The 72,089-nt window shown below is 43.3% G+C and overlaps 1 protein-coding gene and 1 pseudogene across 2 annotated transcripts; both read left to right on the forward strand.

The window, feature by feature from the left end:
- Positions 1 to 7,486: 7,486 nt before the first annotated feature.
- LOC147435857 (LRR receptor-like serine/threonine-protein kinase FEI 1) lies at positions 7,487 to 50,388 on the forward strand. Of its 2 annotated transcripts, XM_086488768.1 has the most exons (15): positions 7,487 to 8,965; positions 9,212 to 9,325; positions 9,438 to 9,573; positions 9,659 to 9,730; positions 9,804 to 9,875; positions 11,598 to 11,705; positions 46,120 to 46,191; positions 46,269 to 46,340; positions 46,503 to 46,574; positions 46,667 to 46,794; positions 47,233 to 47,394; positions 48,528 to 48,860; positions 49,181 to 49,429; positions 49,693 to 49,826; positions 49,922 to 50,388. In XM_086488768.1, the coding sequence occupies exons 2-15, from the start codon at positions 9,244 to 9,246 to the stop codon at positions 50,138 to 50,140; spliced, it is 1,911 nt and encodes a 636-aa protein (XP_086344894.1). In that variant the 5' UTR covers positions 7,487 to 8,965; positions 9,212 to 9,243; the 3' UTR covers positions 50,141 to 50,388. The 2 variants fall into 2 exon arrangements, with proteins under 2 accessions (XP_086344894.1, XP_086344895.1); XM_086488769.1 differs by lacking the exon at positions 11,598 to 11,705 and having other exon boundaries at positions 7,502 to 8,965.
- Positions 36,581 to 37,246, forward strand: LOC147435858 (uncharacterized; annotated as a pseudogene).
- Positions 50,389 to 72,089: the final 21,701 nt, after the last annotated feature.

Here is a 72,089-nt window from a genome sequence, read left to right on the forward strand (position 1 = left end):
CTTTTGGCATACTACACATTTTGATACATACTCTTGTATGTCCACTTTCATGGTGGGCCAATAGAAGTACGTCTCTACTCCTCGAAGAGTAGGTTGAATACCTCTATGCCCTGCATATGGAGGAGCATGGGATTCATACATAACTTTCTCACGAAGGGAATGGGTAACACATAGCCTATTGCCGTGGAGAAGATAACCATCCTGCAAGGTGAATGGTTCCTCTTTCTTCCCCAAAGCAAGGGCTGACATTATGTCTCTAAAGTCAGGGTCAGTAGCATACTCATCTATCATAGAGGATAGATCATTGTGAGTAGCTATAGACACCGCATTAACTTTTGCTCGTCGTGAAAGTGCATCGGCAACTTGATTGTGCTTACCAGCTATGTGAGCAATATGGAAATTAAATTGCGAAAGAAAATTTGCCCACCTCATTTGTTTGTCGGAAAGCTTGGTTTGCGTCATGAAATACTTGAGACTTTGGTGGTCGGTTCGTAGGATAAATGGAGTCCCCAATAGGTAGTGCTTCCATGTGTCTAGGGCATGTAGAACAGCTAAAAGATCTTTCTCATAAATGCCCAGGACTCGTTCATCAATATTGAGCCTTCGGCTCTCATATGCTATGGCATGCCCTTCTTGAAGCAAAACTGCTCCAAGGCAATCACCACAAGCATCACATTGGACCTCAAATGGCTTTGAGAGATCCGGAAGCACGAGGACTGGTTGGGATTCTCTTTGAGATTTTCAAAAGCATTTTGCTCCTTAGCAGTCCATACAAACTTAACATTCTTCTTAGTTAAGTCGTGTAGTGGTCCTGATACTTGAGAGAATTTTGCTATGAAGCGTCTATAGTATGCGCACATACCAACAAAGCTTCTTAGCTCATGTAGATTTCTTGGGTTAGGCCATGCTTTTATTACCTCTAACTTTGATGGATCCATTTGGATACCATCTTTAGAGATAATATGACCTAGGTATTGAATCTCTTGAAGGAAGAATTCACTTTTCTTTTGGTTGAGATAAAGCTTGTTCTCCCTCAATGCTTGAAAAATCACTTGGAGATGTTGCTTATGTTCCTCCAAAGACTTGGAGTAGATGATGATATCATCAAAGAACACTCCAGTGAATTTACGATATGGTCTAAAAATTTTCTCCATCAAACGATTGAATGTAGCTGGTGCATTAGTCAAGCCAAAAGGCATGACTAGATATTCATAGAGACCAAACGTTGTGCGAAACGCGGTCTTTAAGATATCTTCATCCACTATCCTTATTTGATGATAGCCACTCTTAAGGTCAATCCTACTGAAGTAGGTAGAGCCTTATAGCTTATCAAACAGATCTTCTACCCGAGGTACGAGAAATATGTTTTTGATAGTGATATGGTTTAGTGCTCGATAGTCCACACACATACGGTATGTACCATCTTTCTTTTGCACTAAAAGGACTGGAGAACAAAAGGGAGAGGAACTAGGCCTCACCATCCCTTTGTCTACCAGTTCTTGTACTTGCCTCATGATCTCCTCTTGTTGAGCTTGTGAGACTCGATAAGGAGGCTTGTTAGGTGGTGAGCTTCCAGGAAGGAGCTCAATGCGATGGTCATCATCCCCTCGTTTTGGAGGTAAGTCCATAGGGATATCATCGATGAACACATCTTGGAATCCTTTTATAAAATTAGACAAGTCTAACTCTTCTTGATTCCCATTATTTACATTTGATGAAACATTAGTATCTTTTAGAGACTCTTTGACAAAAATCATGTACGCAGAAACTGAGCTCTTCATTGACTTATCAAAAGCAAGAGGATTTACAAGTGGAATAGTGTGACCACGCTCACTAGCATCTATATACATGTGCTTTCCCCTGTAGGTGAAGTAGATTTTCCTTTCAGGGAACTTCATGTTGGCAGCCATGCGCAAACCATGGTGCCCCTAGGATAACATCCTCATGTTGGAGAGGAGAGATGAAGAAGTCTTCTTTGTCGACATAGCTTTGGACATGAAGCCTCAACTTCCCAATCAAGGGAGTAACGGAGGCTTGTTGTCCCTTGAAAGCTGCATCAATCACTACTATATCTCCCATCTCAAAAGCTTGAATGCCCAACTTGGTGGCCAACTCTATTGATATGAAGTTGAGAGTAGAGCCAGGGTCAAACAAGATAAAGGCATCATGCTCTCTTACCTTTTCCCAAGCATAGGAAAGTGATGATCCTTTGCAATGAGCATCCTTTTTTGGAGCTTCGATGGTAGAAGCCCTAGGAGTCTCTTTGCGATCATTCTTCTTGGGGCAAGAACGATAGCCATGTCCTTGCTCCCCACACTTGAAACACTTATGGTCCTTGCGAAAAGCTTCAAGCTCTTCAAGAGAGAGTTTGTTTTTACCTTTGTAAACTCCCTTCTCCTTGGACCGATTGTTGTTGTTGTTGGAATTGGCTTGGGAAGTATTTTGAACATTGGTTTTTCCCTTTGCATCATTTTTATCTTTGTTTTCCATGGGCTTGACATTACGTCTAGCCCCTTGATGGAAATTGATGCGTGAAGCAACCATGGTGTGATGGATTACTTCGCTAATAGTACCAGGCCGTTGAGAGTTGATGTATTCGGCCATCTCTTCAGGTAATCCCGCACAGAATTGCTGCCTTTGCTCGGCAAAGTCTATCTTTTGAAAGACAGAAGCCTTGAGATGTAAATCCCAAAACTTGTCTACATATTTGTGGATAGACTCATGGGAGAGGAGCTTCAAGTTGCTCCATTCGGTAAGCACTTTGTCCTTTGCATCGCTTGCAAGGAATTGCTTCATGATGGAAACTCGTAGAGTTTTCCATGTCTTTGGGGCTTCACCATTTCCACGAAGGCTAGCCCACCATTGACGAGCTGATTTTTGGAAGTGCATAGCTACATGGCGTAGCTTGGAGGACTCTGTGAAGCCCTCATCTCCAAAGGCCGCATCAAATTGATGGATGAAGGCCAACACTTTGTCGGTAGCACCGAAGGTGAAATCATAGGTGAGAAAAGAGATACTCTTTCCTCCCTCCTTGAACTTCTTTAGCTTTTGTGACCTTCGCCATGCAGGAAATGATTTGGGATGTCCTCCCCTCTTGTATTCTCTAGGAGAATAGCCGTAACTTTCATCGGAAGAGAAGGAAGGTGAAGAAGAAGGAGAAGAGGGTGACCTCTTCCTAGCCCTTTTCTTCCTTTGTTTCCTCTCTTGCCTTTCAGAGTGATGAGGAGAAGGACTATGTGTTGATCTTTTCCTCTTGGGAGGAGTAGGCGATCGTCTAGACCGCCGTCTTCGTGGAGCCACATCTTCAGAGGAACTTAAACTTTCCTTGCTTTCTTGCTCTTTGGATTCCTCCTCTCGAATGGGAGAGAGTCTTCTTTTGGGGGTCTCTTCAAGAGGCCTCCTAAGCTCTCTCTCCTCTTGGAGAGGAAGGGAAATTCCATAAGCACGAAGTTGTTGAGTAACTTCGGCTTGCAAAGCAGGGTTGCCCATAGCTTGCTACAACCTAGTGACGAGATAATTCACAAACATGGGAGCATCATCATTAGCACCTTCATGTGCAAAATCAAAGCTATCAATGTTCATTCTACTCTCTTGATTATTGTCAGCCATATTAACAAAATTTATGTATGTACTTAGTATATGCTTTGGCAATTCAAAACCTTAGTTGCCACTCCTCTTAGCCTTTGAAAATCGACTCTTAAGTATCTACACCCTTTCGGACAAGGGCTAGAGTAGGTCTAACATAGCAGAGTTGCCAAGGGCTAGCTCCTTTCGGACTTCTTATGGCTCAATAATGGTAAAGCCGTAGACAAGTCTAAAAAGACTCCATTATTAAGTCCAAAGCTCCCGAGGTGTGCACCATCCCCCACATAGTGGGCTCAACAAAACCGATAATAGATCCCAGTTTCACTTACCCTATTATAATTAACAACATCAACCATTTATAGGCTACTTAAGGACCTCTCTTCTTAAGCAAGAAAAGAGAAACCAAATGCTCTGATACCAATGTAATGGAATTGGCCTATTTAACTTGAGAGTAGCGGAAATTAATGAGAGTACTTTTGAGAAAGAACTTTGTGAGCATAACGGGTGAACATAATTGAAAATAGCAACATAATCATAGCAATTAGTTAACTTGGCATAAACAATACTTTTGCAAGAGAGAGAATTTAGAGAACACGACAACAGTTGAGGATCCGATTTATGTGGAGCCGGTCCCCCCTCCAATAGGCATTTGTATTATGATTTCTCCCATTAAGAGAGGCTTGTTACAATACAGTCTTTGTGTTCCTTGTGACCTAGGTGATGCAATGAAGATGGAAAGCTTCATGCATCACAAACATAACATAAACTTGAAGAAAGCTTTAGCTATCCCAAGCCTCAGTCCCAAGACCTCAAACACCTTCGAAGGTGGAGAGAGCTAGCAGGGAATGAGGGTAGGGAAGAGGAAGAAGAAACATTTCGTAGGAGAAAGAATTAATTCCTCACTTATCATAACTCTTGTTGCTAGCATACATAATAGCATAGTAATGAAGAAGAAGGAGATGGAAAGCTTAAGCATTGAAGCATGGCTCTTGGTTGCATTTGCACTCCATAGCCAAGAGTGTTGGTGTAGGCTCTCAACCTCTACTTGCTTGGAGAGGGAGCTCTTGCACTTTGCATAGCACACAATGAGAGTGTTTGTGAGTGTGTGTGGGTGAGTATACCCCCTAAGCAACCCCCTAGCTTGCTTGGGTCGACCCCCCCTTGTAGCTCATGCTTGAAGCTCATTGGACCCCTCTAGCCCTAGCCAATCATAAGCAAGAGGCATTACAAACAGTAGGGGTAGCCTTGAGACAAGTGTCCCCCTTTCCCCTTTGAGAGAGAGGGTTAGATAAATGCTAAATCAATTAATTAAATCTCCTAAATTACTATTGGACCCCTTGGGTGGCCAACCAATAGGCTTCAGGCATCTCATGAAGGTAACATAGGTAGGGGCCTGACATGTGTCCCTGTTGCTTCTTCAAGCTTGGGCCTTCCTTGTGTGTGTGAGTGTGTGTTCTCTCTCTATCCCCTAGGAAAAGGGCTCGCCCCCCCTCTTGTAGGGATACTTTTGACTTTTGGTGCTCAAGCACCTTAGTCATCAAGCATGACAATGCACTTGAACTAGAGGTGTTCCCACAAGCATCTCAGGCAAGCATGTCAAAGCACCTTGAGCACCTTAATCAAGTAGCAAGTCAAGCACCTCAAGCATGTAGTAGGTCAAGCACCTCAAGCACCTTAGTCAAGCACCTCAAGCACGACAAGCACCTCGAGCTTGGGCCGGGTTCCCGCCTCAAGCTCAGCCCTAGCTTACCTAAGGTCAAAGGACTTTTACACACATTATTGGAGGTCTTCAATGAAGCTAACCCTAAGGTCTTATGCTCCATTGGTTAGCCTTGCTCTTTGATAGACCATCTCTCATTTGGGCCCCTTTACCCTTGGCCCCGTGTTGAGATAGATCTATAAGCACATATCTATATCTTAACACTTGTTCCCGTTTATTCTCCCACATTAAGTGATCAATTTAATATGAGAAAATCATTTGGGTTGGTTAGATATTAGAGTTTATGACAACAACCTCAAGACAGAAAGCATGTAGCAAAGCTTGGCTCTTGAACAGAAATCGGGCATCTCTATTAGTGACCTGTTTTCCCTCTCATCAGCACCATTTTGCTTAGAAGCATATGACATTGTACAATGGTGTTTCATCCCACAACTCGCCATAAATGCATTGAATACCTTAAACATATACTCCGCCCCTTGATAAAAATGGAGGATACCCATAATACAATCGGATAACATTTTCAGTCTTAAGTAAAAAATACTCAAAGCAGCTACACCCATGCATGCCTTGAGTAGTCATCAATAAAAATCACGAAGTGAGAATGATTTCTAGAAGATGTACTATGCATTGAATCACAAACGTCACTATGGACAGGATGCAATTTGCAAGTAGCTCGCATTTACCCATCCTTAGAAGACTTGGAAGACTATAATTTGCCCAAAGAACAACCTTCACATATATGTTACAAGAAGGGGCAACGAGCAATCATATCGCAAACTAGTAAATTCAAACGACCAAATGTGCATGCCAAAGATTTGCATACAAAACTACTTGTAGGGTGCGAATCAAAAACTACGCATGCCTTTTCCACATTTCTTGTAAGCATTGAGATTATAGCTCGCGAAGCCTCAATAGTATCACCAAAACATGCACTCTACATTTGTCCTCCACAAACTTGAATACAAGTGCAAGTTTTGGAAGTGCAAAGTTCAAACATAAAAGGTGGGTTCTAGCACACTAACCATACAAGCGCAAGTTTTGCAAGTGCAAAGTTCAAACATAAAAGGTGGGTTCTAAGAGCCTTTCTAGCACACTAACCATATAGTGCTAGACATAGAAATGATGCCTAATTTGTACCGCATAATGTACAAACCATGCAAATGCTCATGATATGTTCTACAATCTTCTCATTGATTTTACAAAGGTTTATTGTAGTGGCCAAAATTGATTAAAAACACAAAATTAATGTGACTTTACTCAACAATATCCGTCTTGCAACTTCACCTCTTTGCTAGAATCATCTATTGGACGATGAATCACTCGACCTTACATCTCTTCCACTTTCTTGCTGCTACCCAAGCTCTACTGCTCATTCCAACTCTCGTGCATGTGGTGTTGTCTATCAAGTAGGCTCGCATCAATGCCCTACACCTATCTCTTGATCGTTGACCTACCTGTGCGAGGCATGCCCACTCCTACATTGTAGTCTTTCACCATCCACCTTGCGTTCTTTGAAAGCCTGCGCACATGCATTGGAAAATCAACCACTGCGTTAATAAATGCTAATGTGGCGAAAAGATTCCTCCCGCTGCGACAAAGATGTGAAAATAGGGCTAGGGACACAGTTGGACGTAGCGACAAGAGTTCCTCTTCCCTATGTAGAAAGCTCAGTTCAAAATCAATGCGCGATGTGTTGCCTCATGTGCGCAGAATGAGGATGGCGTCTACTGCTGGCTTCTCACTTGGGGAAAGCCTCATGTGCATAGCCTTTGAGAAGTTGATTTGCCTCAAGATTTCACATTTTCATCACTTCCGTCATTATACACACACATCACACATTATAGGTTGCAAAACTCAAGTGCATCATGGCTTATGGGCTGAGCTTCCGGTGAGATCCACCTACTTGTCAAGTTGCGAATAGAACACATGACCACCAACTCTCCCATGACTAAAATCACGTGCAAGAAGAGCCTTTGGGAGAGGATGATGAAGCGTTGGAAGATGGGATTCTCGAGAGAAGAGAATCTAAAGGTTACATAGCCAAGTTCAGTGGAGAATTTAATTTAATGTTTTATGGGGGGTGAACGCTAGCGTGCGAGAGTTTGCCCAATTAGAGAACTCTAGAGAGAGAGAGAGAGAGACTTGGGCAGTTTCTCTCTCCTCTCTCTCATCAGAGTTTTATTGTCTGCCCAATTTTACTGAAGTCTGCATTTTTGGGTTTTCTCCCTCTCTCCTTCTTCACCTACCCCACCATAGCTCTTTGGCTTCAGTCTTTTCCAACCCTTCCATTAGCTGTTAGTTCCCGATTTGTTCTGCTCTTTGCTTTTGTCTTGCTCTTGTAGTTAGCCTTTAGCACTCTCTCGTTGGTGGGTGATTTTTCACAAGTATTTCGTCCTTTGTACCTGGCGTGCCACTGATTCAGTGCTGTGATTTCTTCAACTGCCAGCTAAAGGATCTTTGTAGTGTGGGATTTTTCCGCGTAGCAGCTAGGGTTTTGTCAGAGGACGGAGCTTTCCTGTCGTCTGTTCTCTGGTTTTTCCCTCAGTACATTGGGAGCTTCGGACTTCCTCTTCCCTGCAAGAGAATTTGTTGTCTGTAGAGTTTTTTGCTTTCTCTGGTTTTTCCCTCAGTACATTGCGAGCTCTCTTCCCTGCAAGAGAATTTGTTGGCTGTTGTCTATGGGAATTTTGGTTATTAGAGGCAGCAATGTATGCATATCGGTTCAGTTAGGCTATTCATTAACTCTTTACATGAGTAAAGACCCATCGCTCTTTTTATCTTACCCTACCTTACGCTTTACACCTCTTGAGATTACCCTCATCTCTTTCTCTCCCCTTGCTTTGTGTGTGTGTGTGTGTGAGCGTGGGTGGCAATTGCTTGAGGAGTATCACATTTCTCACTGCATCACGGGTGGACCGTTCGTTCTCTCTCTCTCTCTCTCTCTCTCTCTCTCTCTCTCAGGTTCCCGTGGATCAGAGAGTAAAAACCAACCCAATTCTGTAGACACTTAAGGAGCTCACTATCTACAGTTGGCTGTGCAGTTGCGAGGCCGTGACATGATACATAGTGGGACAAAGCACCCAGCACCCAGCTTCTAGTAAGGGCATTCACTAGGGGAAAATTATGGTTCGGATCGCTTGCCATGGTATAGTGCATTGCTAGGAAGTCTCAGCTTCTGTGGAAGAATACAATGCACATAAACACAATCACTGCCAGCTTAGGGTTTGGCTTCTTCCCCTTGGAGCTGCAGAAGTAGTGTGCTATGCTGGGCACATATACTTGGATGCTTATCTTTCTGTGAAATATGAAGCAGGTTCACTCGCACTGAAAGTTCTGTGAGAAAAGGGTTTCAACATTCAGCTGCAAGTGCACCGAACAGAGCCAATGCAGATCAAGCAGCTACCATTCTTGCGCTTATCTGTTAAGAGCAGATTGCGTGTGCATATAAAGTACAGATGATCACCCCTTTTGATGCTGGTTATGAGTGCGCATTGTCATTCTGATTGAGAGGTACTAAGCTGAAAATGAACAACAATATGAAGAGCTCAGTGCGCATTGATGTTCTGGGCTCCAGCGCCTTTGGCATACTGGCAAGGTAGTCGAAGATCAATCCTCCAAAAAGAGTGGCTTCAATTGCTTCAGAGCACTCCCTATGAACAAGTGAGTTATCGGTGTTGTGTCGCCATACTGGAAGGCTGATGATTTCATGTCATAGTAAAGCCTGCTTTGCAATTCTTATTGAGTAACTGCAACAGTTATGCGTTCACGATGGTGTAGCATTACATGGACGTTGTGATATGTATGGGCTTGTGGAGTAAATTAGCTTTGCAGTACGATACTCCGTTTAAAGGGAGGGGATTCGCTCTACCATACAATCTCATGTCATTCGACTGTTTGTTTCCTTAGATATCTCTGCATCAAGCTGACTCAAGGGTACAATGAGGAAAAAAAGGTTAACCTTTTTGTACCTGCTGGTGGTGGTACTGCTAATCTACAGCAGCTTTGCCATAACTCCTGATGGTATGGCTATGTTTGTGGTGTTATGGGCAGAGAGCTGCTCTATTTCTTAATCTAGGTTATAAAGCCTCATTGTCAATGTCTCAAATTCAAGTTTTTTTTTTAATGTTGATAGGTGAAGTGCTGCTGTCATTCAAACAGACATTGAGAAACTCTGATGAAGTTTTATTACATTGGAATGGAAATGATACAAGCCCATGTACTTGGCATGGAGTCCTATGTGACAGCCGAACAGGGCGGGTGGTTTCCTTGTGGGTATCTTGTTTTCCGATGTATGCACCTATTTTGAACGAAAACTGGTGGAGGGGCTTATTTCATATTTTTTGTTTGAAGCAGGAATCTTGCATCCAACAAGCTTTGGGGAAACATTGCACCTGATTTAGGAAAGCTTGATCAGCTTCAAAGACTGTAAGCTTTGTGCAGCTGGTTGTTTTTGCTAGTATCCAACACGAATTATTCTCATTGAGCTCCATGTTGCCAGGGGTTTGCACCAGAACAGCTTGTATGGCTCGATCCCTCCCACTTTGGGCAACTGTTCTCACCTGAAAGCTTTGTAAGTGTCCCATTATGTTTTTGTATCACCTGCTTTGCGTACATCTATAGTGCATGCCTTGCCATGAGAATGATTGAATTTTTCTCTTTGATATAGTTTCTCCTCTTGATTAAGCAGACTTGTTAGTGTCGCCTCTATTAGTTGCGCTATGTGCTGTTGCATCGTTCTCTCTCTCTCTCTCTCTCTCTCTCTCTCTCTCTCTCATTCTGTTGATAGCCTTTTAAGGGACTCGTGGTTCTTGTAGTGAAGGACACTACATGCTACGACTTCTCCATTTGCTTCACTGACTTTATTAAAGTTATGTAACTGCCCTCGGGTTCTTTGTCGAAATCATTTGATAGTTAGGTTCGGATTAATGTTAGTAACTAGTCTACTTCTTTGCCTGGATTAAGTTAACTTGGAGCTCAGGTTGAATTGCAAAGAGGGCCCTCCATCTTTATTAGCAATTTTTAAAGTTCTCAAGAATGATGTATCCTCTCTGAGAGAAGGGATGATATTGTCACTTAAAAGAGTTTCTTTTTACTTTCAACAGAGCCATGCCTGTTATACACGGCAGATATATCTCTTGGTTCTATCGCTGTTGGATTCAGTCTATTGACATTGTTGGCTTAGTGCTAACAGGGGAGGGTCAGTTTATCATAGGAGGCATAGAAGTGGTTGGGATTCAGTCTATTGACATTGTTGGCTTAGTGCTAACAGGGGAGGGTTAGTTTATCATAGGAGGCATAGAAGTGGTTGGCCTCACTGTTTTGGTCTTGCTTATGCACTAGAGGTGGTGGAATGGTGTCAAGCTATAAGATGACTCAGATTGGCTGGACTGGAGGTCTTTTATCACCTTTAGGTTATGGGGCTAGATGCTGGACCAGTTGGAACTCTGACAAATCTTCTGGTTAAGTGCGCCATTGTGCTGATAGTATGGGGATAATGACCTCCCAGAAGGTTTCCTTCCTCCCTAAATTGTGTCAAAGCCAAGTCATTGATGTGCCTTTCACTTTGAGGGCAGAGTGATAGGAATTATGAGTTAGAAGGCTCTTTGGCCATTGAAGTTGTTTTGTGCATTGTGTCTTTTCAGACTGTTCGGTAGCCATTGTTCATGCTGTGTGGGGCGTATTGCCATTCCTACAACCTTGAACAAGGTGGCACCAAGGAGGGCGTTTGAGTTGAGCCAATAGCCTGTCTTTGTGCGGGCATCACTGTGATGGTTTCTCCTCTATCCTCAACATCAGAGCTCACGGTGAGGCTCTTCTTGGAACTCTCAAGGAAAGGTTGTGAGGCTTACGTTGTGTTGAAGAGTGCCGTCTTGGCACATGATGGATTTTAGAAACACATGGTGGATTTCAAAGGGTAGTATCTACTAGTACGACTATGGTTGTTAAGAGTTCTCTCTCTTATAGAGTTGCATGCCGATGTTGATGCACCCAACACAAAAGAGTAGTAAATGAAATTTGCCCATAGGGCAGTAGACTTTAGCTTTCACCCGATCTTTACTTAAAACTTTACTACAGACACTTAACGGGTAAATCTGTGATTGGAACTTTAACACTTCAAACGAACACACGGCTTGGCAGCTAGAGTGCATACAATTAGACAGTGACACCCTGTAGGGCCCAAAGATTGGCTCCCCTTTCGGTATTTCTTTATTCTTATTGCAAATAAATGATCCGAACGCCTTCATCTAACTCTCACCAAGCTGTCCAAACCTGTCCATGGCTGTAATTGCAGGTTTATGACCCAATTTCGCCAGCATAACGGCGCAACAATCCCTGTAGGTCAAAAGTACACGTCAAGGACACTTCCCTTGCGGTTTGGAAGCTTTTCAATGAGCTGCAGGTAAATTTCAGCATGCTGTAATTCCCTGTTTTGTCACTGTCAAGTGCTCAAAGCCCTGTTTAAGCATCCCACGGCTTTCCTGAGGCTCCCCCGACGATGTCTTGCAGTTTAGGTGCGAAACCCTAAACCTGCAAAAAAACACAGCAGGCTGTAATTTTCTGTTTTGGACTGTTTTGGACAGAGCAAACCCGTCTACGCGTATCTCAGGCGCTCCCACACGCAATGCGACAGTTCTCCTTTGAAACGGAAGAGTTTCCATGAGAGAAAACTCTCCGTTTTCGTGATTCTTCGCGATGGAACTATGCGTACCTTTGGGGATTAGCAATTAGCTAATCCTGTACCAGTTCAGAAGGCTCTTGCCTTGGCAAACGTGCATAAAACCCTCATAACTGCACATGGTCAACTGAGAAGCCCAACTAGTGGGGCGTTATCGTATGTGTCAAAGGGAGAGAGACGCGCGGGAGCAAATCATTGCGCTGCATAGAGCAAGTGAGAAGGCAAGCTTTCCATTAAAGGTGTGATCACCCGCACCCACTACTCACACACACACACTGTAAAGCACAATGAACAAAAATCAGCCTCCATCCTCAACTTTGGGCGCCCCCTCTTGGATAAGGCTTTTGGAGACTGTGTTGGCCTGCATGCTACTCCCTGACTGCCATGTGTTCTTTGGTTTGATTTCCTAGAACCCACCAACTTATAAAGTGTAGCGAGGGGCCTAATTGACTTTGAACTAAGCCTAGCTAACCTTTTACTACTTGGACTTGAGTGCCAATTGGCTCGACCATCTTGTGGCGACCTGCCCTTCCTGATTGCGGGTGAAACTCTTGGCCGTTGGTCGTTTCACACTGACCCACAATATGTGACCATTTGTGACTACAAAAAGAGGGTCCCAAAAATCAAATAATAATCAAGGAAAAGAAACCAACAACTAAGGTTAGTTGTTGCCACAACCTCGTGACATACCCCCTCTTGAAATCGCAAACGTCCTCGATAGCATGCTAGATATACATGCCACATATGATTTAGTGTGGTTAGCACCCTTCTATCATCGCATGTATCTGCAAGAAAGGTCATGACACAGATACAAATGACTTAATGAGACCTTCATCCTTTTGTCATTTCTATGAAGTGAGCATTGTACCTTTAACACTTGTCAAGCAATGTACGCTTCTATTGCACTAAATCCGTGTGTACATTTGATGTGCTAGCTCCATCATCACCTCTCTTTCGAACACATTGAGTTGGTGCATGCGTAGGTTGTAACCCAAAGGCCTCAAGGTAAAGCTGCAATACATTTGGTGACTCTAAAAGTTCACACTTTTGCATCCACTGTCCCTTAACTTTTCTTTCCTTATGTGCCAAAATCTGCTCAGGTACCAAGATCACATCAAGTTCTTCAACTTCTGGCTGATCTTCATCTTGCATATCTTCTGGCACATCACCCGCAAAGGGTCTTAGAAGACTCACGTAAACGCATTATGAATCTTCCAAGTGTCAGGCAATTTCAACCTATACGCAACATTGCTGATCTTCTCAAGTACTTGAAAAGACCCATAGTAACGCATGCCGAGCTTCGGAAATAACCTTTCCTTGCCCTTCATCTTCTTTAACCTTGCCTTTTCAAACCGTAAAAGTATCCAATCACCAGGTGAAAACAACACTTCACGACGGTGACGATCGGCAACCCTTTTTTGCTTTGCTTGAGTCTTCTCCAAGGCAAGCTTGATCTTCTTATACATTTCATCCATATTCTCAACGTAACGATGTGCCTCAAAGATTTTGTCCTTGTGCAAAATAGGAGAAGCCTTTTTGTCACCCTCAACAATCTCAAAAGGTGCCTTGCCTGTTGATGAATGCATCGTATTGTTGTACGCATACTCAAGCATGGGTAGATATTGTTTCTTCTTGCCCTTGTTATCTGACACATAACATTTCAACAGATCTAGGACAATAGAATTAGCCTCTTCTGACTGCCCATCAATTTGTGGATGAAAGAAGGATGAAAACTTGAGCGTGGTGTCCATGTTTTCAAACAAGCCTCTTCAAATGAACTAAAGCCTCTCCAAAGCAGGCTGGTCATACGAGGATTAGGATTATTGACGATAGACTGTGACATACCATCAATAGTCTCGTCCACCATGTAAGCGCATTGCCTTTCAAGAAAGTGGAAGCTTTCCTAACCTTGGAGGCCTCTGTAAAATTCCCCCCTGCATAAGTTGTGTCAAATTGTCGGAGGAAAGTAAGAGCCTTTGCCTTATGCTCAAAGCCGTTTAAAGTATCAAACTTTACAGTTGCGCCACCTTCTTTGTAGGCTTTTGGCTTTTCCAGCACTCCCAAATTATCATAGGGGATTGTTTGCAACATGGGTACCATGGTGGGGATCATTTGTGCCCCTTGGCTGGGCATTTTGGCTCCCTGATGCCATATGTGCTTGCTGGTCGGAAAAACCAGCCATACCAAAAGCCGCCTGCGGCACCCCAAACTGGCCATGATTGCACTGAAACCCTTGCTGGATGCCAATGTTACCATACATGGGGTTTGGCATCATGGCTTGCATACCCCCAAACATTTTGCTAGTTTCCTGGCGCATAACCAACCATTTTTTGGAACAGGGATCCACCCCCGAAATACCCGGGATGTACCGTGGGTGGTGGGAAAACCTTATGCATAACCTGAAAGTTGACTCCCTGCCCATTGAATCCAACATTTGGGCTCTGAAAGGTGGCTGGCTGAATTGGTATAGCCTGGGGAATAGGCGTCCTAGCCACCTGTTCATGAACGGAAGGAATTTGTCTTGGAGCCCCAACTGACTCGGCAACATGGGAGTGCTCCTTATCCTATTGAGACGCATTAGGAGCCTGGGCTTGAGCCTCAACAGGCTGGTTAAGTTGCCTTGCCTGCTGTGACAGTGGTGGTGCTTGCAGAAACTTCATAAACCTGGGGTTCTGCACCAATCGATTGAACACATTCACAACATCAACCAGCTATGTCTTGAACGCATAATCTTCAAGTTGCCCAATCATAGTCACAAGGGACGCGTCTCGAGGAGTGGGAACGAGGGACGGGGCTCAAATAGATTTTTAGTGAGCTTTCTTATTGTTGAATGTTGGTTGTCAAGACTACCATCATACACCAACACCCAATCACCTTTCTAAATAGCTCTAGGTCTGAGCCTATGTCTTATGTCAAACCTGTCTTTATTCTTTAACCTTGCATCTTTCAATCGTGCTATTGCAATCTCAATATCTTGAGGCCTTATTACTAATTGTCGTATGGGCAAAGCAAGAAGGCCTTCCCTACTCATTCCATCCTCCCAAGGCAATACATTCTTGTGGGAATTACATCCTCAATTGGCATTACAGGTTCTGACCATGCATAAACTCACAAGGCATGTAATCAATAACTGAGCTATGAGTTGTACGATCATCCCATAAAGCATAAGGCAATAACCTAAACCGCTATGCTAGTTTACTTTTGCATGCCTTTGCCAAAGCTTTAATGATAGGAGAATCCATGCTCCGGTTTACCATTCCCTTCCGAATTGTAAGTAGGAGTGAGAGCAAGTTTAGTGCCAACCTTGAGAAAAATTCTCTGGCTTTGTCAACATCCAACTCACCGGTCTGCTGTTATTTTCCAACACAACCGTAATGGCTAATCACATCATCCAAGAGGAACCTACATATCCCTTCCGTGCGTTTTTTTCTTAGAGCACAACCTTCAACCTGGTTAATTAATCTTCTTGTGCAAGCACTGTGTATCTCATTTGCCATAAGCCCAATGGCATTGTAACCAGATCTACTACCCACTTATAGTGCGTGGCAAATGGGTAAGTAGGGTGCAATCCATCACGATGACGCTCATTTGAATACATTTAAGAGGTTTTACAAGACTCCACAAAGTGAGATACATCTTTATACATACCTTTCCATCAATACCTCTCTTTTATTTTAGTAAAGGTGGCCCATACACCTCTGTGTCGAGCATAAAGACTCTCATGAAACTTTTTGATAAGTTCATTTTGAGTTCACAACTCTCAACGGCATGCCATTTCTTTGTTTTGGATGCTTCCACAAGTACCCATCTTTCAAAAAGTATCCATAGGCTTTTTTGCTAATTCTTTTGAAATCTTGATCAGTCCACCCTTCTTGCCTTATCAAAGTGCTTAAATAGCGTCCAATGAGCAACCAATCACCTTGATATAGGTCCTCTGTAAATGACTCATGTGCATTTGATAAGCAAACATGATCACCCTTGGCGTGAGAGTTATCATAAAACCTCATGCGTACATCATCGCCCTCGACAACCATTTCTTCTTCATTTTCATACCTTACTCTAGAAAGCATATCTGCAACTTGATTATCTTTACCCACACTATGCTTGAATTCTGGATTCAAAGACTTTATGTAGGCAATCCATCTTAACATAGCATTGGCGGGAGTTGAACAACTTGTGATCATTCCAAGAAGGGGTAGACAATTAATCTCCACTATTACATTTGCTCCTATCAAATACTTTTTATCACATTTCAGGGCTGTGACTGCTCCCCATAATTCTCTTTTTACTTGTGGATAATCGCGTTGACGAGCACTTAGGACCTTTGCCCCAAATCTCACCACATATTGCTTGCCATCGTCATCACCTTGCCGAATCGCCCATCCAATTCTTGTGGGGCTAGTATCCACCCATCACAATCTCGTGTCTTTTACATTCACGGTTTACTTTTCTCAAAGTTGGAGACATAAGCAACAACTTCTTTAATTTCCTTTTGGTTCTTTCTCAAGAGTTGGTACAAAGGTTCTGTTGCATGTGTATACTGTGGAATCCAAATAACATAAAACACACATGCACCCAAGAACCTTCGAACCTCAGTTACATTAATATATGTCTCTTTTATTATTTAAGTTACATCAATCTTTACCGAACAAGGTCTTCTACCATATGGCCCGCACATATGTCCTACAATAAGAACTTCATTCACACCAAACATTGACTTTTGCCTAGACAAGGTAAGGTTCACTTCTTCCAACCTTGACAAGATCTTATCACAATCATTGATATGATTTCCGACATACTTGCGGCACCCCCTTGAGTCAAGAGCCATATCTATATCGCTTACATCACATCCTTTGATCGGCACATTATCAAGAAAGGGCATCGTATTTTGAGGTATGAAGTCACGTAAGACTTTGTTCATACCATTCATCATGTGCACAATTGAATTAGTTGCTGTTGCTAAATGGACTATTTTCTTATTTTTTGGAGTAATTTCTTTTTATTGAAATTAAGATATTCAAATGTGTGCACTTGAACTGTAAGGTTAGAAATTGTAGATCTATTGGAATTATTAAAAGCCATTAGGAACGGACAACTTTGATGTGTCATGTAATGGGTGACATTAAGCATCGTGAAGGGGTTGTACCGTTAGTTTGGTAGGAGAGACCGGGAAACGGATATTCTTGACGCACCACGTGGTGGGTGGCGAGAGCATCGGAAAAGGAATATTCCATTGGTATGGCAAGAAATCTAAACTGGAAAAAGGAATACGCGTAAAGCCGCAAGCACAAGAATAAAGATGGGTTCTTAGCAGCTTTTTCTAAAAAGCGGAATATTTTCAAGTGTTTTTGAAAAGAGCAGATACTTTCCCGCGAGGAATCAGTGTTTGCATTGCAGCTGTGCTTGAGAACTGTACCCGGGGACACCTGGAATGTAGTTGTATAGCATCAATTTTCAGCTCATTGAGTTTTATTGAGTTGTGTCCAGGTTCACATTTAAAAAAGAAAAGACCGGCCGCCCACTTAAAATAAACCAAGGCTCCATTAAAAAAAGTCAGTGCTTACTCATACGGATAAAGGCAGCGATCTCTTTCTTGCGCACAAATCCAGTGGCTAGCCCCCTCCTCCTCCTAGCGCTACTTGCCACCCCTATTTCGGGCCGGTCTGCCACCCCCTATTCATGCCTGGTGGAGGAGCCTATAAAAGCAACCTACTCCCTCTCTCAGCTTCACAGAATCACCAACGCTAGTAGCAATCTTCAAGTGACCTAGAGAAGCTGGTACATGGAGTTCGCTTTCCCGCTCTTAGAGCAACTTAAACCGATTGTGAATTTGTGATACAAGTTGTTTCATGTTTGTGGTTTTGCAGGTACTCCATCACGGAGAAGGAGCAAGGAAGCCTCGGCCTATGCTTAGAGATTCCGGAGATGGAATTAGGAACGGTTTGTAGGGCTTCACGCTCTAGGTACATATAGAATTGGAATCAAGAGCTCGTCTCTCAAGAATTCCCCGCACGGGAAGGAATTGACCATCGAGTCTAAAGATTTAGAACAGAGGGGCCACTTCGGTTCTTGTGCTTGTAAAAAGATTCTCCCTAATAAAGATTCTCTTTAAGAGGAGGACCAACCCATTTATTGGTCCTAAATATTGTGTCGATCTTCTCTTTCATCTCTTTTGAGTTGAAAGTTTATTCATTTTCAGCTTGTTGATCATTCGTGTGGCGTTTGTGACAGTGGTATCAGACCTTGGATTTCCCTCTTTCTCTGCGAAGGAGGACGATTCCGGGAAAGAACGACGAGCCACGAAAGAACAGCTGAAGACGAACTTCAGCAAGTACGAGTTCATTCGTAGAATTGCAACAACTTATCTTGCTACGGGCTGTCCAAAAGGTTTTGGACGGAATCAAGAAGCCGCAAGGAACAAATGCCGATGTGCGTCAGAAAAACGGTGGTAGCAACCCACAGGATGAAGATGCGGAAAGAGGTGCCTAAGTGCACAAGGGATCTCCTGATCAGGACAAACGGCCTTCCAAGAGCAAGGGCCAGGAAAAAGAACTTTCTTTGCTTAACGAAAGCAAGGATGTTTCTATCTCTTCTCCGTCATACTCTCGTGATTATACTACTACATCTACTTCTCATACAATAGCTACCCAAGAAGAAAACTCCTACCACTTCCCTACGTAATACGAAAGAGAAGCCCAAGTTCAAGAAGGATAACCACAAGTGTCATCGCAAGATGCGGGTTTTCAAATCCGGTGACAAGGATGTGAAGTTTGACAACTACACAGGACATAGAGACATCGCCAAGGCAGTGACTTTTTTCAGACAGTTTGAAGTCGCTTTTGCCAACAGGGTTGCGTCTTGTTGGGATGCATCTCAAGGAGACAACAAGCAATTGGTGGCTAGCCAAGATTTTGGAAGGTACACAAGCCGGAACGTGGGCTCAATTCAAAACTGATTTTTATAAACAATTTCGTCCGCCTGACTTCGAGAAGGACATTCCGAAGGAATAGGACTGGCTAGCCCAAAAGGAACATGAGAAAGTCACGGCTTATGTTGACAAGTATTGGTCGGCTCTTCTGAAAGTTACGCAAGCCAAAATGTGGGCTCAATTCAAAATTGATTTTTATGAACAATTTCTTGAGCCTGACTTTGAGGACATTCGGAAGGAATGGGATTGGCTGGCCCAGAAGGAACATGAGAAAGTCACGGCTTATGTTGACAAGTATTGGTCAATTCTTCTGAAAGTTACGCCTTCCTGACGAGGAAAAGATGCGGAAGTTTGAAACATGCCTTGTAACAAACTGCTGACGTGTCAAAGCCTAAAGAATGGAGTCAACTTACAGATGTGGCCGAGGGGCCTAAACTCTAATTTCTGCCAGAAACCCTAATTGTTGAAACCCTAATTCTAGAAACCCTAACCCTAAAACCTGCAAACCCTAATTTCTGCCAGAAACCCTAACTGCTGAAACCCTAACCCTAAAACCTGCAAACCCTAATTCTGCTGCCAGAAACCCTAAAACTGCAGAAACCCTAACCCTAACCCTAAGGACAGATTTCTGCGTTTTGCGTTGGCTGATGACGTGGCGGGCTGTACGGATTTCCGTGATTTACGCTGGCAGCTTTTGGCATTGCTTTTTGGACCAGAAGCTTTTGAGTTTGAAAGTTTTTCATGTAAACTGCTTTTTGGACCAGAAGCTTTTGAGTTTGAAAGCTTTTCATGTAAACTGCTTTTTAGGTCAAGGGCCTTTAAATATGAGGCTAGGGCTCATTCTCTGGCATGCTTCCTGGAGAAGGTGTAGAGTCTGGAGTACTGGCTTGTACTTTGATGATGCAATATAAAGAAATACCGAAAGGGGCGCCAAGGTTTGGGGCCAATACTCTCTGGGGTGGAATTCCGCCACTCCGTGTCGCGTGTCGTCTCTCTCTCTCTCTCAGTTTAGTTGTTATTGAAGTGCGAAGAGTTTGTTCAGTCTGTTCTTTTCTATTGGCACGTGGTGCGCGTCTTGTGACAGTGGTATCAGAGCATCAGTCGTGTGCTTTTCTGAAAGCATACCGATCCTACAAAAGAGCAGACAGAGCTGTTGGAATCGAGGTATCTTCACCCTCGAACCCGGACTTATTAGCCACTCCCACCCTTACTCCATCACGCATCGGGCGTGCTCCCGTCTTCACCACAGTGTCTTACAGGGCATTAGCCAATTAAGATCACTTGCAAGAGAAGGCTCCAGATTTGTTTCAAGTCACTGTTTTTTTTTTTCTCAGAAGCAGTGCCGTGCAGATGTTGATGTCTACAGCTACCAAGCAGCATACTCCAAGTACTTGGCAAGCTTTCAAGAAAATTTTTGCCCAAAGTTATATGGTTTCTGACATCTTCCTTCGGAGTGCAACTTCTGGCAGAGTCGGGTATCTTGAAATGCTTGCCATGGAAACGCTAGCAAATTATAACTTGAAATTTCTCGACATCCCTCAATAGATGTCTCTTCACGATCAGATGATCTTGGAGGTTTAGTGCAATTGCTATCTTGGGACTACCATCGCCGCCAAAGCAACACTGTTTGTCCAAGAGCTGATGGACCATGCTGTGCTCGGCTATGACCTCATGGAAGAAACCTAACCCTAATTTTTGGTGCAGGTTTCAAGATGGAAAGTCAATCGACTTTTCGAGCTCGACTGATGTCGAGATTGCTTTTTTAAGTTTGAGTTCTGTTTGATCTTGTTTGGTGATCCTGTTTGGAATTTGTTTGAAATGGATGGTATCTGTTTTGAACGTGTTTTGGTGCCGATTTGAAATGCTTGACTTTGGTTTCAATACTGGTTTCATTGATTGGTGATTTTTACTCCTGGGTGGAGAAGTGAGAAATACTGTTTTGGTATTGTTTGAACCTCGAAACGACGCAGGCCGATGCCTGGGGAGCGTTTCGTTGTATTTTTGAAAACCTCCAAACCACGCAGACCGATGCCTGGGGAACGTTTGGTTGTATGCTTGTAAAATAATTGTTGTTGTGACTCCCGGCCCGGACCTGGAAGGTTATGCGGGAGGAGTATTAAGAAGTCTGAGCAGTGGTTATTCTCAGCACCTCCAAACGACGCAGGCTGCGGTCTGGGGGGCGTTTGGTTGTATAAGGCCTCTATATTTCGCGGCCCGGACCTTTTTAGGTTATGCGGGAGGAGTGATGAGGGAGTCGTTGAATATCTCCCGGCCTGGACCTTGTTAGGTTATGCGGGAGGAGTGTTCATCGGTAGCTTTATGTTTCTATGTCTTGTAACATGCATATGTGAGCATTTGTGTTGCATTGTGATGTGCCAACCACTGAATATTCCTAATTGGATGAGATTGCCTGGGTATGTAATTTTAGTGCTTCAAGACACCTGTGGAAGATCAGTATGGTTTGGGTGTGATGGCTAATTTTACTACGCCGGAATATCAAGAGTTCCGATCTTTACGAAAGGAGAAGCTAACTCCTTGATCAAAACAGCCGAAAGGAGAAGCTAACTTCTTGATCAAAACTGCCGAAAGGAGAAGCTAACTCCTTAATAAAAAGAGCAAATTGATTGTCCCACGGAATGTCCCTTGGAATGACCCTCGGAAATTTTTGAACTAACTTGAGTTGTTTTGCAGATATGCTGTAATCGCGGACGATTACTCTCTTTCAAGAAGGGGAGATGTAACAAATTGTTGACGTGTCAAAGCCTAAAGAATGGAGTCAACTTACAGATGTGGCCGAGGGGCCTAAACCCTAATTTTTGCCAGAAACCCTAACTGTTGAAACCCTAATTCTGGAAACCCTAACCCTAAAACCTGCAAACCCTAATTCTGTTGCCAAAAACCTTAAAACTGCAAAAACCCTAACCCTAACCCTAAGGACAGATTTTTGCGTTTTGCGTTGGTTGATGACGTGGCAGGCTGTACGGATTTCCGTGATTTACGCTGGCAGCTTTTGGCATTGCTTTTTGGACCAAAAGCTTTTGAGTTTGAAAGTTTTTCATGTAAACTGCTTTTTGGACCATAAGCTTTTGAGTTTGAAAGCTTTTCATGTAAACTGCTTTTTAGGCCAAGGGCCTTTAAATATGAGGCTAGGGCTCATTCTCTGGCATGCTTCCTGGAGAAGGTGCAAAGTCTGGAGTACCGGCTTGTACTTTGATGATGCAATATAAAGAAATACCGAAAGGGGCGCCAAGGTTTGGGGCCAATACTCTCTGGGGTGGAATTCCGTCACTCCGTGTCGCGTGTCGTCTCTCTCTCTCTCTCTCTCGCTCTCAGTTCAGTTGTTATTGAAGTGTGAAGAGTTTGTTCAGTCTGCTCTTTTCTATTGGCACGTGGTGCCCATCTTGTGACATGCCTTCAACCACCACTTCGGAAGAGCATGAGGGTGTACCCCCATGATACCCTTCAGCGGATGATGGAGTCGGCAATAATTACCGAGAATCTACACTCCACTGGTACCCCTAGACGGATGGAACATAGCACGTACCGTGCAAGGCAACGAGTGGTTTATGATGACCATGGCGACCAAGGCAAAAAGCGTCCCCCCTGAGGACCCGGGTCAGCCTAAGAAGCCCGAGAGTAGTGACAAACGGCTCAAGTATCTCACGCCAAATCAAGTACACCTTCAAAGAGCAAGGAAGGTGCTTTTACAGTGGTAAGAAAGGACACATGAAGACTCATTGCCCTATTCGGCAACAACGGCAGGAACAAACATCTTCGAAGAAGGAACGCTTGAAGAAGAAACCCGCTCCACCGAGCTCGAATTCCATTGATGAATACAAAAATAGAAAAAGGGAAGCGTCGGCTCTTGAAAGACTGGGGATCCTTGAATCCCTCTATGACTTTGGATTGATGGACAATTTCATCTCACTGGAAACTGCAGAATGCTTGGGCCTCACACTGGCTTAGCTTGGAACTTTGGTCACTTCCGGATCGGCATTTGAGGGGTTGACCACCAATACAACTCCCGTGCAAGGACAACTCAATCTTCGGATTGGCGAGTACACCGACCGCGAATCATTTTTGAGGGCACCCTTCGAGGGTGCGATATCATCTTGGGTATGCCATGGCATACCATATGCAATCGGTCCCAGATTATGTAGAAAAGACCCTCGCCTTTGAGCATGAGGGCAAGAACATTAAAATTTTCGATGATGCAAGGGATTGGCTATTCCCTATTGTAAGCCATAGCTCCATTAGTAAGGAAATAAAGAAGTGCTTTTCGGCTTACTTGATTTTTGCATGAGAAAAAGATAAAATTAATGAGGGTTCACTCTCTAGTTTGGAAATGTCATGTGCACATCTAACCCTATGTGCATGTGGATAAGCATTCCTACTTCTAGGGTTTAGGTAGTCTAGGAAGTGTTCTGGCAACCTTGTGAGCTTGTACACATGCCGTGCATGTCCAGGCACTAGAGTAGCTGCATACCCTCTGATTGCACAACCCATAGCATTAGCATCATGAACCAGTACCTAGCATGAGCAGTTCCACCGCATATGAACTAGTTCGAACCGTGCGTGGGAACCACCTCTTACTTGGCACTTATTTATTAATAAGTAACCTTATCATTACCAAATTGTGAACCACCTCTTACCTGGCATCGTGGAGGCTTAATCTTGCACTGCTCGACCCAGCATTTGTCACCTATAAAGGGGGGGCAAGGGGCGCCAGTAGACAACAGAAGACACAAGGTGGGCACAACACCTAGCTGTACCCTCAAGCTCTCCAACATTTTCTCAAGAAGCAGCAAGTCCAGCGTTTTTTTGCACCAATTGCATCAGTTCTGGTAGCAAGTCCTCACCACAGTTGCCCTATCGCAGCAGATCAGCCAGCGATCAGAATTCAGCCCTAAGGACAGCCAGCGTTTTTCAGTGTCAAGCCACAGACAACACCCGCGGCGGTAGATCAGCCCAGTAGCTTCGCCATACGACCCAGACCTCAGTAGTAGACCTAGCGTTTTCAGATTCCAGCCATTAGCCTCGTAGATCTTAACCTCGACGTCGACACCATCGTCGTCATCATCGTTGTTGTCATCATGTCGACATCATCATCGTTGATGACATTGTCATTGTCAAGTATCACAACATCTATAAGCATTGTACTAGACCTTGTGTAATCTAAAGCAAATACCTCTCTAGCAATAGAGAGGGGTTCCCCTTGGAGGGGGGTTTGGGACCCCATCTAGTGTCGTCTCTCTCTCTCTCTCTCTCTCTCTCTCGCACTCTCATGCACTTTGCACTCACAATTTTCCACTCTTTGTTTTGATCATTGCACACTCTCTCTAAGTACAAAAGGCTTTCCCTTCCGTCAAGTAAAAGGAACCTTGAGCACTCATTGATCGCTCATCCCGAGCCATACACCATCATTCACTTCCGCTGCACATTACATTGGTATCAGAGCTCTTTGGCAGTGTTCGATATCATCACTCAAGGAAAGAATCACAAAGAAACACATGATTTTTTTTTTTGCTTGTTGTGATCAGGTAACCCAAGACCACTTGGGCGTGTCGATCCCTAATCTGTGTTTTTGAAGAGTGGCAGGTAACCCAAGAAAGAAGGGATTGTCCAGCCTTCCCTTGTTCCTCTCTGCCAGTCATCTTGCACCTAGGCAGGCCAATCGACGTGAGGTGGGAAAAAGCAACCTTGGTGTGAGCGCAAGGTTGCCAAGGTGTGCACACAGAGGAAGGAATTGAGCTTGGGTAAGAGAAAAGCCTTCTTAAACGTAGATTGCAAGCAAAGAATCACGAGTACTCACGAACTCTAAGAACCCCGAGTACTCAAGAATCCCAAGAACCTCGAGTACCCAAGTATTCCATAACTCAAGAACCTAAAAACTCCAAGTACCCAAGAACTCAGTGCATAGTCATCACCCGAAGCAGAATGGATACTTTGCGTGAAGGTGATGAGAGTGGAGTTGGAGAAGACGAAGTTTCTACATCAAGAGGATTGTTCCCCGATCCTTCCCCATCCCCATCTACGCCACGGATTGCACCAAACCCTATGGAGGCTTTGATCAAGTCGATGATGGAGATGATGCTACAACAAGAGGCACAACGTGTCATCATGGACCGCGATCGTGAAGAAAGAAGGGTAGCTTTGGAGCTCGAGCATGAGCAAGCACGCAAGGCTCAACGCATAGCGGCCGAAGAGAAGAGCGTGGCTATGGAGTTAGAACGAGAGGCGTAGGAGACCAACGCAGGCAAGCGTTGGTCCTACAAGCACTCTCCATGAAAGGCGAGCCACTGAAGGAGACCGACGAGTCATCATGTAGCACATTTAGAACCGTTGTACCAACATTTTTGCAACCTCTCTAGCAATAGAGAGGGGGGCCCTTGGAAGGGGGTTAGGGACCCCATCTAGTCTCTCTCTCTCTCTCTCTCTCTCTCTTTATCTCTTAGCAATTTCACTCACAGTTTCATTCTCTTTCCTGCTCTAGTCTATTGCACAAGTCTCGTGAAGTAAAAAAGAGAGCTCTCTCTCCCCTTCAATAAAAGGAACCTTGATTACGCACTCAGCACTCATCCTGAGCAATCACCATTAATCACTTCCGTGCACATAACATGTGTGGTTACTGGTGTTTAGTGTGCATGGCGTCCCTCTTGCGGCTGTCACAAAGTGATGACGTGGTTGCCAGAAACCCTAATTCGGTCAAAAGCCCTAATTGGATGGTTGCAGAAAATCAGACCTACTGACGTGGCAGTTTCCGTACATCTGCTGACGTGGCAGTTTCCGCAAAACGTGGCGGATTTTTCGGAAATAAAAGCACCTGCGGTAGTTCAGCTTTTGGATAGTTTTTGAGCATTGCTTTTTGCTACGCCTTTTTGGCAAGAGAGAGGGAGAGAAAGTCTCTTTGCTTTAATTGATTAAGCAAGAGAGAGAAAGAGAAACTGCTTTATTTGTGCAAAGCTATGAGCTTTTGATTTTCAGCTTTTGGGGCACTGCTTTTGGCATCCCTTGTACTCTTCAAATAAGTGGGTAGGCCACTCAACTTAGAGCATCTGGACGCAGAGTCGGAGTGTGAGCGCCTGTCCGCACTCTTGTACTTTGAACTCAGATTAATACAAAAAGAAATACCGAAAGGGGCGCAAGTCTTTGGGGCCATTATCTTTGGGCACGGAACTCCGCTGGGCCAGTGTCAAATAAATTGTGAACTGTTTTGAAGTGGTTATTTGGTGCTGTCGTGGTAGATTCTTGACTTGGAGGGTCCAAGTTTGTTACAGTGGCATCAGAGCACAACCGATTTCTCTCCTACGGGAAATCCGATCCCTAAATTTTTTCCCGTGGCACCTATGGCTTCACGCAAGGATCAGTCGACTCCCTCTGCATCCGGAGATGCGGGAAGGGATCACAACGAGGATTCCGGCAAGGAGTATGGCCCGCCTCGGCCTACTCAGGCGATGATGCTCAATTTTGCGAAGGACCCAAAATTTGCAAAATATACGAGCGAGACTTCTTTTCAGGAAGTGCATGTGTGGTGGCAAAACCCCCCCCCCCCCCCCCCCCAAAACCCGCTCTCAAGAAACCTTCTGCTCACAAGAAAAATTCAGAGAAGGAATTAGAATAGGTGGTTGATGTATGGATTACTCAGCTTTTTGACGCGCAAAACAAAGCTAAAAAGCACGACAAAAAGCAGAAGAAAGGCATTGACTTCCCGGGCTATTTGGGTCGTCAGTCGACATTTGAAAAGGCAAAGAAACAAGAGAAGCGTCTTCGATTTGAAGAAGTACCCAATTCTTCTTCTTCTTCTTCTTCTTCTTCTGACAGTTCTGCTAGCTCATCTGACTCGAGCGAAGAAGACCGCAAAGGCAAAAAGCGAAGCAAGGAACAACGCTTCGGAAAGGGCAAGAAAAAGGCAAAGAAGTCTAAATCACGCCCAGTAAGAGACAGTTCTACCGAGGACTCGTCTACAGACAGTTTAGACTTTGACGACATCAACTTTTATGCAAAGAAGAATTTTGATAAAGCCAACCAATATGACTTTTTGGAAGATAAAAGCAAGAAGGTCCGAGAGTTTTAAGGAAGGTGGACAGTCAATTAAATTTGACATGTTTTCGGGATATAGAGATATGCTTCGAAAGCTTTGTCTTTTGTACATCAGTTTGACATCGCTTTCACGGGAGGACGCTACTCAGAGCACTCTAAGATTCCGAGAGCTGCCTCTTACTCTAAGGGGAATGCTCGAACTTGGTGGTCCATGCTTCTTTTAAACAAGACTGCGCGAGTTAAATGGTTGAAATTTAAGAAGCTTTTTATTTCTTCTTGGCTGACTTGAGAGTATGAATGCGATATACGAGCTGCTTGGAACTATCTTCGGATGACCAAGAAAGATACAGTGGACGCTTATTGCGAGAGATTCTGGAGCTCTTTTCTACCCGCCTCTTCATTCAAGAAGATCTCGTTCAGAGGACATATTGAGCGGTTTACCTTGGGTCTACCTACAGAGATCCGAGATCACTGCTTGGAACAGAAGTCAGCTTCTATTCAAGAGTTGATGAGTCATACGAAGCGGGGCTTTGCCATTCACTTTGGCAGTCTGACCTACCCACCGATGAGGTCATGACACAACTAGCCGAACAGACTTCAGGGAATGAAAGTAGAAAGAGAAAGAGCAACCCAGAGAAGAAGGATGCACGACCCAAGCTTACTCCTTAGGAGAGAGCTCGCTTCATCAGGGAGGGGAAATGCTTTGGATGCGGGGAACATGGACATATCTCTGCGAAGTGCCCTAAAAAGGCACAAAAAGAACAGAATGATAAGGACGGTGACAGTTCTGAGAGTTCGAGAGCAGCTGAGGAACGTGGAAGAAAAGGCAAGATGAAAACAAGACTGGTTCCAGATTGTGTGGGTACCGATCTTAACACCATGGACGAGAGTACATAACTTTGCCGAGCCTGGGGCAAAGTGAAAGATCAAGAGGCCCTGATCTTCTTTGATGGAGGAGCCAAGGCCAACTTCATTTCATCGAAATTGGCGGCGCAGCTCGAGTCACTCCCGATCGGATGGGTTTACTTGCGGAGGCAGTTCTAGCAGCACCCGGCAGGGACGTAGCCATTACACCCGTCATTGGCAGACTTCGGTTGCATTGTCAGGGGTATTTGGGGCATGAGGATTGTTTCATAATGCCTTGGAGATTTGATGTTCTCTTAGAAATTCCCTGGTACCACAAGAATAACGCCGTGGTCGACTATCGGGTGAGGAAAGCGACATTGACTACAGAGAAGGGCAGAACTATAGTACTTGGCATTAAACTGAAGGGCGAGTCTGTCCCTATTGTGTCGGCTTCGGCCATTTTTAAATTAATGAAATCCAGGATTTTACTGTCTTTACAGACCATCAGAGTTTACGCTACTTCTTGTCACAGAAGCAGCTATTGGAAAAGCAGATGCGGTGGGCGAACATATTGTCACAGTTTCACTTCCAGATTGTCCATGTTTAGGGACAGAAGAATGTGGTGGCAAATGCTTTGTCTTGGAAGCCGTTGGTTCTGGCTATTTTCGTGGTACATCATAGGAGCTTCGAGGATATGGTCGACTTGTATGCCACAGATATAGATTTTGCAGACGTTTTCACACGGATACGGGATGGGGAGATAGTAGCGGGATATTCCATTCAGGATGGCTACTTGATGAGAAAAACCATGTTGTGCGTTACACAGCGGTTGAGGGAAAAGGTTATGACCGAATGCCTCTGTCCACCTTTTAGGGGTCACTGCGGCATTGCTACCACCATGAAAGGAGTAGAGAGATACTTCTTTTGGCCGAGACTCAAGAAGGATGTGGAAGAGTTTGTGCGCAGTTGCTTTGTATGCCAGAAGGTCAAGTTTGACAGGGATAAAGCACAAGGATTGTTACAGCCCTTGCCCATACCCACCCCCTCGGGAAAGTATTGCAATGGATTTCATTTTTGATCTCCCGAGAACACAAAGTGGTCACGATGGTATCTGGATTGTTATCGACAGATTTAGCAAACATGCTCATTTCATTCCAGATGAGAAAACAGTCACGTCAGATCACTTAGCGAGATTGTTTGTGGCCCAGATTTTCAGATTACATGGCATGCCTGAGACGATTGTCTCCGACAGGGACCCCAGATTTACGAGTTTGTTTTGGAAGGCAATTTGGGAGAACATTGGCACGTGGTTGCAGTTCTCGTCATTGTTCCACCCGCAGACTAACGGGAAATCCGAGATTGCTAATTCAATGGTTTTAGATTTATTGAAGTCTTATATCTTGGATCACAAGACTCAAGGAGAAAAGTATCACCTTTGGTGGAATTTGCCTACAATAACACGATGCACTCTTCGACGGAGAAGGCGCCATTTGAGATTGTTGAAGGTGCTACGAAGGTTCCACCCTTCCTAAGCACGAAAGATAAGATTTTTGAAGAGGATGAGTATATGCGCGACTTAGACACGGCTTTTGCCAAAGTCCGCGAGGCTTTGCAAAAATCTCAAGAACGACAGAAGAAGGCAGCGGATCCCCATGGTCGTGATTTGAAATTGAAGGAGGATGATTGGGTGCTCTTACGTTTTGACAAGGCACGCTTGAGAGAGAAAAAGGGAAAGGAGAGGCTTTTTTCAAAGCTTAGTATGAGATACTACTGACCTTTCCAGATCTCCGAAAAGATCAATGATGTCTCCTTCTGACTGAAATTGCCTGACACTTGGAGGATTCACAATGCATTTCATGTGAGTCTCTTAAAACCTTTTAAAGTTGATGTGCCTGATGATGGGGAGTCCGATGAGCAACCCGAAGTGGAAGAAAACGAGGAGATCCTTGTTCCTGAACAGATTTTGGCACATAAGGACACAAAGAATAAAGGTAAAGCCGGAAGGCGGTTCTTGGTTAAATTCAAGAACTATCTTGCATTCGATGCGAAGTGGATGGAGGAGGAGATACTCCTCAGATTGTGAAACTTTATCTCGAAGCTTTTGGTTTAGCATAGTCTATTCCAAATAGAACCTAGAATTCAGCTTGGCCGGAGATCTGGTGTAGTTGGATGCACAAGAGGGGAGTTACTCCACTCCTTTGTCAACAGATGCCTTGATTTTTGTATACTAGAGTCACTGATGTCTCTTTGAGCTTCGGGGATACTGAGAGCTGACAATATTCTGTTGTATGACTTTATGAAATGGAATTCCGAAATATGAAACTGATTTGTTCTTGACTTGTTTTTAAGTGCAGGAACTGATAGACGAAATGACTGCAGCATTTTGGTTTAATTGATCTCGAATAGACATGGTTGCAATAGGGATTAGTCAATCGGGCATTGATGAGGTCCCGACTGGATCTAGATGCGATTGCTAGCTACATTGCCGATAAATCATGGTCTAAGATCCGAATGAATGTTGAATGTCATGTGATGTCCTGTGATGTCGTGTGATGTGACTGTCGATTGGTACATGTGCTAGATGTGTGGTTCTAGTACGTAGGTACTAACAGTCAGTGTCTGCTAAGACAGTGTATGGCCTCTGTCTGTTTTGCAGGCGTAATCGAGGGCGATTACAATGCTTTCAAGAGGGGGGTATGTCACAAAGTGATGACGTGGCTGCCATAAACCCTAATTCTGTCAGAAACCCTAATTGGTTGGCTACTGAAAATCAGACCTGCTGACGTGGCAGTTTTCGTACATCTGCTGGTGTGGCAGCCCGCAAAACGCGGCGGATTTTCCGGAAATAAAAGCACTTGCGAGAGTTCAGCTTTTGGACAATTTTTGAGCATTGCTTGCGTTTTTGGCAAGAGAGAGGGAGAGAAAGTCTCTTTGCTTTAATTGATTAAGCAAGAGAGAGAAAGAGAAATTGCTTTATTTTTGCAAAGCTTTGAGCTTTTGATTTTCAGCTTTTGGCATTCCTTGTACTCTTTAAATAAGTGGGTAGGCCACTCACAACTTAGAGCATCTGGATGCAGAGTTTGAGTGTGAGCACATGCCCGCACTCTTGTACTTTGAACTCAGATTAATACAAAAAGAAATACCGAAAAGGGCGCCAGTCTTTGGGGCCAATATCTCTGGGCCTGGAACTCCGCCGGGCCAGTGTCGAATAAATTGTGAACTGTGAACTGTTTTGAAGTGGTTATTTGGTGTTGTCGTGGTAGATTCTTGACTTGGAGGGTCCAAGTCTGTTACAGCAGCAGCCCTCGCATGAGGAAGTGGCAGCCTATAGGGAGGGCAGCCCCTAGCGTTTTTTGGGTGCAGCCCATCCCAATGTTTCTGTGTAGCTTGGTGACCTCCCTCCCGACATTGGCTAATGAACAGAGCTCAAGATCGGCAACGTCATCCAGATGGGATTCTCACAGTTATCCTTTTCTCAGGGCAACTCGCACATTGGTGACCAGTTACAGAGGTAGAGCAGAGATCTCCATTGCCTCTAGAGGGCTCCGAGACCTAGGAGCCTTGAGTCATGTATCCCCTCTCTCCAGATCCATTTGGTTGCGAGGAGGTGCGGTTTGCCTTGTTCCCAGCTCATTTGGGGTTGTTGCCAATGGTCTCGTGTGCAGGAGCTAATGGCAGTAACAGTTGTGTGTACCAAGGGTCTATCCCTCAAGGGCATGTTACATCAATGCCGGACCACCCTTGAACACTTGTATATGTAATTTGTTATCAACATGGAGAGCCTTTCCCAGGTCTCTCTCTCTCTCTCTCTCTCTAACTCTCAGATAATGTTAGTCTCTTTCTACTTCAATGATCTATCTTCTCCACAGTTCTCTTGTTTATGTATGTGGCATTGCAGGTGTTCTCTAGTGCAAAGGATCTTTTCGGAGTCCAAACTGATGGGAGTCGAGGTGTCTCTTCGTTGCATCTTTTGTTGCCTATTCTGATGTATTTTAGACGAGGTGTCCACCAGACCAAAGGCAAGGCCGTGTCTTCATTGCGTCTTTTGTTGCCTATGAGATAGGAGGCGAGTGTGTGTCTTCATTGCATCTTTTGTTGCCTATTCTGACATATTTTAGACGAGGATCAACCTGAGATGGTTGATGAAGATGAAGGTATGGTGCCGGAGTAGATTCTGCTATATCGACAAGCTCGGAGACAAGCATGGAAGCAAGGAAGTACTGAATATTCCCTCGAGTTCAAGGATTGAGGTACTCATGAAGCTTCTTGGGTGGACGAGGACTTCTTCATCGACTACAAGGAGGCCATGCATCGCAGCTGTAAGGTGCAGGGTGCAGCGAAAGTGAATGTTGAACTTTGCTCAAGATGAGTGCTCCGAACTGTGCTCAAGGGTTCCTTTTACTTACGGAAGGGAGAGCCTTCCGTTCCTTTAGTGAGAGAGTGCAATTTGACACAAACAAAGTGAATGGACACTGTGAATGGAAGTGCATGAGACTGAGAGATAGAGAGAGACGAGAATACGACATTGCACAAATCTCTACAATGCTTGGACTTGCCGACGATGTCGACGACGAGACGAGCTGAAATCTGAAAATGCCAAGGGCTGAAATCTGCAAATCTTTATCTGCTGAATTCCGACTCTATGTCGAGGACGATGTTGATGACGACGATGCGACAACGACGTGCTGAAAACGCGGATGCTGAAATCTGCGTTTTTCGGGCTGAAACTGCAAACTTCGTGGAATCTGACAGTGCGGCGAGGATCTACTGTGGGAAGGTGAGATCTGCGAGGTTTGGGGTTTCTACTGCGGAGTCTGACTGTTGAAACTGAAAACGTTGGTGCTACTGCTGCTTCTGTCGCGAAGATCTGCAAAAATGCTAGGTTGATTTAGGATTCTGCGGTGGAAATCTGCTAACGCTAGGGGTGATTTGCTGTCTACTGTCGCTGTGAATCTGCAAGTGCAAAAACGCTGGCTGATCTGATACGAAAACGCTAATGCTGAAAACGCTATAGTTGTCGCGGAGGTCGGTCTTGTTGAGAAGTTGCCTGTTGAGTAAGGTGCTCCTGCTGCCTCTTCTACCAGAAAGTGCTAGCGTTACGTTTCTTATATACAAACTTATGAAATTTGCCCTACTTAGTTTCCAACAAAAGTCACTTAAAAATAATAAGTGAAACATGTCAAAAATAGGGAAAATAGGTCTATGCACTGTAAAAAATGCTCCTGATGGGTTCTGATGGAAGTCTGATGATCATGCTGTGTGCAACCAGAGGATATGCATCTACGCTAAGTGTCTGGACATGAATGGTCTGCGAACAGACTCTCAAAAGTGCCAGATCACTTCCTATTCTAGACTGACTTGACTGAACTGAACCCTGGTCATGCTGTAGCTTGTCCACGGACACATAGGTTGGATGTGTCACATGACATCCCCTCCTTTTCAAAGTGAGGTACTGGTACCGAATTGTATGGCGTCGAGGGAGATCGCCAACAGCGTCTGGAATCTTGGAAAGGACTCTTCGCCGGCCCACTTTGATGCGTGGGTCATGCGATACTTGAACTTCATAAAGGTCTGCAACGCTTGCTTCTTTGGGCCGCGCCGAAAGCGACACAAAATCATCTGTAGCTCTTTCAATGCTTCAACTTTGTCTATGAACGTAGGTCCACCTTCTTCAAGAATCTCCAAGGCTGAAAATTCTTGAAACCACTTCCAACACAAAAACATGAACATACCTATTATATGTAAGGTGAGTGGAAAAGATCTCGTCTTCCTCAAAGACTGTGCATGCAATGTAGATGAACAAATAGACGGAGTGCCAAACCGTTTATCAAACACATGCAAACAATGAGATCGAATCTTTTCTTTTGGATCTAAATCAATCAACTGTGGCAAATTATAATGGAAATGCCGATGCTTGATGCTCAATCCTTCTTCTACGCTGTCGTGCAGCTCCACTGCCATGTAGAGAAACAAAGCAGAGAAATGCAAGCTAAGCTTCTTTGAAGCCTACAGATTTAATGGTCAATGATTAGGGCTTGTTAATAGGCCAAGTTTAATGATTAATGTATGCCAGATGCGGCTTAAAAAGGCCAACAGATGCCTTAATGATGCAAAAAATGAGTATGCTTGAAGTGAGCATAGATGGAAGATTATGATCTAGAAATGCAGTGCTTGAATTGCTCTACCGGCTTGTCTTTACGGCTCGTCGATTGGAGCTACGATAAAGAAGTTATGGCAATTTGAAGTTTTAAGTCAATTGCAGATCCGTACCGGATTGGGCAACTGGCTGAGGTGGCAGAAATGAAATGAATGCACAGGCCTAAAGTGCTCACTTTGTGGAGCGCGTCAGTCTTTTCAGATTAGTGATCGGAGTTACGATTGCCAAGTTATTGGCTATTGAAGATGCACCGGGGGTTGGCTCCGTACCAGTCCAGTCCGCTCAGTCGGTGTGCCATCTGAGAATTTTATAGCCTCGGCGAGGTTTTTATGCAATTTGAGAAGTCTAATGGGATTTATGGCTTGACAGGCAGAGTCCACTGTCAATTGTTGCGACACTGTTGAGCTGGGTGATTTCGGGATTATTTGAGATGCTGTTACGGACAATAAAATTCACGAAGATATTGTTAGTCGAGGGCGGCTGAAGAAAGATGTGGTGCTTGGTGATGCTTTAATCGATACGTACGCCAACATTGATGCCTACTGCATTTCCTTGGCCAGCATGTACGCCAATGCCGCCCAATGAAGGAAGCGTTGGCGATGCTTTGGCCAATATGTAGGCCAAATGTGGTACCCAGTGAAGCCCTTTAAGAGCCGCCCGAAGTCTCGTGCTTGGCATTGCCTTGGTTGATATGTATGCCCAAATGTGATGCCCTTAGTAAGTGGCCGCCTGCCCAAATGAAGGCTATGGCCGATATGTATGCCAAATGTGGTTCCCTACAAGGGCATAAAGCCCGCCGCCCAAATAAATAAAAGGAGAGGCCGCCCAAGGCCATTGTCAAATGGCCACCCTAAATTAATAGGTGTGGGAACAAAAAGAAAAGGAGGGCCATGGAGGCGGAACCAGTGAGCAGAGAAACAGAGGGGGCGAGACGAGCTCGCGTTGGGCAATAGAAAGGGCGACGAACCTCGCCGATGAAGCGTAGATGCTCAAGACTCTGTAGCGAAGTGATTTGGTCCGCGTGCTGGCGATTTTAGGGCTGCTCCGCACTTGAACTGCCATGTCATCAGGACGGGTTCCACGCCACATGAGTCACGGCGCCGTGACTGATGGGCCGAGGCAAAAATTGATGGGGGGGCTATTTTTTAGGGCAGTACGAGAGATTATTGAGAGTATGAGCGAGATTAAGAGTATGAGGGAGATGAAGGGCAGGAGCGAGATGGGAGGCATCAACGAGGGAAGAGCGGGGCTCGGAGAAGCAAGGAAAAGAGCCGATCTCTCTTTCTCTCTCTCGTCCTTGGCTAGGCACTTCCTCTCGCTCTCGTGTTGGAGAAACGAAGCAAGGGCAAAGTGATAACGGAGGGTTTTTAGGACTCAAGAAGGAGGAAGATCGGAGAGCTCGAAGGGAGAAGGTTGAAGAAAAGCTCTCTCTTTCTCTCTCTCGTTCTTGGCTAGCAAAAAAAGAAGAGGTTACGAAGAAGCAAGGCAGGGCAAGGGTTATGAAGGATAGTAAGAAGCAAAGGGGAGGGCCTTCTCCCGCTCTCTCTTGCTCTCTTCTCGCTCTATCGCTCTCAAGCCACGACAAAAGCGGGATATCATGTTCTCATTGCAGGCAAAAGCAATATATCAATACTCTTGGTCGGATTTGTGAATATTAAGCTCCATAAGCTGGAGATTTGCCCTAGTAGTGCTGCTAATGGCAGGAATTGTGATCTGGAAGTACGCAAAGGAGTAGTAAGGTACAAAGGAGAGAGGATAATCTCTCTCTACTGTATTTGGGAGATACAAGGACATCAAGCAAGAAATTTCACCAGATTGTACGTCCTGATCAGCTTCAAATGGCTCTGATGGGAGGCATAAGTGAGAAATTTACAGTCGTGATCTAATTTGAGAGCATTAAACTCTCCTAACACCATCAGTGCCATTAACGGCAAACATTTGAAAGCGAATTTCACTTCGGCGAATCATTAGCAGCTTAAAACATTCCGGTTGTCAATTTTTAAGCATTTAAGATGTTTTCCGAGTCTTCTGCTTTGTGTTTTGCATCCAGTCTCTCGCACCTCCCACAGCCAGAGGCCCGACGCCTGCTCGGCTCACGTAGCGAACACATATCCCCCGACATCTTTGGTGAATCCGACGCGAAACGAGTCGGGGTGGGAGGTAAAGATGGAGATGCCAGAACAGTTAAAACAGTTTATTGAAGATTTCAGTGCCAATGGATTTGATAAAAATCTAGCAGTTGCAGATTTGCCAAAAATGATGGAATTGATTCATGGGTATCTGCAGGAAGCAAAAGCCATGCAGATAAAAAAGCAGATTGATGATGATATAGAGCTAGCACTTGATGCTGTATGTGAGCAGTATTTTGTTTTTCAGGGATATGATCCAGAAGGTTTTATTGCATGTTATAAAGCTGAGATGAAGAGCCGAAATGTTCCAGAAGATCGGATGATTGCAGCTTTTGACGAGGCTGTAAACTCGGATTTAAAAGGCAGGTTCAAGAACTGGCAGAAGCATATCCCACACGGTGGGAGTATTTTGCGGAGGAATTCATTTACGAAAGCTCAAGGATTCTAGATCGCGAAATCAAGGAGATTACTGAACGAAGTAAGGTTATCTTCAGTAAAGGTGAAGGGGATCAGATGCAGATCCTCAACTATGATGAATTCTGGGAGCATATTTCTGCAAGAAGTAAAGCCAAAGAAAATGTTAAGCTAGAAGCTGTTATCGATGCATGTCTTTTGGAAGACGAGACATTATTGCATGCAGATAATGATTTCATAGTAGATACTGTTTATGCTCGATTGGGATTGTCTTCTTTATTCCAAAGCAAATATGACTCTATGGATGCTAAGCACGCAGTCATATCCTCTCAAAGTGACATAAATGAGGAAGCAGGTTTCTCAGAGCCAGTACATGGTTTGCATACAAGCATAGTTGCTAGCAGTGATCAAGAAACATGTTTGTCAGAGTCAATATGTGATGTGGATGCCCATTTGGAGCTCTTTGGGTGTAGAACATGAAGAGAATGCTTATGCAGCATTACATGCAAAAGCAATTGTTTTGGATGATTCTATACAAGAGGGTTTCATGTCTATGGCTGCATTTCAGGACACTGGTGATGATGTAGATGTATTTGATGCTCAACCATATGTATTTGATGTGAACCAAGACAAAGATTATGATTATGGAGATGCATATTCGGAGGGGTTGATGGATGATGATCAGTCTATGACTGCTGCAGGTTACAGGGTTTGCTATGGAAAAAGAAATTGATGCTATCTTTGTAGTGCCTGCTGAACTTTGTGCTACAGAAGTGCAAAGATATTTGGATGAGGGTGAAAGACTTGAAGAGCAGTCTACTGCAGATGCGTTTAGTATGCATGTCATATGTGAAAATCCTCGTTTATTGCAGCAACCTGAGATGTACAAGATTGAGGAACCTTCTCAAGCGGTGGACCTAGATCTTATGTTCTTATTGGACGAAGCTTTAGAAGGGTTCTCAAACACAGATGCTAAGGATACCGATCAATCTATATTCATGCATGAGAAAGTTTGTTCAGATGCAGTCGATGATGATCTGATGTAGTTGTTAGATGATGCACTACTTGATTTTGAGCCTCTACGAGATAGAGAATTGTTTTCTGATGCATCTTTTGAGCCTAATGAAGAGGATTTTACCAGAGACTTGACGTATTCAGATATGCATGATTCGGATTCCAATACTAGTGAAAGTGAAGGTGTATTGCCAATGCTTCTACCTGTGATTCATGATCGATAATTGGATGAGCCAATTACACAGGGGATATGGGAGTATCTGATGCTACCCGATGCTATATGGAATCTGATGTTATCCTATGATGTAGGGGATTTTGAGCTAGCCTTTGACCCTGGAGGTGACAGATAAATGTATGGTCTTGGGCAATTGACTTATAATCCATATGATCCAAGCGGTTTGTATGAAGATTTGTGGGCTAATTTATGTTTATGCTATACTGATTGGAAATTATCCTATGATCCTGGAGGATGGTGCAAAATTTTTAAAGGAATGCTCAGAATGGGGCAAATGATTAGTTTCCCGTTTGATCCCGGGGGCTACTAAAGTGCAAGTTGCTGATTTGAAGAGTACCAGTTATCTGTTGTAGCAGGTTGCATGGTACAAGATTTTGTTTTCTAGATCTATGCTAAGTCAGAAGAGTTTTCGGTTATGCAGTCAATAAGATTACATGGCTGGCTTCCAGTTGACTTCTTTAGACAATTGATGAAGTATCTTCACATCTTTTGAGTTGGTTCTGCTACCAGAACTTAAGGTAAAGGACTTGACGGCCATTCCGTGTGCAGATAGAGTAAGGCATACTTGAGCTTGACAGTGTTCGTTAAAGAGAGCTTAATGGTCAAGTTGTGTGCATCATTAACTAGAGCACTTGAGTCTGGCGGTGTTCACTAAACAAGTTATCCATGATTGAATGCTTTGAAGATACGACAGATGTGGTTCAGAGATTTTTGATGGGCAGCTACCTAATGATTAAGCTAGACAATTGATGTTAGGGTATAAGCCTTCTTTCATTTTTTTTCATATGTTTATCAGTTATGTGAGTCTGATGATGGGTAAGGAGCTTAAGGTACCTGTAGAGCAGATGTAGATTAAAGTGCAGTTGGCACAGACCGGAGGCTGTGCAGGTTCAGAGGGGGTGGATGTCGTGCAGCTCCACTGCCATGTAGAGAAACAGAGCAGAGAAATGCAAGCTAAGCTTCTTTGAAGCCTACAGATTTAATGGTCAGTGATCAGGGCTTGTTAATAGGCCAAGTTTAATGATTAATGTATGCGAGATGCGGCTTAAAAGGGCCAACAGATGCCTTAATGATGCAAAAAATGAGTATGCTTGAAGTGAGCATAGATGGAAGATTATGATCTAGAAATGCAGTGCTTGAACTGCTCTACCGGCTTGTCTTTACCGCTCGTCGATTAGGGCTACGGTAAAGAAGTTATGGCAGTTTGAAGTTTAAGTCAATTGCAGATCCGTACTGGATTGGGCAACTGCAGCTGAGGTGGCAGAAATGAAATGAATGCACAGGCCTAAAGTGCTCACTTTGTGGAGCGCGTCAGTCTTTTCAGATTAGTGATCGGAGTTACGATTGCCAAGTTATTGGCTATTGAAGATGCACCGGGGGTTGGCTCCGTACCAGTCCAGTCCGCTCAGTCGGTGTGCCATCTGAGAATTTTATAGCCTCGGCGAGGTTTTTATGCAATTTGAGAAGTCTAATGGGATTTATGGCTTGACAGGCAGAGTCCACTGTCAATTGTCGCGACACTGTTGAGCTGGGTGATTTCGGGATTATTTGAGATGCTGTTACGGACAATAAAATTCACGAAGATATTGTTAGTCGAGGGCGGCTGAAGAAAGATGTGGTGCTTGGTGATGCTTTAATCGATACGTACGCCAACATTGATGCCTACTGCATTTCCTTGGCCAGCATTTACGCCAATGCCGCCCAATGAAGGAAGCGTGGCGATGCTTTGGCCAATATGTAGGCCAAATGTGGTACCCAATGAAGCCCTTTGAGAGCCGCCCGAAGTCTCGTGCTTGGCATTGCCTTGGCCGATATGTATGCCGTGGCTGCCTGCCCAAATGAAGGCTATGGCCGATATGTATGCCAAATGTGGTTCCCTACAAGGGCATAAAGCCCGCCGCCCAAATAAATAAAAGGAGAGGCCGCCCAAGGCCATTGTCAAATGGCCACCCTAAATTAATAGGTGTGGGAACAAAAAGAAAAGGAGGGCCATGGAGGCGGAACCAGTGAGCAGAGAAACAGAGGGGGCGAGACGAGCTCGCGTTGGGCAATAGAAAGGGCGACGAACCTCGCCGATGAAGCGTAGATGCTCAAGACTCTGTAGCGAAGTGATTTGGTCCGCGTGCTGGCGATTTTAGGGCTGCTCCGCACTTGAACTGCCATGTCATCAGGACGGGTTCCACGCCACATGAGTCACGGCACCGTGACTGATGGGCCGAGGCAAAAATTGATGGGGGGGCTATTTTTTAGGGCAGTACGAGAGATTATTGAGAGTATGAGCGAGATTAAGAGTATGAGGGAGATGAAGGGCATGAGCGAGATGGGAGGCATCAACGAGGGAAGAGCGGGGCTCGGAGAAGCAAGGAAAAGAGCCGATCTCTCTTTCTCTCTCTCGTCCTTGGCTAGGCACTTCCTCTCGCTCTCGTGTTGGAGAAATGAAGCAAGGGCAAAGTGATAACGGAGGGTTTTTAGGACTCAAGAAGGAGGAAGATCGAAGAGCTCGGAGGGAGAAGGTTGAAGAAAAGCTCTCTCTTTCTCTCTCTTGTTCTCGGCTAGCAAAACAAGAAGAGGTTACGAAGAACCAAGGCAGGGCGAGGGTTACGAAGGATAGTAAGAAGCAAAGGGGAGGGCCTTCTCCCGCTCTCTCTTGCTCTCGTCTCGCTCTATCGCTCTCAAGCCACGACAAAAGCGGGATATCATGTTCTCATTGCAGGCAAAAGCAATATAGCAATACTCTTGGTCGGATTTGTGAAGATTAAGCTCCATAAGCTGGAGATTTGCCCTAGTAGTGCTGCTAATGGCAGGAATTGTGATCTGGAAGTACGCAAAGGAGTAGTAAGGTACAAAGGAGAGAGGCTAATCTCTCTCTACTGTATTTGGGAGATACAAGGACATCAAGCAAGAAATTTCACCAGATTGTATGTCCTGATCAGCTTCAAATGGCTCTAATGGCAGGCATAAGTGAGAAATTTACAGTCGTGATCTAATTTGAGAGCATTAAACTCTCCTAACACCATCAGTGCCATTAACGGCAAACATTTGTAATCGAATTTCACTTCGGCTAATCATTAGCAGCTTAAAACATTCCGGTTGTCAATTTTTAAGCATTTAAGGTGTTTTTCGAGTCTTCTGCTTTGTGTTTTGCATCCAGTCTCTCGCACCTTCCACAGCCAGAGGCCCGGCGCCTGCCCGGCTCACGTAGCGAACACATATCCCCCGACAACGCTTTCTACGACTGTGTCATGCCAAGGAAGAGACATGGAATGTGACTTCCTTGAATGCATACTTTTCAGCTTTTCATGAGAAATCCGCATATATCGGTGCTCATCCATGGGTGAATCTTGCTCAACGGACAATATGGCATGCCTTTGGAAAGGGATCACATAAAGACGCCGACTAAAATACAGGAAACGATCACGAATGAAACACTCGAACAATGCTGTTGACTAATCATACGAACACATAGTACTTCCTGTGAGAGTTCTTTGGAGCTAGGCTCGAGAGCCAAGATCGGTTCTTCGGGATCTGTCGAATCATCTTGTGGGGGTTTTGTGGACCTCGACTCGAGAGCCAAGATCGGTTCTTCGTGATTGATCGAATCTTCAATGAGGTTAGCTTCACTAGAGAAAGCTCCAACTAACACATCATCCTTGTGAACAATCACATCATCTTCATGCAAATCATCATGCTTGTGAGAAATCACATCTTGATCATGCAAATGATCATGCTCATCATTATCATGCAATTCATCATGCTTGTCATTATTATCTAAATCATCATGCTTATCATAATCATGCAAATCCTGTGTGTCATGCTTTGGAGAAGAAGAGACTGAGAGAGTCCCCTTTTCTCGAATCTCTTGCATTTGTGCCTGCAATCGAGAAAAGAATCGGAACAAGGGGGCTTTCCTTTCGTTGTGCTCACGCTCTTTTTCAGCTCTTCTTTCTTTGTGTTCACGCTCTATGGCTGCCTTTCTTTCTTTGTGTTCTGCCTTTCTTTCTGCTTTTCTTGCTTTGCGTTCTAACTCCCTGTCCATCATCATCTTATCGAAAAGCTCGAGAGAAGTTAGTGCAATCTTTGGCGTAGATGGGGAAGGGGGATGGTCGGAAAAACCTTCTGGTGGGGAAAATTCTTCTTCGCGTCTCTCATGCTCATCACCTCCAAGCCAAGTATCCATTCCGCTTCGAGTGATGACCATCCACTGAAGTCTTGGGTTCTCAAGTTCACAAGGAACTTGGGTTCTTGGGGGTCTTGGTTCTTGGGGTTCTTGAGTTCTTGAGGTTCTTGCGGGTCTTGAGTTCTTGAGGGTCTTCTTTAGCTTGCAATCTGTGTTAGAGAAGGATCTTCTCTTCACCCGAGTTCTTCTCTTTTCCGCGGGGGCACCCCTTGGTGGCCTTGCGCTCACACCAAGGTTGCTTTTTCCCACCTCACGTCAATTGGCCAGCCGCTAAGTGCACGGTCCACTCTCAATGAGTGAAAAGAGGCACAAGGGGAGGCTGGACAAGCCCTTCTTCTTGTGTTTCTTGTCACTCTTCAAAACACGATTAGGAATCGACACGCCCAAGAGGTCTTGGGTTACGTGCGACCTCAACAAGCAAAAAAAAATATGTGGTTCTTGTGGTTCTTTCCTTGAGTGATACAGAACACTGCCGAAGCTCTGATACCAATGTAAGGTGCAGCGGAAGTGAATGTTGAACTTTGCTCAAGATGAGGGCTCCGAACTGTGCTCAAGGGTTCCTTTTACTGACGGAAGGAAGAGCCTTCCGTTCCTTTAGTGAGAGAGTGCAATGGACACAAACAAAGTGAATGGACACTGTGAATGGAAGTGCATGAGACTGAGAGATAGAGAGAGAAGAGAATACGACACGAGAATGTTGTCAAACCCTCCTCCGAAGGCCCCACTCTCTATGGCGAGAGCGGTCTACTTATGATTGCACAAATCTCTACAATGCTTGGACTTGCGGACGATGTCGACGATGATGAGGATGACGACGAGACGGGCTGAAATCTGAAAATGGTAAGGGTTGAAATCTGCAAATCTTTATCTGCTGAATTTTGACTCTATGTCGGTGACGATGTCTATGACGACGATGCGACGACGACGCGCTGAAAACGTAGATGCTGAAATCTGTGTTTTCCGGGCTGAAACTGCAAACTTCGCGGAATTTGACCGTGCGGTGAGGATCTGCTGCGGGAAGGTGAGATCTGCAAGGTTTGGGGTTTCCACTGCGGAGTCTGACTGCTGAAAACTGAAAACACTGGTGGTATTGCTGCTTCTGTCACGAAGATCTGCAAAAACGCTAGGTCTCTGGCTGATCCAAAAACGCTAGGTTGATTTGGGGTTCTGCGGTGGAAATCTGCTAACGCTAGGGCTGATCTGCCGTTGTGGGGGAATCTGCTAACGCTAGGGCTGATCTGTTGTCTACTGTCCCCGTGAATCTGCAAAGTGCAAAAACGCTGGCTGATCTGATGCAAAAACGCTAGGCCTTCTGCAATGCTAAAAACGCTAGATTTGTCGCGGGGGTCGGTCTTGCTGAGAAGTTGCCTGTTGAGCAAGGTGCTCTTGCTGCCTCTTTTGCCAGAAAGTGGTAGCGCTAGGTTTCTTATATACAAACTTATGAAATTTGCCCTCCCTAGTTTCCAACAAAAGTCACTTAAAAATAATAAGTGAAAAATGTCAAAAATAGGGAAAATAGGTCTATGCACTGTAAAAATGCTCCTGATGGGTTCTGATGGAAATCTGATGATCATGTTGTGTGCAACTAGAGGATATGCATCTACTCTAAGTGTCTGGGTATGCACGGTCTGCGAACAGACTCACAAAAGTGCCAGATCACTTCCTATTCTAGATTGACTTGATTGAACTGAACCCTGGTCATGTTGTAGCTTGTCCACGGACACATAGGGTTGGATGTGTCACGTGACAGCAGCACCAGTGCCTCACCTTAAGCATAAGCATGAGGGGATGTCACATGCACACTTGTTGAATGTGCCATGTGGACACGCTAAACCTACTTCCAAAGCCAAACATTGTTTGTAGATAGTTGAGCAATTCTGTGAGCTCAATCACAAGACCTGCATGCCTGGACAAGTCCATTATATTCGGTTTTTTGTCAATTGGAACCCTTGTGCGTAAATGGTTATACACGTATTTGTCAGGTGTTGTTACACTTTTGTGGGTCCGGCAACACCAGCATGTAGCATGTAGCTTAGGATAATTGCAATGTGTCGGGTCTTGTTACCCGATCCCAAGTCAAATGCATCACTAGGTTGTGAGGTACAAGTCTGTCAGCACGCTAAAACTATGTGTGCGCGCATGTGCATATTCGTGCGTATTTAAAGAACAAGTCAATTGACATGCTCCTCGAGGTTTAGAGCCACACAATTTGAGGGTTTTACTCTTGCAAAGCACAAGGCAGGTGCAATAAACTCAAGACCCGCTTCCCTCTCACCATGTTGCCGGGATCATGACCTACGTAATTCGAGGTCTAGCTCTCACACAGAGGAGGCATGGTGACTTGGGGTCTCCTCTCTCTCTCTCTCTCTCTCTCTCTCTCTCTCTCTCTGCTATGCTGCGGGGTCTCTGGGTCTCCTCTCTCTCTCTCTCTCTCTCTCTCTCTCTCTCTCTCTCTCTCTCTGCTATGCTGCGGGGTCTCTTCTCTACATGCCATACTACACCCACCTATCCATGCCATACTACACCTCTGGGGTGGAGCTAGCCAGTATTTTGCATATGATGGTTGTACTCCCTTGCACATCTAGTTTGAGCTCCATCCCCCCATCCCTCATACACACGTATAGACTTAGGATAACTGTAATGTGTCGGTCTTGTTACCTGATCCCAGGTCAAATGCATCACTAGGTTGTGAGGTATATGTCTCTCAGCACGCTAAAACATATTTGTGCGTATTTAAAGAAAAAGTCAATTGACATGTTCCTCGAGGTTAGAGCCACACAATTTGAGGGTTTTGCTCTTGCAAAGCATGAGGCAGGTGCAATAAACTCAAGACCCGCCTCCCTCTCACAATGTGCCCGAGATCATGACCTAAGTAATTCGAGGTCTAGCTCTTACACGAGGCATGGTGACTTGGGGTCTTCTCTCTCTCAGCTTCAGTTTTTTCAGCTCTTTGTACTTTCTGTACTCGGACATTGTATCAGATTCACCAATTGTAACTTTTCGGTCTCATAGGTCACTTTGGCCTCTTGAAGACGTTAATATAACATTTCATCTCTCTCTCTCTCTCTCTCTCTCTCTCTCTCTCTCTCTCTCTCTCTCTCTCTCTCTCTCTCTCTCTCTCTCTCTCTCTCTCTCTCTCTCTCTCTCGCTCTTTGGGAGTTTGGTACTGGATGGAGCTAGCTAGTATTTTTCACATGATGGTTGTACTCCCTTGCACATCTAGTTCAAGCTCCATCCCTCATACCACGTATAGAACCCAACAAACCCCCCCCCCCCCCCCCCCCCCCCCCCCCCCCCCCCCCCCCTCCCTCCTCTTTCTTCTTTTGTAGCATGTTTATGTTGAATTATCAGCATTTTGCCTTTTTTCCGGCAGAGAGGATACAAACATGTACACCGTTTTGTCTCAGATTGGACTTCGGCCTCTCAAAGACATTGACAAAAGTTTTCTTTCTATTCTTTCTTTCTCTCTCTGCCAGGTCTCTTGCTCTCTCTTTGTGTTTTTGTTACAGGAGGCTTCCCCTTCCCTCTCAGGACCAGGGTGACCCCATCTGGGTTATTCCATCCTGCAGAAGGCTGGGTGATCGTAGTTGGAGATTGCGTAAATCCAGTTCTCATGTATCTATCGCAGCCACGTATCAGATCTGACATCCTCTCTCTCTTTCCTCTACCTAGGCCACCTCTCTCAAGGCTGGGATTGGATTGGAGAGGTGTCCATCTACCAGTGCTGTACCAGCTGCTCATATTGCTATGGGGCATCGATCGCTATGATTCTGGGAGGTGTAGCACCTGCCAATTGAGAGGAGAGGCGTCCTTGTACTGTGCCGCGGTTGGCTGTGGCTTCCAGTCATTTTCTGCTGCCACTTTTGACAGTTTCTCCCTCCATCCAACTTTTTTGATAGTCTTATTGGTGTTCGGAGAGCTTAGGATTGCCGGGGGTTTATTGTTAGAGGTTGCCTTTTTTTAAATCTTCAAAGTAGATGTGCAGGAATTTGAAAATGTTTATTTTTCTGGAGACTGGATGCCCGCTTGAGCGGCCTGAAGTATGATAATGATCTTTGGGTTTTGAATGAATATTTGCTGTATATGAAGCTGTTGTTAGGTTTTTAGCTTTTCAAAAATTTCTACCTAAGTTTCTGGTTTTTGTATGCTGCTTTTAGGCATTCAAGTGGTAAAGCTAATATCAAGTTAAGTTTGACAGGTTGCTCCAAGACAACTACCTAAGTGGACAAATTCCTTCGGAGCTTGGGGAATTGCTGGAGCTGAAAATATTGTATAGTCTTTTATTCTTCTCAGCACTATTAAGGACCTACTTGGCAAGAATTTTTGATAGAAGTTGGCTAATTTCAGGGACATCTCAAGTAACTCGCTTAGTGGTACAATTCCGGAGTCTCTCGGAAAGCTTAAGAATCTAACCAGCTTGTATGTATTATAGCTTTTGTGACTTTCACTTCCCTTCCCAAAAGATGTTTGTACTGTTTAGAGACTAGAGTAGAGAGTTGGCACAGACAAACCTATACAACTTTGTTGTTGGTAATAATTGTGCACGATTGACTTACCTTGCCTTTCGATCCTATCTTTCAGCAATGTTTCAACAAACTTTTTAGCTGGAGAGATCCCTGAAAGTGGTGTATTGAGAAACTTTGGTGAACAATCGTGAGTCTGTCTTCAGCTTTTCTTTCCAAACTTAATTATACTGATTTTGAAGGTCTTTCAAAAGTTAGCCTGACCACTCATGTTGTTGCCAGGTTTGTGGGAAATATGGGCCTTTGTGGTCAGCAAGTTGGTGAGATATGTAAAAGTCAGCTGGTAGAGCCCTCGATGACTCCTGATTCGTCGTCCTCACCTTTGGAGGGGGTTCCTGGTCCTCCTTTTGGTATGAAGATATTCACGCTTTTGCAGAGATCTTCCTTTCATTGGTTGAAGTGTTAAAAATTCACAGTGCCTCCGTGAACTAGAAGAGAAGGTGTTTTCTGATGTGGAAATCTAGACAAGCTTCTGCTGTTGGTTAGTGGGGAACTGTAATTGGCCTCGTAGGCCAAAGTACTGACAGTTCATTATTGGTTTACATAGATGTAATTTATTTGGAACATGGTCTCCAAGCGTTTACTTTTAATTTTCATTTATGGTGTAGGTAGAAGTAATTATGAGGATCATTTTCCACTCTCCAAGTATTTATTTTTAGTTTTCAATTTACCTATGTAATCATCTGCTGATGCAGTGCTCGTTCTTTCCCCTCACATGTCTTGCTACCTCTCCCTGACTGATGTTATGATGCCTACAAACATCTCAGTTGACCGGTTATTTGAAACAGGTTTACGGCGGAGGTCATCCAAGTCTTCCACTGAGTTTCTCATCAGTGCTCTTGTTACAGTGGGCCTATCACTGCTCATTGCACTGATGTGTTTTTGGGGATGCTTTTTGTACCATAAATTTGGGAAGAAGCGGAAAGGATTTGAAGACATTGAAGATTCTGGTGAGTGCAGCTTTCTGTGATCGGTTACATTTCTATCATGAAAGCAACTTGTGCAGTGGTTATTAAGGTGCTATATTTTGCTGCAATGGTTTGTGGTTGCCTACTTACCTTGTGCATGCCTTGTAATTATTGCAATTTGTCCAGCGGTTATTAAGGTGTTGTATTTTTCTGTAATGGTTTGTGGTTGCCTACTTACTGCGTGCGTGCCTTATAATTTTATGTCCCAGTAACTTTGTCAAGTTACTGGGATAGGCATATTTGTGACATTGAAGCATAGATTTACTACTTATTGAGGTGCTGCTCAATGTTCTTCCCTGTAAAAATTGTGTAAATGTTTCAGTTTTTTCTCCTGACTAACAGCAGTTTGCTCTTTTTGGGCCTTCTTATGAAGACATGGCTTTTTCTTACTTGGGGATGTTTATCTTTTGTATACATTGTATCTGCAATAAAGCAAGCTTTTTCATGGCGGTAAGTCATTCACGCTTTAGATATTATTATTTTATACCAAGTTTTGTGTACTTTATGAAAGATTTACTATTAAAGCATTAAACATTACAAATGGCTGGGCAATGTTGGTGTACTCTGAAATCACAATTTTCTAGAGGGCTGTGCAAACAGGGGTTGTTTGATTAGTTTATTCTTACAGCCTACTACATTCTTGACCTTTATATCCTTGTGGAACTATAAGCTTGAGGAGATCCTGATAGAGTGCGATCTTTAAGAAATTCCAGGCAATTGTTACATCTTACATGGGGATCCAAAGGTTGCAATGTTGAGGAAGTCTGTGCCGTGCCTATTAGAGTTTAAAAAAGTCTGCAGTCACAAACTATTTTGGCCTTAACTGAACTGGATTTTTGTCCTCTTTAGCTTGGACATTGAATGAATTGAGGGAGTGAGACATTTTGGATGAAAGAAGGGAGCAGTGCCTCACTTTCAGTATCTTATCACAGTTACATATGGTTGCTTTAGTGTTGATTTGCATCTTCCTACTTAAATGGGTCTTTTGGCATTGTTGAGTAGATTTGGATATTGGTCATCCAAGGCTACGTAACGTTTTAAAAGCTTAGAGTAAGATTAGAGTAAAACATGGTAATGGTGTCACGATTCACTGTGTTGATTTTGCCACTTTGTAGGTGCCACAGTTGTCATCTTTCATAGTGACATACCATTTACATCCAAAGAAATTATCCGAAGGATTGAATTACTGGATGAGTCTCACGTGATTGGTCATGGAGGCTTCGGAACTGTGTACAAGCTAGTCATGGAGGATGGCAGTGCATTTGCTGTAAAGAGGATCGACAAGGGCAGCCTGAGTTTTGATCGCCTTTTTGAAAGGGAGCTTGAGGTTCTGGGAAGCATCAAGCATCGCAATCTGGTCAATCTCAGAGGCTACTGTAATTCTCCTTCAGCCAAACTACTGATCTACGACTATCTGCAAAATGGGAGCTTAGAAGAGGTCTTGCATGGTAATTTCTTTCCAGATTTCCGCACCTTGTTCACGAAAAAAACATCATTATTATCAACCGCTATTACTTCATTGGGTCAGAAATAACAACACTTCTTCCAGACTGTTTAAGTGGCCATGGCTCAAGGAATGAATGATTTTGTAAATGTATTGTAGCCCTAGGTGACAGGCATGATGAAGTAGGCCAGCTATGTGTAGCAGTGCTTGCATGTTGGAAAGTTCTATGCTGTGGATTTAGATTTACCCATATTGTGATTGCAACTTGTTTGCAGACGCTAATTCGACTCGTCTGTGGGTTGCTCTTTTGAAATTAAATTGCAGATTGTGAGGATGTTACCCTGGGGTGGGGAGCAAGGCTAAAGATTGCTTTAGGGGCTGCTAGAGGGCTGGCATATTTACATCACGATTGTTCTCCCAGAATAATACATCGTGATGTGAAGTCCAGCAACATTTTGATAGGAGAAAACCTTGAACCACATGTGTCTGACTTTGGCCTGGCCAAATTGTTAGAAGACAACATCTCACATGTCACTACTGTCATTGCTGGCACGTTCGGATACTTGGCTCCAGGTATTAACTTGTTGAAGACCTTTTTTGTTGCTGTGTACAGATGGGCATGCTTAATGGCGGGAGTTTAGGTGCGTGTGTGGTGCATGTGTATGAGAGCATATATTGGCACTGAGTTTTACACTGGTTTTGGGCACTGATGATGTTAGTGTAAATGGGCTTTTCCTGGATTCATCTGGTGCATATGCTCAAAATTGGGGATGCTTGTTTGATAATAGTCCTGTGAGGGTTAAATTGATTCACGTCTGATTTTTGATTAAACACAGAGTACCTTCAAAGTGGTCGAGCTACAGAGAAGACGGATGTTTACAGCTATGGGATAGTGCTTTTGGAGCTCATCAGCGGAAAGAGACCAAGTGATGCGTCTTTTGTTGAGAAAGGACTGAACATAGTTGGATGGGTACCTTATGAAAATGCTTTTGGTGCTTTGGTTATGATTCCCTTCCACTTTAATTTAGATGCAAGCATGAGATTTGCTTTGTGCTCTGATTACAGGCAATCTCCCTGAAAAAGGACAAGTTATGGAGGGAGATTCTCGATCCTCGCTGTGAAGGGGTCTTGACAGACAGCCTGGAGGGGTTAATTCAAATTGCAACTCTTTGCTTAAGCCCAATGCCTGATGATCGGCCGACGATGCATGAAGTGGTCAAGATGCTAGAAGCTGAGATTCTATCTCCTTGCCCAAGTGATTTTTATGATTCCAACTCGGACTAATTCTTGCATTCAGCGTATTTTTGGCTTGGAGGCAGTATGTTGTGCAATCGATCAGCATTTCGGCTATTTATTGATCATTCTTTTACTAGAATAAGTTCTTGGTGCAAGAGCATTGCCAGTCATATTGGCTATTTTGGCTGTATATCTTTGTGAATGTATTGTAAGGCCACCGTGTAATTAATTTGTTGGCAATTCCAAACTTTTCTTATTATAATCATGGAACACGGTGTATTGATTTTATGTGTGAACTGGAGGTTTTGATAGGGTTTTTGAAAGTTCTTTTTTTGTTTCATTCTAGGTAGATGTGTGGGTTGCATAATGGGGATTTCTTGGTGGGCTTTCTTTCAATATGCATTGAAATCAATAGGGGAAAGAGATGTAGAAGTCCGTTAGTTCTTGGGAGTTGCATTTGTTGAAAACGAAACGTAGTAGAATTCCAGTGTGTTATGATGAGCCTTGTGCAAACACAGGTTGTGTCTAGATGCCAACAAATGCAGGTTGCTCAAGTTGACAGCCCAGGACATCAATGATGGTTATGAACTCAAAAATTTTAATGTTTTGGATGCTGTTTGCTTCTAGAATCTGGCCAACATTAGGATCACACTAGGTGTCTGTTTCGGCCAGTTTCAGCCGTGGGTCGTTGCGTATAAGTTTCTTCGCAACAACAATAAAGCTTGCTTCGACTCGATGGATAGGATTTAACTCAATTCCATATGCCATGGTGCAAACATACCCGCATGGTGAATATTTCCTGCCCGGATCTTCGAGGCATTGAATCAGGCATGAAATCTGAGTTTCCCCCCTTGGTGGGCTATTATATTGTTCTCGTACATGATGAAGTGTTGTGATCTCTCTCCCCCCCCCCCCCCCAAATCTGTTTATGTCTTCTGCCATTGCGTTCCTACTAGATCATCCTCTATAACAGCCTTGTGGAAAGCAAAATATTATTTACCCAAAGGAGCAGCTTTTGCACAAAATAGGCGGTTGCTGACAATCTTACATCACCAGGACACAAGGATGGATCAACATGAAGACAAGAAATGGGTCCATGCCTTGGGGTTCTGTGGAGAGGGTTTATACATCAAAGCGGGGGTGGCGTGAGGAGTATAAGTTGGAGAAATGAAGAAGCATGGATAAGGCTCAGCCAAGGGAGGACGGAGAGCACAAAGGAAAGATGCCCACAAGGGCGCTACCTTTATGTAAGTGGTCCAAGTATGGGAGCAGTAAACTACATGAGGATGCCGAGCAGGTGTGTCGTGCACTTGGGTATGTAGAGCGAGTGGAGAGATAGCCATTGACCCTCGTGGAGAGTAGAGAACAACTCTCGTCTCTCAAATCAAACTAGCAGGACATGAAGCAAAGGAAGCCTTCTTTTGTAGGGTGGTTGCATATGGGCATTCAGCCCATCAGACAACTTTAGATGGCATTGTGGAATTGCAATGGTCCAATGTGGTAAATTCGAGTGCGCTTTCACGAGAGACTTTCTCTATCTCATGGTAACACTTCAAAGTTAGGAAGGAGAGATGCCTCTTGTGGAGCGGTATCATGGAGAGTCAACATCAATAGATAGTACGTGCCACGTCGGAACACTAGAGGGTTAGGAGTGTGGTCAGTTCTATTCAGGCAAGAGTTATTGTTGCACATCACAATAGTGGCTAGGGACAAGAGGGCACCTTTTATGTGGGTCACGATTGCTGTAGAGAGACATGATTTATGTAGCGATATGCATCTCTGCATTGCTACACACAAAATAAGTTTTGGACAGATTCTCGCAATAATCCCCACATTGTGACTATACCTCAACATCATGATCTTTTGTGAGGGAGGCACTGCATACCTAGCTAGCGGTGCCTCTCGAGCAGAAGCTCATGATGTTATGCATTGTATGAAAAACATTGAAAACGACTCCGTTTTCCTATATGAGAAAATTTCTAAATCTTCTTGTGATACTAGATTCATAGACCTTGATGGGGAATGTGGGAAGAGGAAAAGAGGGGAGGATGGCCAAGGGAGCATGCAGAGTCAATAATTGGTACAATGAATGTCGTGACTTTCAAGGTTCACATGTTCCCTAGTATATCACAGAGACTATTCCATAATATCGCATGACCGCTTGCATACAAATCACAAATATACACGAAGCTACATCTAGCTCAATAGGCATGTGAGGAATAAAGCTGGCATGATACCACTCAAGTTTTTAATAAAATCATCATGCCAAAAATAACTGACTAACATGAATCTTGTACATGGTAAAGGTACAACATCAATAGGTAGACCAAAATACATGCCCAATTATAAAGGATTATGATTAAACATTTGCAAGGAGTAATCAGCCTACATTTCCCATGTAAATCCCTCATATTGATTCATATTGAAAGCATACCAATAGTTTAACATGGCACTTAAGTAGATTGCATAATATACAAGAAACAGGTTTGACATATGGATACAAGTAAAAGTTGAAGTTGTCTATTATTCCAAGAAACAAATCCAACAACAATCATATGTGAACGAGGGGACATATTATCATGCGGTAAAGGGGGATTAATAAAATCTCCACACAAAATGAATCATATAACCATGGTTCCTCCTTGTGTGGACTCATAGTAAGGGCCCAAGGGAGAACATTCATCATCTTTGTATTAAATAAAAAAGGACACAATCCTAACAAATGCTTTCTTACTACAATGTCTACCAATAACGTCTCATAGAAGCCTTGTACATCAAAGAACAAACCACTGCCAAGGTGTCATTTAAGAAGAAAATTTATCCACTGTGCCGCATCTTGAGTAGAAGGAACATTTCTTGGAAAAATGATTGACACAACATTCAAAGCATACTTCAAAGTAATAAGATTCAACAATCTTACAACAAGATTTGAAGCTTCTTGCACAATTCTCATGACTTTATTTGTGTGCGTAAGTGATTCCATTTGGAAGAAAGACCCACTCTACATTCACTAAAAATATCATTGTGATCCTGCCGTTGCCATCAATTGCACCCATGTTGCAATCAATGCACTCCAAGAGATGCCATCATGGATTTGAAGCTTGTCAAACACTTCTTAATAGCCTTGTGATCCCTATCCTTGCCATAAATTGGATGAATGTTACAAACAATGCACTCCAACAGATGCCATCATGGATTTGAAGCTTGTCAAACACTTCTTGATAGCCTTGTGACCCCTATCCTTGCCATCAATTGGATGGATGTTACAAACAATTCAATCCAAGAGATGCCATCATGGATTTGAAGCTTTTCAAACACTTCTTAATAGCCTTGTGATCCCTATCCTTGCCATCAATTGGATCGATGTTACAAACAATGCACTGCAAGAGATGAGATCATAGACATGAAGCTCGTCTTCTTGGGATTTGGTGAGATCACACTTGGGATACATGGCAACCACAAGAAAGCCAATCACATTATACTTTCTAAGTTCCAATATTCATGCCACATGTCTTCATGATTACATCTCAAGCAATCATGAAAAAGATTCACTTGAGCAATTCACCTCAACACCCACCAATCAAGTTTCTATTCAGAAAAATGAAACCCAAAAATATTTGCAAGCATAATGTCCCATCAACCATTGTGTAACTTATCACAAAATAGAAGACCATTACGAAGGTTCTAAAAGGCAAATCAACCCATAGCAGGCTCCAACCTTGATGTTGCCTCAACCATAACATTTATTATGTATATAAATTCAAAACTTATCCGTTTGTTTCTAACTAGCCAAAGTGAAGCCTTATCTAATCCATTCATGTGATGTTCCTTTGTCCATTCAATTCTTGAAACAACTCAATCTTGGTGAGTGTAGTTTGATGCATAAAAATTCAACCATGTCAATCAATCGAGACACAACAATGTAAATGTAGTAAAACATAACAATTAGATGTGTCAAAGGAATCATGGATGATCAAACAAAGGTGCACCCAATTTACTCTCATGAAAAGTCTGAACTAGCCATTTTGGGATACCTCTAGCTTGCTCATTTTTTTCCCCATATCCTCATAAATTTCATCCTGTACATTTGCATCAAAAAATGGCTAATATGTCATGATTTAAAAATTGCATGGCATGTACATGTATTTCTCACCATGTCTTACGTTTGGACTCCCACTATGAAATAGAGGAATTACCTTTTGTGAGCAAAACTCTGTCTCCTTGGTACTGATGCAGAGGTTGAGTCGCAGCTTCGAAAACATAATATCTCAACTAATCAAGATGCATTTATAACCTTTGCTTTCTAGACCATAATCCACAAAAGTACATTTCAAGTCCTTAGCATCCAATTCTTGGCATTGTTTCTCAACCACCAAAGCATAAGCTAATTAGCCAAACACACTCAAGTGACCATGCCAAGCATCATATGGAACAATAGATTGCAATGCTTTAGTGGCCCAAACCTATTTAGTACATAGGCAACATACATAATAGGCTTAAGACAAAATACATGTGGAAAAGCTTAGCTTTTGGCCATGCATCATGCCTTTTCCATAATTGAGATGTTGTAGATTGGTGTTTTATCACATGACTCTCAAAAAATGCATTCAACTCTTTAGACAAACTCATGTGCTCAATCAAAACAGAGGTTGTCCATGTATAACATGATATGGTTTCATCCATAAGCAAAACGGCTTTGAAGCACAAACACTTTCGACTTTGCCTTAAGCTGATACATCTAAGCAATTGCTGAGCAATCCTCAATAAAATTCAAGAAGTACAAAAAAGATGGAGTATGTGTTGGATGAGAAATGTCACTATGGACAAGCTACAAGTTGGGAGTACCTCCACAAAACCACTCTTAGAAACCTTAGAACGTTGCATTTCCCCCAAAATATAGCCTTCACATCATACATGTTTCAATGGAGTCTGAAGGGGGCTATGAAGAAACTATATCATATTTTTATTAATTTAGGCTTCAAAATTGTGTATGCTAAATCTTTCATACATTCCTTGTCATCATTAAGCTTATACAATACATTTATTATCCACAAGATTGACTATAAGACCAAATTTTGCAAGTGTAGATACAAACAATACATACATTCTTTTTTATTCAAGGTACATACATAACATAAGAAAGTGTGAAAGAACCACCACTTGCAGCAAGAGGGTTCTTAAAGGCGAGCATTTTCTTGCAAGCGCTTTTCACTCCAGGAAATCTATTTTAAAGGATAAATATTTTGATTTTTAAATACTTAAGATTAAATTTCCAAAAGTGTGCAATTTGAGATAGTAGTAATTTGAAGAGTCCTCTTCATGATTGAGATTGCTACCATGCTAGACCCATGTGACCAAATGATTGTGTTTTGTATCGAATCAATCCTCTTGCATGATTCCACATGCCTTTAAGATGTAATCATAGGTGATCACATTAAGAGTGCTAGCCCCCCACTTTACATATGCCTAAAACAAAAAAATGAAAAAGATAAACCGAAGCATAATAGTGATTGCATTGCTCTAGTAAGCTCGGGGACGACTCTAGTAATGTCTCAAAAGTTAGCACTATAGCCTACCTTTGTTTAGCATATCCTGTGGCAACAAGCAATGCATTCTAAAAGACCTAGACATCGTAGAAAATAATTTCATCAAAAGCTTTGTGTTTTTTCCCAGGATTCTCCAAACCTAGAATTAGACCTTATTTTAAAAATGCCTCCACTAATGCTTTGGAATAATCATCTGTTTTGCTCTTTTTTATGCTCAAACACTACAACTGTAGCACCCCCTATATGTAGATTTATGAGCATGTTGTACCTATGACCATAGATGTGGATGAGACCTTGTGCTTCATTTGACCCCATTTTCATGGAAAACAAACCTTCAGGAAAAGGATTCATTATCCTTTTGCATTTTTCAACTATAATTTACCTCGACTGATAACCCCTCTTGCTTATGCCTATTTATGAACACACAGACTGATTGCATCGTCATTCTTGGGTTGAATGCTCAGTATCCTCTAAAAGCACATCCTTTCATGTGACCTAGAAATAAGTAAGATACTTTATTAAAATCATTATAGGCAAAATTCTATCCATAAACCCTTTTTCACCACTATTGTTTCCACTCAACTCATGTCCTTGATCAAGCTTATGAGATGCAAGTCCCCATTCCTCAGTGAATTAATTATGTTTATATAAGTAACCTTGCTTGCCACAATCCTGCTTTAGACACTTTCTCACCCCTAGAATCTTTGTACTAAACCTTCTCGAATGTAACACAATCCATCTCTGGCTGCATATATACTCACCATTAGCATATTCTTCTAACATAAAATTGTTTCAAGCTAAGCAAGAATTAAAAGCTCAATGTCGAATGACTAACATGAAGCAGAGCATGATTGCAAAGCAAAGTTTTCTTGTATAGCTAAAACTAGCACAAACAACTCTTTGTTTTCATACGAACCTCTTCCTTTGAAGAAATTGTGACACGCCACAACTTTTTGTTAAGGGATTCCTATATCTACACATTATTTACAACACACTAAGATGTGGCTACCTAGGCAAACTAATTGTTAAGGTCATCAATCCAATTACCTCAGCTTCAAAAATGGAAGAATCCATGGTAGATGAATTGGTAAGGGGCATGCAAAGATGAAGTTGAAATTGGCAAGGCTAGTCAAAGAGAATGGATTGGGGCAACCATCAAGACATAGAGCTTAAAACAAGAAAGGTTTTGTAAATAGGTTTATGTAGTACGATAACACTAATCATGCCAAGAGAGATTGTGATAGCCTTAAGGATGCTTTGATCAAAGAGTTTGTGTTTTTCAAGGATGGTGAGATTCATCTCATAGAAATGGGAACGCTTTTGGTGTCAGGACAAGGGCAAGGCCGGACTAAACAAGGGCAAGGCCGGGCTAGGTAGTGTGGAAAGGGAGTCCAACTAGGGCAAAGGGCTAGGAGCCATGCTATATAGTGGGAGGTTGGGAGGTGGACTCCAAGGCACTAGTTCCCCTTGTCTCACATTGGTATCAAGAGCCAAGTTCCTATTTTTGGGAAAAGATAGGCGTGGTGCTTTGGAGCCACAAAAAGCCTTGCATGAGTTGTATACCGTGGTCAAGAGAACCGTGGAGCTCATCTCTTGCTAAGAGAGACGACGAACACAAGACTGCGTGTGCAAGCGCCCTTGGCAAGGAGAGCCGTAGGGTGCAGGGAGCTCAAACTGAGCGCGCAAGGGTTTAACGGCATCGCGTCGGGCTGCTGGGCAATTTACGACACAGGGCCGAAGCCCGCTTCGCAACATATCGACCCCCATCTCCTTCCCCACGCTCTCACGTGCTGTTGCTCACGGCCATGGCGTTTTTGGAGCTCAGTGTTCACATCTAAAACGCCTAAGGCCCTTGGCCTTAGGACTTAAAATTTGGTACTAGAGGTGATACACACCCTGCAGCAAGTAAAAAGCTCCGACCTTCGGAGTTCGTGAGCATAGATCCGAGTTGGATCGAAGACAGGGCCGGCAAGTACACGACAGATACACAAATTTTTTGCGTACTATCTGTAGAAAATTAGCAATTGATAAAGCTTCTCAAGGGGATTCATAGACGACATTATTTCTCAAAATTGATTGCGGTCGAAAACAATACCACTCACACTTGATTCGGCTACAATGGGTTCAAACTGAGTCCCTACATGGCTGAAATTTCGGATCGATTTCGACTTGGACAATATCAATTTTGACGTAATTAGCAAGGCTAATTAACCTTTGCGGTGCTCTCGACATCATGTATTTTTTCTGACTATTCCTTCCAGTGCACTGTGTCGCCATGGATTCCGATATCAATATGAATTTTGATTTTGAGCAAAATACACCTGATCCTGTCCGTAATGGCTCGGGGCCGGATGCTCTCACAAAGAGTGCCCGCGACGCTACGGCGGGTGACGACACTTATGAACTGCTTGATATTCAAGAATTTCGTGTACTTCACACACGCATATTAGTCATGGAAGGAAAATTTGCATCTTTAAATGAAAACGTCACTAAATTATCCACATTAGTGATATAATTATTGCAACAGCATTCCAAGGGTCCTGCTAACATGCACATGCATGAGCACGTTGCTACACAGGGGCAAGGCCCTTCTAATAAGGGACAAGGTCCATCTGCTGATGCTTTGCACACTCTCACTGCAAAAGAGGTGGATGAGTTGTTGAAAAACACCAAACCACCGACTTTTAAGGGAGAGGACCAAGATTGCAATAAGGATGCAGTGAATATCTTTCTCAGCAAGTGGGATGGAATTGACGCCTTACGGCATACCCCGGACGCAGTCAGAGCACTGCAAACAAGTTTAAATCTGGAAGGCAAGGCCTACAAATGGTAGATGTTTTTAAAGGAGAAGAATATCATACCACAGAGTTTGGCAGCATTTGAAACTCTGTTTCGTAAAGAATTCTTGCTTACAAATGAGGCAGATCGAAATTGGACGGCTTGGGACATGTGTTCCATGCGCAAATACCCATCATTACTTGAATATATATCTCACTATCGGGATCTTATCCTCAAGTTGGAAGGCCTAGACACCTTTCAGCAAGTACGTTGGTTTATACATGGTCTGACACCAGAGCTTAAGAAGCACGTCAAGACTCAAGACCCTAAAACACTTGAGGAAGCCATAGTGAAAGCACATATTCATGATGATCCAGATGAAAAGAAATCACATCATAATCATGTGCCTGCTAATACACATGGTAATACACGCACACAGTACGGGCACAATAAAAGGAAATTTATAGTAGCCAATTCAGAAGCATCTAAAAAACCCAAGGGGTCCAGAGGTCCTCTCTCTCCTGAGTACTTTGATATAGCTAAGAAGGAGAAATTATGTTTTCAATGTTTAGGAAGTGGTCATGGCAAAAAGGATTGTCTCAAGGGAAAATTTGCTGCTCATGGCAAGGAGAAAGCAGTGCACACGGTGTAACTGTTGCCTCTTGAGTCTTCCTCATGATTCTCTACAGTGGAAGTAACACACACCGAGGTGGTGCATGAATGTTGTCTCATAGCTTCCATGTGGCAAAACAGACCTTCGGACCACATAAGTTAGTTTGTATGTACGGATCTCTGCAAGGGCACAAGGTGCGCATCTTGGTAGATGATGGTGCTACTCACAATTTTATCAATTATGGATTGGTGAAAAAACTCAAATTGCCTTAAACTCCGAGTACCCACTGGTACAAGGTAGCAATGATGAACGGACATGACACCGAAATCTGAGATACTCAAGTCCGAGCCATCCGGTTGGAAGTACAAGACTACTCCACATCCCTGGATTTTCAGGTTATGAACATGGAGAGGGCAGACGTGGTCCTTGGTAGGGAATGGTTGCATAGCCTAGGACCATCACTGAAGCGTAGTTATGAGCACAACAGCTTGATGTTCGAATCCCATGGCGCACATGTGTTGTTGTTGGGAGAGAAGGATGTACCTTCTTCACCATTGATATGTACAACTGAGCTTATGCAACTCGTTTTTTATAATGAAATAGATCAAGTTTTATTGTGTTACTCCTTGTCTCATTTTCTGTCTAACATTGAATCTGTTGAACATTCCTCAACGCCGCATGCTTCTCTCTCATCTCTTCCACCAATGGCTACTTCCCAACAAGAAAAGATGCTAGTGAGTTAAAAAATTTATTAAAGGAATTTCACGATGTTCTTCCTAATGAGTTGCCACCAGGATTACCGTCGACACGATCAGTGCAACATAGCGTCGATGTGGTTGCACGCAGTAAACCTGTCAGTAAACCACCCTATCGCATGAGTTACTCTGAAGTTGCTGAGGTGGAACGTCAGCTTGCTGACTACCTTAGCAGAGGGTTTATCCAACCCAGTTCTTCACCATGGGCTTCTCCTATCCTATTAGTGAAGAAAAAGACGGTAATATGCGCATGTGCGTAGACTACCATGGCTTAAATGCGGTTACTGTTAAGAACAAGTACCCATTGCCATGTGTGGATGAGTTGTTCGACAAACTCACTCATGCTCGTATTTTTACGAAAATAGACTTGAGGTTAGGTTATCACCAAGTCCGTATTCGACTTGCTGATATATCCAAAACTGCATTCCGAACAAGGTTTGGACACTACGAGTTTTTGGTTATACCCTTTGGGTTAACCAATGCGCCCGTAACATTCATGACACTTATGGATAGTGTCTTGAAGCCGTATTTGGATAAATTTATCACCGTTTTTCTCGATGACATTCTAGTCTACAGCTCTTCTGAAGAAGAACACTTACAACATCTGAGGCAGGTGTTTGAATTGTTACGAACAAATAAATTATATGCCAAGGAATCTAAGTGTGATTTCTGAAAGAAGAAATTCACTATCTTGGGCATGTTATTTCAGCAAATGGGCTCTATATGGATCAATCCAAAGTGGATACAATCCGGCAGTGGCCTTCTCTTAAAAATCCGGAGGAGTTACATATTTTTTTAGAATTTGCAGATTTTTATCAAAGGTTCGATAAAAACTATGCTAATATTGATGTTCCCATGACGGACTAACTGAAAGGCAAAGGCAAAGCTTTTCAGTGGGGACCCGCTCAACAACATAATTTCGATACGCTCAAGGATGCATTAGCTACAACTCCCATACTAGCTATTGTAGACCCTTTGAAACCATTCATTTTGGAAACGGATGCCAGTGACCGTGCTATTGGAGCAGTCTTGTTACAAGACGGACGGCCAATTGCATTTGAAAGCAAGAAGCTTGATGCAGCACAAGAGAACTACTCTGCTTATGAACGCGAACTCTATGCAATAGTTATTTGTATGGTGCTAAGTTTGAGATTGTGTTTGGCCATGAAAGCATCAATTGGTTTACACAACAAACTGATTTGAAGGGTCGGAAAGCCAGGTGGGCCAAGATTCTTGAGGAATATGACGCCAAGATTCGGTATCGTAAAGGACGATACAATATGGTGGCTGATGCTCTAAGTCGTATGCCGGAGATCAGCTCTCTCTTGTTCACGGAACTTCGTAGTGAATTTTTGGATTCTCTAAAAGGAAAATATGAGCATGATGACGCATATTCTAAAGTGTGGAGCCATGTTCAAATGAGGGATCCTTCTCACTCCAATGATGGTAGTGTAACGTTAACCCCTCTGTCGAGTGATGAACTACAACGATGGAAGCATTTCACCATCGACAATGGGTACCTACTCCATAAGGGGAGAGTTTGTGTACCGATGGAAATAGACATTTGGCGCCAAATTCTTTATGAATGTCATGATAGTCCAAGTGCAGGGCACCCGGGTATTAGAAAGACTTACGCTCTCGTACGACGACAATTTTACTGGCTAGGTTTACATAGCTTTGTTCAAGCTTATGTCATGCGTTGCCAAAAATGTCAAGTTAACAAAGCAGAGCGCCTGAAAGCAGGAGCACTCTTGCATCCTTTGGAGATTCCCAATGGTAAATGGGAAACTATATCTATGGATTTTATTGTGGGTTTACCAACCACTATACGAGGTCATGACTTGGTATGGGTAGTCATAGACCGGTTGACTAAACTATGTAAGTTTATTCCAATCAAATCAACGATTAAGACTCTAGAACTAGCCAAGTTATTTTTGGACAACCTATACAAGTTGTATGGTTTTCCAAGTAACATTGTCAGTGATCGTGATCCCAAGTTTAACAGTCATTTTTGGAGACATGTGTTCAAACGATTGGGTACACAACTAAACCTCAGTACAGCCGATCATCCAGAAAGACATGGTCAGACTGAACCAGTTAACCAAGTGCTAGAGGATATGCTAAGAGCATACGTCAACAAGAAACAGTTAGACTGGGAAGAATATTTACCTATTCTCGAGTTTTCCTACAATAGTGCTAAGCATGTCATAACTGGATTTAGTCATTTCATGCTCATTGGAAACCATGATCCAAAATGTCATAAAAGAAGCCGTGCTTCACGTTACTGCTCATGTAGTGCTGGTGCTCATAGCAAATATATGCTCCCATTGACCCACATGTGTCCAAGTGGAGAGGAATCAACCGTGTCAAATTGCTTAAAGAAAGAAAGCAGTATGTATTATATCTTGACTGAATATGCGATACTAAGCAAGGTATTGTATCATATACAACTAACCAAAAGGGTTATCTAAAAGAGGAGGTAACCACTAGAGAGCATGCAAAAAATTTATTGACTACTAAATCGTAAAATCCATAAAAAAGGCCTAAGAATCCAGTACCTAGGGACAATGTTTCTGTTGATGCTCTCCCATACAATTGAAACATAACTTTTGCACTTTGGCTTTTTGAAAATCGAATGTGGAAAGTCTCCTCTTTGCCACCTTGGCGGAGACTGATTCGACAATTGCCACAACTGTAGATACGGTAGCCTGTGGAATGCACGATATGACAAGCTCTATAAGGTGATCCACCTGTGTGGCAAGCAATTGGACGCAAACTACCAATTTACAAAACCGTTCTTCAAATGTTTGAAGGTCACGTCTTGTAACATACTCTTTTTCATCGACGAGATTGCTAGTATCCTCCAAAATTTCCAGCACACTTTGAGGAGGAGGAGTAGAGGCAGTTGAAGGAAGTTCAAAGTCACATAGATGATGCTTGGAAAGGTCCGTATCCAAAAAATCGAACGAGGAATCCATGATGGATTTATATGGTGCAAGCAAGGAAAGGGAAGACTATCAAAAGAATACCTTGATCCAAAAAGAGGTCGTACCCGTGGTATGCACCGCAAATGGTGATAATTAGCCGTGCTAATTATTCCTTTCCGTCCAAATTATGCCAATCCGTAAGTCCCATCGTTTAAAGACACAGCTTGAAACATTGCAGACGATTGGATCGTCCCGAAGAATTGAGTTGTAATGGATACTTGGTGGAAAATCTCTCAACCCGCCGAAAGTTAACCTTGACTCACCTCTGCAATTGCCGCAATTATGGAAGAGCTAGAGGAAATTGACGGCCTGCCGACGAAGTGCCTTGCCCCTTGTTGACGAGATTATACCAAATCGTGGCCAATACTGGTGGAAAGACTGCCGACGGGGTGTGTGCCGAGGTGGACATGCACCCTTTGCCTTTTGTTTTGAGTGAATTTCCCAACACCAAAGGCCTTAGGGCGTTGATAGTGTAAAGAGAGAAGCAAACATTGTCGCTAATGGAAAACAACAGCGTCGCGAGGCCTGCGAAGCACATAGGGGCCATTGTGTTGCGCTCGGGGGTCGCCTACAGTGACGTGAAATATTTGCAGGGGCAACGCAAACCCTTCAAGCTTCACTGCGCAAGAGATGGCGGAGGTCGAGTTCTCTCCCTCCTCGGCACAAGCTCCCCTTCACCCGCTGTGGTTCTTCGATTCTTTTGCTTTACAGGCAGCCATGCTCGCCTCCAATCTCCTTGACCCTCTAGGTTTGCATGTGCATGCTAAAGTGGAGGTCCACAACCCAACCCACATTGCCTAGAATAGACCTTGCTCTTGATACCAATGTAAAGCCCCTTGGGGAACTGCCTTAGAATGAACCTCCCAACCACCCATTCAATAGCCCCTTGGGCCTCATTCCCTATCCACACTAGCACTCGGCTCCTTGGCCCTGGTCCTTGACCACTGGGCATTGCCCTTGGCATGACCACATCCTTGCCGGAGAAATTTCAGGCATTGGTACAAAAACCAGCTGATGTTGGCATTAGGAAAGAAATGGACTCATTTTCGAGTCTTTTAGCTCTAGCGAGAAAATGCTCCTTAGTCAATAGGAAGAAGGCTAACGTTACGTAGAAAAAGCCTTTTTTTTTTCATTTTGAAAATGTCCATAAAAACCATTTTGGTAAAATTGTCACTATCATCAAAAAAGTAAGGCGCCTGATAGTGACATCTTGCACAAGCGTCGAATGTCTTTTTATGACCCGCTATTGCTATCCTATAAAAAGTGCAGTACTTGTACATGTACATCTCGCACAAGCATCAATCACCTTTTTATGAAGTACGTGCAATTCAAATTTGAACGGACCATACTTGATAGCGATTGATAGATACTATTTAAGACTAATATGAAGGAGTCATAACCAAGCAAATAGAGGTCCTTGAAGGACCTCTCGGACCTCTGGGACCTCTATTTGCTTAGTTCTGACCTTATGAGGCCGTAGGCTTAAGATATAGCATTTTTAAGCCCATGGATGCATCCGCAACATCCAGAAACCATAGGATAGCACTTTAAAACACTGAAATCTGACGTCTCTAGCTCAAGGTATAGCATTTTTAAGCCTAGGGCCTCATGAGGACAGTACCAAGCGAATAGAGGCTTCAAATGAGGGCCTAAAATGAGGACAGGTACCAAGCGAATAGAGGCTTCAAATGAGGATAGGTACCAAGCGAATAGAGGCTTCAAATGAGGATAGTACCAAGCGAATAGAGGCTTCAAATGAGGGCCTCAAATGAGGACAGGTACCAAGCGAATAGAGGCCTCAAATGAGGATAGGAGCGAATAGAGGCTTCAAATGAGGGCCTCAAATGAGGACAGGTACCAAGCGAATAGAGGCTTCAAATGAGGACAGGAGGCCCTAGGCTTAAAAATGCTATATCTTGAGCTAGAGACGTCAGATTTCAGCGTTTTAAAGTGCTATTCTATGGTTTCTGGACGTTTCGGATGCATCCATGGTATTCTTTTTGTATTTTGAAAACATCTCTTATGTGTTTTCTCTCATCGCACATCCCATCAGTCATTAAGATTCACATACATGGATTTTTGTATACACTTAAGTTGGGCTCTCGAAAAGCATTTTGTACGAGCATGCATTCAAGTGATCGAGAAAACTTTTACGTATGTACTATGAGAAATAGAATTCCAAAAAACTACTTTTGTATTTTTCAAAATTACCTCTCTCTATGCTAAGTGAGCGTTTCTTATAGGGCCCAAAATTGAGTCCAAGTTTCTCCTAACGTCAGTCTAACCCTCCAGCAAGAAAGGCAAACGCGAAGACTAGCACATCCGTAGATGCTAAGAATACAATGGGTATGGAAAAAACTAAGTCACCAAGTACTATACGAACCCAGACCAGTACACAATAGACTGAAGGTAAAAATAAGGCATCTAGTAGCACTATAAATCAAACTAAGCAAGCTGAGAAAACATCAATGCAGTTGGTCAAACTGGACAAGTTACAATGACTACAGAAACAACCATTAAAGGGAAGAGTGAACAAAAATCAATGCAGTTGGTCAAACTGGACAAGTTACAGTGACCACACAGACAACCATTAAAGGGAAAACTGATAATGAAAAATTCAGACATAGCCCTACTACCTTATTCATTTCCTATGACCATGTATGTAATTGATAAACATATCGTGATACCATTACAGAGGGATGTGCAACTGCCATATAGTCAGGGTGGAATATAATTGTGAATTCCATAGAGCAAATGATGGAGGGCCATGCGTCAGCGTCCTATACAATAATGGCTGCTCTAAAAGAATAAATGCAACAAACTAAGGCATAAGTTGAGGCACTGAAGAAAGAAAGAATCAAACGGGGGAAAGAAATAGTATGTTTTTAAATTGGCCGGAATCAAAGTGCTCGGACCATATCTACCCTCCAGAGGAAGATAGATGGTCTCATAGCTAAAAATGCAATCATGGAAGAGGAGAAAGAGATTTCCCAATAGACAAAAGAAAGATTTAAAACAATGTTGAACCTAAACAGGGATGACTACAAAACGCTTCACAAAACTCACAATATAATGAAGAAGGCTATCCTTGAAAAGTATACCTATCACTCCCTGGTAGACATTGTGGATGTAGATGGAGACTTGACTTTAAATTTGGCTCATCTGCAAAAGGTCATAGAGCTTGCTCAGTTTGATCTCCAAGACAACACAAAGGAGTACAACACATCACTAGTCAATGAAGCCATGCCGAACTTCCTCAACAACCAGTAGGCACAAGATGAAGACTACGACAAGGATGAGGAGGAGGAACCTAAGAATGAAGGAATAGATCTAACCAAATAGGGTGATGATGATAAGAATGATGATGATGATGATAATCCACCATCTCCACCACCACTAGGAGCTTCTACAGGAGGCATAGAGGCCAATGAGCACCAGAATTCTAAGACCAATGCCAAAAGGGATGTTGGGGGACCAACACAAACACGGGAACAGACTGGAATGGATTCACCCCCCAGCATACACCATTGGCTGAAAAGAAATCTGGAATAGTCCAAAGAATCAATAAATTCATACCATAACTACTCCATTGAGCTGCTGATGCTCAATAAGTGACCGAGGAAGCAAAAAGCACTTCAAATCCAAGAATTTCTACATGATAAAATTTCTTACTCATACCTGGAAAGATTACAGATGTTGTGTGTGGGTGCTAGAAGAATGGTAAACGACTGGAAATCAATTAGTAATCATAATCAAGAAGTCTTCCAATTGCCTCCATACCCAAGCTGTGTTCAAGTCTTAGAAAGAGTGCTAGAGTAGTGTCTTAGCAGTGATGATATGACAGTAAACCCCTACCTTAAAGACACCATTGGTAATTTGAAAGCTCTAGGATTGTCTAAAAAGGGTTTTAGGAACTAGGCCAACCTACCAATGCATGAAGGACATTTCCATCTAAATGAAGGAGATGTTGATTCAAATGCAGAGTGCAAGAGGAGTCTTGGATCAGCCGGTCAAGGCACTACTAGAGAATAAGGCTACCAGTAGAGCAAAGGACCGAAGACTTGGTTGACATTGAGAGAACATGAACAAGATCTTAAGAGTCTCTACCATTTTGTCAGGATCAATGGGAAGATGATGCATCAAGAAAATAAAATGGTAATGAACTTCCTAGAGTTTTTTCCTGCCTCACCAGTATTGCTTTATTCCATTCTTGCAAAGAAAAGGATTTGCCTCGATTCTTTCCTCCACTATACCCAAGGTACCCTGAGCCTTCTGATAACCACATATATATTTGCATCGTCAATCAGTTCAGGGAATGGTATGAAAAAGCAAGGCTAAATGGACTGCATGAAGGGAGGCCTTGAACAAGGTTGAAGAAAAGCTATCCTAGACGAGCTAAAAGCAGATCTCAGGAACTTTTGGCTCACGATTATGCATGTATCGGATATTTCCTTCATATAGATTTAGAAAAAGGTGATTTCAAATTATCGCAACGGTAACAAAAACTAGCTGATTGATAGAAAATGGCCTATCTTTCATAGAACTCATCCAAATATTTTGAACCTTAGCTCTTTAGAATCCATTTTTGAAGAGCTTTGCAATGATAGGTCATATCATGGGATTCTGAGCAATATTTAGGGGCGTTTATTGGGTTGCCCTCTTTTGTGCAGCTTTGATGATGTGGCACCCTCAAAAGACCCAAAAATGAGCTCAAAATTTTCCTCATGCAAAGCAAGTTTGGGCATCATGGAGAATTTCATATTTGTACCTGCTCTATTTGGTGTGAAAGGGGTCACTCAAGTGAGTGTTTTGCTAGCGAGGTTATATTTTAGCACATCAATCTTTTGTGGGAATCCATTTTGTGCCCTAAACTTTTGTTGACAATGTATATCATGCAAAAAAAATTGCATGTTTGGAGATTGCCATTGATGTGAGGTGAGAAAGTTAATATGTTTCCCATATGAGATTGCATTAGAAAACAAGCTAGTGACTGTGAAAGTCTACAAGGACATGGAAACTAGGCAGGTCGATGCCAAAGGAAGTGAGAAGAAGCAAAAGGATCTTGTTGTGGAAAGAATTCAAAGTGTTGCATTTATTCGTCTCTTCCATGATCATCTCAAAAGATTCATCAAGCACAACTTCCTCTTTAAGTGGTAGGCACAATAGTTTAAAGATTGCTTCCTTAAGTTTCCTAGCAATGTAGGTGTGTCTGTTGTTGATTTTGTAGAGAATTATTCATTCAAAGTGCAAAATGAGATTCAATCCATGCATTGGTGGTCAACCCAAATAGCCATATTGATGCAGATCTCTTATGTGAAAAACTAAGTAGGTGTTGTTGAGAGGACATTACACTTTTACATAGCAAATGACAAGCACCATGACACACTATTTGTTCAACATTGTTTTATGCTTCATGACCAGTGGCTTAAAGAGAAAGGGCATTGTTTGCACTCAGTAGGTACGGTCAGATGGTGCTGCTTCTCATTTTAAGGCATGGAGACCTTATTATTTTGTGGCAACGTACTATCAATTGATAGGCTTACATATGATGCATAGCTTCTCCACTTCAGGACATGGTAAAGGAGAGCATGATGGTGCACATGTTGTGATCAAGAGAACACTCCCTCATGAGGAGCTCAAACCAAATGGTGGGCCTATGAAGTGCACAACTGATGTGGTGAGCTTTTAGTACCATATACATGTGGTAGTGATGCGTGTGAATACACTTAGGACCGTTGGAGCAGTTTGTCATAATAACCAATATTTAATTCTCCTAAATGATTTTTTTCATGTTAAACTGATCATTAAATATGGGGAAGTACCAGGGGAGAAAAAGCTAGAATATTGGTTAAGCTGGCAGATTGGCCACAATAGGGATCCAAAGGAGGGAAAATAGGGATCCAAAGGGGGGGGCCATCTGCAAAAGAGCAATGTGTGCAACAATGGGCTTCAAAGACCCTAAGGTTCAGCCCATTAAGACTTCCAAAATGCTAAGGTTCCAAAATTCAAAGGTTATTTCCAAATGGTCAAGCTTAGTGAAATTGGATGCTTTGTGAATATACACAAAAGTATTTAAGACTCCTACATAGGGAGGGGCAAGCCCTGTAAGTAGGGGATGAGAGAGAAACCCACACACACACACACACACTCAGAGGCTCCCTTTACACAAAGGGAATAGTGGACACATGTCAGCTCCTCAGCTCCTAATTGCCCACAAGGTGCACTCAAATCCTATTGGATGGCCATTAACGTGGACCAATGAGAATTAGGCTAGAGAAAATATGGTTTAATTCATTAAAAACACTTAATAAAAGAACCAATAAGAATTAAGCTCTCTAGAAGACTATTGGACAGTCTCCCAAGGGGTCCAATGAGCATTCAACAGCCTAATGGCTTGCCTGATTCCTATTGGCCAGAAGACAAAGGGGTCCAATGAGAGTTTAGTTGCATTATTTAATTACCTAAAGCTCTCACAAAAGGGGAAAGGGGTCGGACACATGTCACAAGGCTATCACTTATGCTTCTCAATTATGATTGGCTAAGCTTTGCAGGGTCCAATGGGGTGCCAACAAGAGTAAATTGCAAGAGGGGTCGACCAAGAGAGAGAGGGGGCTGATTTTGGCAAGGCATTATCACACTCACACTCACAAAATCTCATGCGTGAAGCAAGAAGACTCTCTCTCTGTCTCTCTCCTTCTCAATCTTTAATGGAAAGCTCATCATCTACTCCAAGCTTGTGAGAAGGGAGGCCTACACCAACAACTCTTGGCTTTGTGATGCAAATCCAACCAAGATCCAAGATTCAATGCATGCTCATCTCCTCTACCATGCTAATTACTAAGCTATGCTAAGATTTTATGAGTGATTATGTGAGGAGATATACTTCTTTCTCGTAAGACTACTCCTTCCTCTCAATCTACTCATACCCCACTAGCTCTCACCATCTTCAAACGTGTGTGAGGTCTTGGGTCTGAGATCATGAGGGAATTGATGTAATGTTTTATAAGTGTTTGCTTAGTGATTGAAGTTTCCATCTTCAATGCACTAGCTAGTTATTGAAGGAACACAAAGGATTGTATTGTAAAATGTCTCCCTTGATGGGGAAACCTATAATACAAAGCCTTTTGGAGGGGGGACCAGCTCCATGTAAACCCGGTCCTCAACTGTTGTCAATAGATTAATTTCTCTCTCTTTTGAAGTATTGTTCATGCCTATCTAACTAGGTGTTATGCTTTTTGTTGCTCTCTCCATTCAAGCACTCTTGCTATGCTCATTAGGAATCTATTCTAATGAAATTCTCACTATGTCTATGCTATTTTCCGCTACACACAAGTTACTAGGCCATTAAATGCTACATTGGTATCAAAGCACAAGGTTTCTCTTTTCTTGCTCAAGAAGGGAGATCCTCAAGCTAGCTATAATGGTTGATATTATTAATCGCAATTGAGTAAATAGAATAGGGATTTTTCAGCCTTGCAGCGCGCCTGCCTTCGTGCAGATAACGGGGCATCATCGTCAAGAGCTATGGTCTTAATAGTGAAGTCCTACGGGGCTTGCCTACGGCTTAACCATTATTGAGCTATTAGAAGCTTAACAGGAGGCGGTACTCTTTTGGTGTTGAAAGACCCTCTCTTCTATTCCTTGCAATTAATGATTTTCGAGCCATATGTACAATAGCTTGAGTGCTTTTCTAAAGGGGTAAAGAGAAGCAACAACTAGGGCTTGAAGTGCTAAAGTACACCTAAAAATATTACACCTAAAATTGTTAGAATGGCTGACAATAGTAAACAGAGTGAAATTAATGTTGATAGCTTTGATTTTGCTAATGAATAGGCTACTAATGATGTCTCTATGCTTGTTAACTACCTTGTTTCTAGGCTTCAACAAGCCATGGGCAATCCATCCTTCCAAAGTGAAGTGCAATGGTAGCTTCGTGCTCATGGGATTCTCCAAACTCCCCACTATGACGAGAGAGTACCTAGGAAGCCTCCTTATGAGACTTCCAAAAGAGGCCTCTCTCCAATTCGGAAAGAAGAAGAGGATCCATACGAAGGGCTCAAAAATTTACTTCTTGATAACACATCTCCTTCCCAAAGGAGAACTCAAGAGCCCCAACCAAAGGAATGAGAAAGAAGTGAGTCTCCTACCACCTCGGCGGAGATGGCTCCACGAAGACGGCGGGAAAAACGCTCTCCATCACCTCCTAAACGGAGAAGACCCTTGCACTCCTCTCCACACCATAATTCAAAGAGGGATGACAAAAAACAAGAGAAGAAAAAGGTGAGAAAGAGTTCACCCTCATCTCCATCTTCTTCATCCTCTTCCTCTTATGAGGAAAGTGATGGTGCAGACAAGGAGGACCAAGGCAAGAAAAAGGCAAGAAAGAGGTCACCCTCTTCTCCATCTTCTTCATCCTCTTCCTCTTATGAAGAAAGTGATGGTGCAGACAAGGAGGACCAAGGCAAGAAAAAGGCAAGAAAGAGGTCACCCTCTTCTCCATTTTCCTTAAATTCTTCATCTTCTAAAGAAAGCGATGGTGCAACTTTTGAACCATCAAAAAGAAGAGGCCATAGGAAATCCTATGTTGCGTGGAAGAGGTCGTCCAAGCTCAAGAAGTTCAAAGAGGAAAGAAAGAGCATCTCTTTCCTTACCTACGATGATACCTTTGGTGCTACGGACAAATTCTTGGCCTTCATCCAACAATTCGATGCGGCGTTTGGAGATGAGGGCTTCACGGAGCCCTCTAAGCTACACCATGTAACTATGCATTTTCAAAAGTCTGCCAGGCAATGGTGGTCTAGCCTATAGGCCAATGGTGAAGCTCCACGAACATGGAAAGCTTTAAGAGCGTCCATCATGAAGTAGTTTTTGGCTACCGATGCCAAAGACAAAGTACTCACCGAATGGAAAAGCTTGAAGCTCTCTCCCTACAAAACCACTCATAAATATGTAAACAAGTTTTGCGACTTATATCTCAAAGCCATTGTCTTCAAAAAGATGGATTTTGAAGAGCAAAAACAACAATTTTGTGTGGGCTTAGCTGAAGATATGGTGGAGTATGTCAACTCCCAAAGGCCACACACCATATCTGCGGTCATACACTATACCATGGTGGCTTTCACGAATCAATTTCCAAACAGGGCCTAAGAGAAATCTTAAGGCCACAGAAAACAAGGGTTCCAATGAGCCTAAGGGGAAGGACAATGTCCAAAAGTCTCCTAAGGGAAATTCCAATAACAACAAAGCTAAGGGGAAGGGAGTTTACAAAGGTAAAAACAAACTCTCTCCTGAAGAGCTTGAACGTTATCTCAACGATAA

This window comes from Adiantum capillus-veneris, chromosome 18, assembly GCF_014529385.1.
Source record: "Adiantum capillus-veneris isolate H3 chromosome 18, ASM1452938v2, whole genome shotgun sequence".
Lineage (NCBI taxonomy): Eukaryota > Viridiplantae > Streptophyta > Polypodiopsida > Polypodiales > Pteridaceae > Adiantum > Adiantum capillus-veneris.

Excerpts from the sequence above, each read along its gene's own strand:
- LOC147435857 (XM_086488768.1), top strand. The coding sequence starts at position 9,244 with ATGAGGAAAAAAAGGTTAACCTTTTTGTACCTGCTGGTGGTGGTACTG. Across the intron at positions 9,731-9,803 it reads CTTGATCAGCTTCAAAGACT|GGGTTTGCACCAGAACAGCT; the intron begins GTAAGCTTTGTG and ends CCATGTTGCCAG. Across the intron at positions 46,575-46,666 it reads AGAAACTTTGGTGAACAATC|GTTTGTGGGAAATATGGGCC; the intron begins GTGAGTCTGTCT and ends TGTTGTTGCCAG.